General features: G+C 42.3%; 1 protein-coding gene across 1 annotated transcript; it reads left to right on the top strand.

Annotated features, from left to right (window-relative positions):
* Positions 1-15,386: 15,386 nt before the first annotated feature.
* LOC133540952 (GDNF family receptor alpha-4-like) lies at positions 15,387-70,339 on the top strand (the record flags this gene model as incomplete). The annotated part of the gene is made up of 5 exons (XM_061884038.1): positions 15,387-15,426; positions 17,653-17,934; positions 34,346-34,426; positions 66,865-67,204; positions 70,230-70,339. Coding segments are annotated over exons 1-5 (853 nt in total), but the record flags the coding sequence as incomplete, so codon positions are not given.
* Positions 70,340-72,089: the final 1,750 nt, after the last annotated feature.

Raw genomic sequence — 72,089 nt, 5'->3', positions numbered from 1 at the left:
GGAGACACGTTAAAAAATGTGGCAGACCATGTTAAATGATGTGGCAGACCACATTAAACAAGGTGGCAGACCATATGAATGACGCCATAGACCGCATTAAACGATGTGGCAGAACACGTTAAAGGCCTACTGAAATGAGATTTTCTCATGTAAACGGAGATAGCAGGTCTATTCTATGTGTCATACTTGATCATTTCGCGATATTGCCATATTTTTGCTGAAAGGATTTAGTAGAGAACATCCACGATAAAGATTGCAACTTTCGGTGCTAAGAGAAAAGCCCTGCTTCTACCGGAAGTCGCAGACAATGACGTCACAGGTTGATGGCTCCTCACATATTCACATTGTTTTTAATGGGAGCCTCCAACAAAAAGAGCTATTCGGACTGAGAAAACGACAATTTCCCCATTAATTTGAGCGAGGATGAAAGATTTGTGTTTGAGGATATTGATAGCGACGGACTAGAAGAAAAAAAAAAGGGAAAAAAAAAATACTTGATTGCTTTGGGACGGATTCTGATGTTTTTAGACACATTTACTAGGATAATTCTGGAAAATCCCTTATCTTTCTATTGTGTTATTAGTGTTTTAGTGAGTTTAACAGTACCTGATAGTCGAAAGGTGTACGTCCACGGGTGTGTTGACGCCAGTGTCTCAGGGAAGTCGACGGCAGCTGTATGGGCGGCACAAGCTCACCTGATATCCGGTAAGAAGCGACTTTTTACCACAATTTTCTCACCGAAACCTGGTGGTTGACATTTGGTTGGGATCCATGTTCGCTGTGATCCATAGTAAAGTTTCACCTCTGTGAATTTTAAACAAGGAATTACCGTGTGTTTGTGTGGCTAAAGGCTAAAGCTTCCGAACTCTATCTTTCTACTTTGACTTCTCCAATATTAATTGAACAAATTGCAAAGGATTCAGCAACACAGATCTCCAACATACTGTGTAATTATGCTGTTAAAGCAGACGACTTTTAGCTGTGTGTGTGCGCAGCGCTCATATTCCCTAACAGCCCGTGACGTCAAGCGTAGACGTCATCATTACACAACGTTTTCAAGAAAAAACTCCCGGGAAATTTAAAATTGTAATTTAGTAAACTAAAAAGGCCGTATTGGCATGTGTTGGAAGACCACTTTAAATTATGTGGCAGACCCCGTTAAACAAGGTTGCAGACCATGTTAAATGATGTGGCACACCACATAAATGACTTCACAGACCACATTAAAGGACGTGGCAGACCACGTTAAACAATGTGTCAAACCATGTTAAATGATGTAGTGGACAACTTTAAACAAGGTGATAGACTCCTTTACTTGATGTGGCAGACCACATTTAACGAGGTGGCAGACCGTTTTAAATAAAGTGACAGACCACGTTAAACATTGTGGCAGACCACTTGAAATGAGGTCTCAGACCATGTTAACTGTAAATCATGCCCTCCACTCCGCGCACCTGGGTGTTAGTCCCTCCCAGTCTCCTCCTCTCTGAAATTGCACAAAATGCCGCAGGAGTGCTGAACGTGCACACAAATATGTTGTTCGCAGTCTGATGTTGCATCAAAGGATCCCCGAGTTCGTATTTTGTTACAGAAAATAAATGTTGTCGTCACAGGTATGTGTTTTTTTTTCACTCTAATTATGAACTACTCATTTATGTTGCTGAGCTGTAATATAGTAGGGAAAAATAATTATGGATGTGCACTTAAGGTGTGAGAAATGGAGAACGCACACAGAAGGTGTGGAGAATACCAATTAATACTCCAACCGCAACAGGCAGCGAGAAGCGTGAGTGGAGCCAAAGCAGAGGGGACGTACGTAACTGGAAGGGTGCAACATCAGGAATCTCCTGGCGATAGGTGAAGGGACGGGGGATCTTACGTAATAGTACGCCCCGTCACTCAGAACTCGGGAACTGCAACAAAAAACAGACAGGCAGCCAGGTAATGAGAGTTCCAGGAGAATCGGAATGTAAGACCCTGTTCTCGGCGATGCCCGATGCTCAATGCTTCCTCTTTTCCTGGTTTTATCATACGTCTGTCGTTGTAAAAAGAAGAAATTGGGTTGAAAAAAATGGTTGATCTCATTAGCAGGTTAACAAACGTTAGAGTTAATCTAAACTAATGATCTCGCTTTGCTACTGGTAGTTTTTGGGGAAAGGCGGTATCGCTGGCTACCAAGCGCGTGCATCATTACCACACCAGTAATGACGCCACGCTGGATGAGCTGACGTTTAACCAAAGCTCAACTTTTTCTCCCTTAGCTTCACCTTTCGCTGCCGCCACCGGCGCCGCTACTTTTCTTGCCGTGATATGATGACAAATTCTCAATGTTTATCAGTGAGTAAGGCACATAGTTTTGTTTCGAGAAGAGGCACTTTAGCATCTGGAAGGAGTGACCGCGATTTCACCTTGCTTACGCTGCCGTGGTGGAATCATCGAATTTGAAGGTCTGAGCACAGTAAATGACTTGTGGGGGATTGTAAATGTACCTTCTCAAAAACAGCAACAACAAACTCTTCACTTGACTGACTGACGCTTTCCTGCAATAACATGATTGCAAAACATAAACAAGGGGCTTCCAGTTTGACTCCTGCACTTTTATTGACAGCTGAATGCTGCATAAGCTGCCCACTCCATTGCCTGTTGGGTGGGAACGCAATCGCTTTCTGTTTGTGTAACGGGGGCCAGCCGAAGTAGCTGCGCCAGATGTACGTTGGTAAACCTCAATCCCTGATAACTTCAAATAATGTGCTAACCGCCGCGTTAGCAGCTCAAGCTTTTAGCCTAGTAGCTAGCACAGGACTCCTCTTAATCGGACAGTCGTAAGTTACAGCCCCGGGAGGAGCAATGACAACATGGCAAGATTACAAAGAAATCGCAGAGACCGCTACAGTTGGACATTCAGGGCCCTGCAAATGTGTGAGGGAGGGATGTTGTCCTAGGGTTGAAATATATATTTTTTTATCAGTCATGTAGAGTTATAAATAAATTCTCAAATGTTAAGAGATAACAAGAAAATTCCCGCGGAAATTTTGATGGGCCTGCTATCTGTGCCCTGGACCTCTGGTCGGGTCTAGCATGCGCACATTGGAATGCTAACGATGGCATGCTAACAGTAAACCTGTCTCACATATCAAGTAATATGGCTGTAATGTGTATGGTTGCAGAAGTAAAGAAAAAAGTGAAGTTAGCCAAAAAAGTTAGCATGCTAATATTATTTTGCTAGCATGCTAAAGTTTGCATGCTAAAGGTAAATAAGTGTCACTAATGAAGTTACATGACTCTGGAGTAAGCGGTTGCAAATTTAGCTCAAAAAGTTATGATGCTAATGTTAGCATGCTAGCAAGCCAAATTTAGCATGCTGTCAGTTAGCATGTGGCACACACCAAGTTATATGACTCTCAGGTGTATGGCTGTCTAATTAGAGAAAAAAAAGCAAAGTTAGCTAAAAAGTTTGCATGTTAATGTTTGTATGTTAGCATGGTAACATTAACATGCTAGCAGTTAACAAGTGTCACATACCAAATTATATGACTATAGGGTAAACTGTTGCAAATTTAGCTCAAAAAGCTAGCACTTTAATGTTAGCATGCTAACAGTTAGCATGTTTCACATGCATACAAGTTATATAACTGTCAGGTGTATGGCTGCGCAATAAGAGAAAAAAAAGTGTAAAATTAGCACACAAAAAAAAGTTTGCATGCTAACAGTTAACATTTGTCACATTCCAAGTTATATGACTATAAGGTGAATGGCTGTGGAATTAGAGAAAACAGTGTAATATTAGCTGGAAAAGTAGCCATGCCAATGTTATCATGCTAGCGTTAGTAAGCTACCACATGACTGGGTAAGAAGAAATACCAAAATGCACTATTTGTTGGTGTATACATATAAAGTAGCAAAAAAGATAATGTTCTCACAAGTATGCTAATATATCATTTTTAATTGAACAATAATAAGGTTGCTTTTATACCCAAATAAATCTATTCGTGGCAGCTTTGGAGAAAGTAATGGTTAAATGTAAGTTTTGCATCTCATTGGCAATAACTGCGGTGCATTCAAGGACCCCTGATTACAGGTAAAAAAACAGAGGTATCACTAGTTTTCAAAAAGAGGGTGAGGCTTAACCTCCAAAAGTTGCACTCATAACAAAATTATCCGCTGATGATAATATTGCTGCATCAGCTCATCTCTACTTTACACACTGAATTAGAGGAAAACTTGACATATTTACCTTATTTTCCGGACGATAAGCCACTACATTTATCCCACGCTTTGAGCCATGCGGTTTGTAAAATGGTACGGCTAATTTTTGGATTTTCTTCGCTGACGGCTATAATGTTTTTATTAAACCAATAGTTTTCATGTAACACTAACAGCGACTATGAAAAAATGCCTTTTTTGTTTGTGCAATGGCGCCATCTTTTGGCCGAGTTTGCTCACTGCAGGGGTTGCTGGTTGAAAATGTACTTCCTGGTTTGTGCCTTGAACCGTAGGAATAACCGTCCATAGCGTTGCATCTAGAAAGGATTCTTCACTCATCACTCCAAGCAACGTTTGTAAGTTTTACAACATACCGTACATTCTAGGCCATAAGCCATTACTTTTTTCCTAGATTTTTACCTTGAGTCTTATGCATAGATACTTTATAAATCCTCTGATAGGGTTGGGGGGGTTGTCTATATGCCAGGAGTTGCTAATTTTTGGATTATTTTTTTTTTTGCTAATGCCCATCGACATAAATACCAGCGATTTATGTCGACGTTATGACCAAGGTTAGAGGGAACGTTGGTCCCAATCATGTGAGGTTTTTTTCATGCTACAACATAATTGAAGACACTAATAGTTGTGTCAACATCTTTTAAGGAGGACAGGAATCAATCACTTGAGCAAAACTGTTTATTGTCAACCGTAATCACACTAAAAACTGGTAAATTTTGTGGTCAATAATTTGCATTAAACCCAAGCGGAGGACTAAAATGGTGTGTTATAGTTTGTGCTATGGCACCATCTTTTGGACCAGTTGGCTCACTGCAGGTTCTGCGGGTTAAAAATGTACTTCCTGTTTTGATGCTGTAAACTGGATATAAGCGCTCATATAATTTTGCTCAAAAGGTTTCTTTATTCATCATTTCAAGCAATGTTTTGAAATTTTACAATATAAACAAAACCATTTTTAATTTGTAACCCGTACCATGTGTAATGTCTGTAGGAGTGTTTTCATTCATATTTGTGCATGCTATCGTAATGTAATGAAGCCAACATTGTTTGCATTTGCTAGTATGCTAACACGTTTAAGAGGATCTTGTAATGATCCGCCGCCCGGATAGTATGTATTTTTGGTTTTTGAGTCCTTTTGTGTTTTTTGTTTGTTTTTGGACTCTTCCGATCCCTAGTTTGGCTCTTCCTTATTTACCTTGGTACCATAGTTTCGGATTTGTTCCACCTGCTCTGGTTTTTGTCGCGCACCTGTGATTCCTGATGACTGCCCTTATTTAAGCCTGCCTTTTTCCTCCGTCCGATCTTGATCCTTTGTTTGCGGTAAGCAACACTCACGTTGGCATTTCCTAAATCTTGTCTCTATGCTAAGTAGGTCCTTAGCTTCCCGTGCGCTCGGCACATCATATTTGGACTCTGTTTTCCGTGCTAAGATTTAGCTTAGCTTCCCGTGCGTAGGCACGTGTTTTCTTTTGTCTGTTTTTGTACCAGTGTTATCTTTTTTATATTAAACCAAGCCCTTATCTGATATTCCTGTGCCTTCTGGTCCATTTGCATCTTGCGGTGGACAAAACGCGCATCCAATATGCGCTACCCTCGTGACAGAAAGGATCAAGCTACTCCTCCCCCCGCAGTGGACCGCTTGGAGTCTTCGCCTCGCAAAGTCGCGTTGCTCTCGAAGACTCCTTCTCCTGACAGCAGCAGGCCAACAGCGGCCCAGTATTCCCCTTTGATGTTTGGTAATTCCCCCTTCATTTGCCAAACACTCTTCTGACTGGGCTTCGAGTTAAGAGCAAACCTCCATTGACATTCCTCCACTTCCCCGTGTTGACGTCACCCCTCCCACTATGGATGACGTCATACACCAAATAATTTTTTTTAGAGGCGGTTTATTCCCATTGCAAGCCACCCACTAAAACATTTAACTCTGTAGTCAATCCTTATGATAGGTTTTCTTCAAAATTTAGATACCCTCAGTCACATGTTTTTCAACTCCCACCCCCAGTGACTTTGGCCCCACTCCCTATGGCTCAAGCTCCGCTCACTCCCCAGCCTACTCCACGTCCTGCCCCAACTTTGCCTGACTTCGAGACTCATCTCAAGAAATATAGTCCTGCTTGGGTGGAGGAGTGCTACCGCAGAGTTCAAATTGAATTTATGCTGGAGGAGTAGTTCCTAGCGGCCGAAAACTCTCCGCCTGCTATTGCGGAGTGCAATAATCCCCTAGAGACAATCTCAGACCACAGGGAGCGCATATGGGATTCGCTTCTTGAGGGGGGGCTAGTGCAGGTAACTGTGCTACGGAGGTAGCACAGCTGCGTCCAGCCAAGCCGCAACCTCCTGTGAGGCCACCACCACCGGTCTTTCGACCTGTTAAGATGCAACCTCCTGCGCGGCCTCCTCCACCGGTGTTTTGGCCTGCCAAACTGCAACCCCCAGCTAGGCCACCTCCATCTGCACCACGGCTAGCTGCACCACGGGTTGCACCTGTTAGTCACAGTCATAGTCATAGTCCGAGTCCTGGTCCGAGTCTAAGTCCTAGTCTTAGTCCAATTCATAGTCTTAGTCCAATTCCTAGACTTAGTCCTAGTCTTAGTCCAAGTCTTAGTCCAAGTCGTAGTCCAAGTCCGAGTCCTAGTTCGAGTCCTGGTCTGAGTCCTAGTTCGAATCCTAGTCTGAGTCCTAGTCTGATTCCTAGTCATAGTCCGAGTCCTAGTCATAGTCCTAGTCCTAGGCACCTGTTAGTCACAGTCATAGTCATAGTCCTGGTCCGAGTCTAAGTCCTAATCTTAGTCCTAGTCTTAGTCCAATTCCTAGTTTTAGTCCTAGTCTTAGTCCTAGTCTTAGTCCTAGTCTTAGTCCAAGTCTTAGTCCAAGTCCAAGTCCGAGTCCTAGTTCGAGTCCTAGTCCGAGTCCTAGTCTGATTCCTAGTCATAGTCCGAGTTCTAGTCATAGTCCTAGTCTTAGGCTGGATCCCACTCCAGCACCTGTCCCATGGCTGGATCCCACTGCAGTACTCGACCCTTGGCAGGATCCCTTTCCAGCACCTGTCTCATGGATGGATCCCACTCCAGCACCTGTCTCATGACTGGATCCCACTCCAGCACCTTTCTCATGGCTGGATCCCACTCCAGCACTTGTCTCATGGCTGGCCCGCCTTCACGTCGGCCACGGATGTGGCCGTGCCCTGGTCGTCCCCCTCGCCGAACGCATCCTCCTTCCCTGTCGGCCACGCATGTGGCCTCTTAGAGGTCGCCCACCTAGACTTTTGCAGCTGTGGCGTTCCATTCGCCGCCGCCGCCTGACTTTGGGGACACACGACCTGGCGACCCTCCGCCGTGTCCTCCCTTCGCCCTCCCTTCACTTTTGAACTGTCTAGTTTTGTGGGACATCTGGGATCTGTCCTTTAAGGGGGTGTGGGGGGGTAATGTTATGATCCGCCGCCAGGATCCTATGTTATTTTGGTTTTTGAATCCTTTTGTGTTTAATGTTTGTTTTTGGACTCTTCCAATCTCTGGTTTAGCTCTTCCTTGTATACCTTGTTACCATAGTTTCTGATTTGTCCCACCTGCTGTAGTTTTTGTCGCTCACCTGTGATTCCTCATTACTGCCCTTATTTAAGCCTGCCTTTTTCCTCCGTTCGATCTTGATCCTTTGATTGCGGTGAGCAACACTCACGTTGGCATTCCCTAAATATTGTCTCTATGCTAAGTAGCTCCTTATCTTCCCGTGCGCTCGGCATGTCATTTTTGGACTATGTTTTCCGTGGTAAGTTTTAGCTTAGTTTCCCGTGCGTAGGCACGCGTTTTCTTTTGTCTGTTTTTGTGCGAGTGTTATTTTTTTTTATATTAAACCAAGCTCTTACCTGCTATTCCTGTTCTTTCTGGTCCATTTGCATCTTGGGGTGGACAAAACACGCATCCAATATGCGCCACCAACGTGACAAATCTGTTAGTATTATTAATTTACAACGGCATTTTTTTTGTATTGTTTCAGTTTCGTAAATTCCTCAGTAAATTCACCAAAACCTCACCCTGGAGTTATTGAATTGGTTTAGCTTATTGGAGGGCTATCATGCGCAGTTGGTGGGTCCATGACATGACTTCTGTTTTGTTTGATCAGCCCTTTTACTGCCATGTGACAGACACTGTTTGGAAACAATTAAGGTATGTAAATAAACATTTACAAACTCTTTCGTACCGGTATATATCTGCGGCTTATAGTCCAGTGTGGTTAATATATGTAAAAATATGTATTTATTCTAAAATTTGGTCGGTGCAGCTTAAATACCGGAAAATATGATATAATATCATTTCAGTGAATATTGACAGATTATACTTGAAACCATATCCATTACACTTTGAATTAAAATTGTTGCCACATTTTTGTAAAGATAAATAAATAAACAAATATTTTGGGTAGGTATCTAGATATGTTTTGGATACGATAATCGCATCTTTTAAAGTCAAAAGCCTAATTTGGAGTTTTTTACATGTCTTTTCAACCGGAAAAAAGTCAGAATATCACCAAGCATATATTTCTCATTTCTAGTCAAAATATCTAAAGAAACTTAAATCAAGTCACAAAACCATGAATAGCAATTTTACAGTCAGACATAACAACTTGTTTTCAGGCAATCGATCCTCTGAGGGGAAAACTAAAACTTTTGAGTATCACAAGTTTGTTGTAAGACACAAAACTTCACAATACTAGTAAGTATAGCTAATAATAACATTAAATTGCTAATTTCAAGATCACTTTCATGTTAAAGCTTAAAGGCCTACTGAAATGAGATTTTCTTATTCAAACGGGAATAGCAGGTCCATTCTATGTGTCATACTTGAGCATTTCACGATATTGCCATATTTTTGCTGAAAGGATTCAGTAGAGAACATCGACGATAAAGTTCGCAACTTTTAGTCGTTAATAGAAAAGCCCTGCCTTTACCGGAAGTATATGAGCGTGACGTCACGAGTTGCAGGGCTCCACACATATTCACATTGTTTTTAATGTGAGCCACCAGCAGTAAGAGCAATTCGGACCGAGAAAGCGACAATTTCCCCAATAATTTGAGCAAGGATGAAAGATTTGTGAATTAGGATATTGATAGTGAAGGACTAGAAGAAAAAAAAAGCGACGGCTCCGGGCGGCGGCAGTGTGAGCGTTTCAGATGTAATTAGACACATTTACTAGGATAATTCTGGAAGATCCCTTATCTGCTTATTGTTTTAATAGTTTTTTGGTGAGATTTTAAAGATTGTAAAGACAAACCTCGAGGTCGGATGGCTGCGGTGAACACGAAGTGTCTCAGAGAGAAGCGGAGGAGCCAAGCTCACAGCTGCCTTTTAAACAGCTGCTGCAGGACGACGAATAATCCAATGATTTCTCCGGTAAGATATATATCACAATTTCCCCATCCAAAAACATGCGGGTTGACGTAGAGAAAACATGTTCGCTTGACCGCTCCGTGTTAAAGCTTCACAACAAACAAAGAAACAGCGGCTGTGTATTGGTGCTAAAGGCAGCTGCAATCCACCGCTTTCCACCAACGGCATTGTTCTTTATAGTCTCCATTATTAAATTAACAAATTGCGAAATATTGAGCAATACAGATGTCCAAAATTCTGTGTAATTACCCCATGAACAGAGACGACTTTTAGCCGTGTTTGGTGCTGTGCTAATATTTCCTCACAGTCCGTGACGTCACGCGTACGCGTCATCATTCCGCGACGTTTTCAACAAGAAACTCGCTGGAAATTTAAAATTGCAATTTAGTAAACTAAAAAGGCCATATTTGCATGTTTTGCAATGTTAATATTTCATCATTGATATATAAACTATCATACTGCATAGTCGGTAGTAGTGGGTTTCAGTAGGCCTTTAAAGGTGCCATGTATAATAATATGGTCAGAAATGGTACTGCAATCACGGTCAAAATTGTAACAAACACATTTTACACAGAAATTAGGCTATTTTCAGGAACAAGCATGTAATGCCTGTGTACAATAGCACAACAAATATCAATCATATGGTTATTGTCATTACAGACTAAAACCAACTACAACCAACGCTAGCAAAGGTTATACTGGTGAAAATAAGTAGAGCATGCTTAGCAACCTAATGTATGACCGACAAAACTAAAGAGAAGACATTTTACCAAGGTATGCCTATAGGCTACTGTTTCAAACGTTGCCATATATCTTGGTACGTGTAGTCGGCAATATGCAAACACCAATGAGGAATTATTTTATCATGTGATTTGGTTGTCTCCATACGTTTCACATTGCCATGATGACAGCCATGCTAATGTTGGAACCCATTTCTTGAGCACATTGAGCAGGAAATAGGCACTGACACTACCCATATCCACATAGGTTTTATTTGTCTAAAATATATTTTGCCCCGTCAATTGGATGACACATCGACATACAGGGTAACGGGCATATATTTCCCCCGTTAGCCTGTATTTCGATGTGTCATTGACCGGGCTAGCATGCTGAGTATTGATTGCAGGAACAAACTAGCTTTGCTAGACTAGATCATAGACTGTATTGAACAAGATAGTTTACATACCAAATGTACATTTCCATTTATTACAAGTAATAAGAAAACGTAAATGCTTGCCTTACCTATCAAGAAGTAAATTAGCAAGTTTGGCGTCAGATGAAAAAAATCTTCTCCGCCTTCTATAGTCTCCATCTTTCAAAGGCATGCCTTGTTTTGTTCCTGGCTTTGTCATGAATAAGTTGAGAATGGTAACAAGGCCTTTGAGATTCACTAAGGTCTGACATGTTTAGTAACTTTACCAGTGGCAGTAGCCAGATGAAGATGGCGGTGCATAACTGGCAACCTGGATGTGAAAACAATAACAATCTAATTTTTAAATGAGCATATCCCAGCTGAACTACCATTATCAGTTATAAAGTATTGGAAAATAACATGATTTAATAATGCCTTTTGACGTATCAGGGCCATTTAATGATGACTTGACATGAAATTATTACATATGGCTATGGTTGGGCGATATGGCCTTTTTTTTAATATGTCGATATTTTTAGGCCATGTCATGATACACGATATATATTTTGATATTTTGCCTTATCCTTGAACAAACACTTGATGCATATAATCACACCTGTATGACGATTCTGTGTCTACATTAAAACATTCTTGTTCATACTGCATTAATATATGCTCATTTTAAACTCTCATGCAGAGAAGGAAATCACAACCAAGTCAATTGACCAAAACTGTATTTATTAAACATTTCAAGACAGAAAGTGCAAGATTGCCAGAGACATTTCAAAATAAGCTATGAGTGCACTTTTGTAAATGATGTCACTAAGATGACATATCAAAACAACACTAAATTAATGTGCACTTTTTGTACAGAACGCCACTACAATAGTTTAAAACAAATAAAGTGCACTTTTGTGCATGATGTCACACAAGATATTTCAATAACTGCCAAATAAAAATGAGCTGCATAATAGGAAATAAAATCGCTCTGTGGTAGGTTACTGCGGACATTACGGTATCTCCTTATGTTGTTCACTATTTTTTTCATACGGTGTTTATGTGGATGGAAATGGTTGCCTCTGCATTGTGTTGGTGTGGCACCGAATGGAGAAGTTGAAATGCAGAGTAAGCACTCTTCATTCTCCAGCAGGTGACTTTTCAAATGATGCTACATATTAGCAATAATGCTACTTTTTGTAGCAATGCTTTTGCCCCACACTTGACAAATTACAGTTGTCTGTACAACATAGTCACACTTGAAGCCAAACCACCACCAGACGATGGACCCCCTGCTGTTTTTCTTTGGAATAAATTATTCCTTTATTTGTTACCAGATTTGCACCTTCTTTCCCCTCGTATTACCACTCACACGACAGCTAACGTTACCCATGCTGCTACTTCTCTGCTCCGCAAGGGTGTATACATATGTGACGTATGACGTGACAATATGTGACGTACGTAAAAAGGGGCGCTTGTCTGTCTGTGAGAAGGAGGGACAAGAAAGAGTGGGAATAGCCTGTAGTGTAATGCCCGCAGCTAAAAGCAACTGCGTGAGAACGTATACTCGAATATCACGATATAGTCATTTCTATATCGCATTACTGCCCCCGGCCATCTTATTACCTCACTCTTCACCACCTCAATAATTGTGCTCTGGACATTGCATTGCTGCAGCATCAACACCCATCAAACATCTGACTGTTACCACCCAACCCCCCCAACATACTTGTATTAATGTTATTTTACTATCTTTAAGAAGTGTGAAAATATGGCTTCAACTAAGTTCATGCTATACTTTGATTAAAAAATGTGTGTGTATGGAGCTGTGATGTCGTGATTGGGGTTTGGGATGGAGGGTTCTTCGGGGTTCTTATGCATGGGGGCCCCAAATTTGGGTGCTATGGCCCCGGGGTTAAGTTGCATGGTTGTTTAAGTATTTGCTAAAGCAAACTCTATGCTTTTGACCTGCTTACATCACAAGTGTGACGTGTTTCCCAGGTTTGTTGTGATTGTGGAGAATGCCTATATTGTTTATATATACTTTGATGCTTTTGTATAACATTGTATTGTATGATCATGCTATCGGTACTTGACCGCTCTGGAGATGTTGGTGCGGTCGGTATACTTCCGTTGCCTTGTCATCTGTCGGTGATTTCCATATTTGGTCCTCGAGCGCCCAGTGTCTTGCACAAACATGATGAATCACTCCTCAAAAGGAGGTTTATTCAGTTCCATTCCCTGAAGGAAACAGTCCCTCTTCTTATCAGCAGGTGCATCCCTCTCTGTATGGGGGGCTGCCTTCTCATTATAAGAGTTAACTTCTTTTGTGTTACTTTTAGATCTCTCTTGGCGATGCTATGGTTGAGTTGCATGGGCTGGTCTCCTAAAGCTTTAGTAAAACTTTGCCAAGTACTATTCAGTGTCGGTGGTCCTTTTTACTCACCCTATATGTCATCCACAAAAACTTGGGTGTGACCAGTGTGTTTTGTTCCCTCAGAGGAAGACTGGTCGAGCGCAACATGATCCATTCATCGTATCGTTACAGGGTTAAGACCGGTTCATTGAGTCGTGTTTAAAGATGGAGTCATCGTCTTTAGAAAAGGCCATCGTTGACAGACTGTGTGGGAGTAAACACGGCGATTAGTGCGCTGCGGAAGCCTCTCTGGGCCGGTCTCACAAATATGACACTTTGTTTTGACGGCGTCCCAAACACTGGCGAGTCAATTGGAACGCGTCGGGGTGCGTTGGTGAGACACTTGGTGCGTTTTCATCCGGACGGATTGATTGTGACAACTGTTGGAAATCATGAATAATAGAGCAAGTGCCCCCCCACCCCCGGGGGCGCAAATGTAGAGGAAAAATGTTGGGCCGCAGCCGCCATACTGGTCGGATTGCTTTCGACAGGCAGAGCTCAAATGTTGGGCTGTGATTACGACCGCTTTGGGTCGAGCGTGCATCGTAAACTCTCACATTCGCCCTCAGCCTGTTTTCCTTCTGAGTCACTTCATCCATCCTGAACACTAATGCTCAGCGATGCTGTTCATGACCCCGCAACGGCCCTTGCTATTGTTGCCATGGTGACAACATCGAATTATTGGGGTCTTTGCGTTTTACCGGCCGAAAAATAACCCAGATTTACGCCGTAAACCAGTGAGCAACTTCAGACGTTCTCACTATAGCCGGGTGGGGGTCCTACTTTGGAAATAACTTGTACCACTTTAAATCACATTTAGTTCCCTTTAAAACATTCACATGATGCATAATGAGATGTAAGCATTGGGATAAAGTGTACATTCCTGTAACTTTATCTGTAAAATATATCTTTTTTTATCAGCATTTCTGTAAACTAGTAACAGTATTTCAAGATTAATATTCAAATATCAACATTCTTAAAGCATGACAGGAGAATAAGCACTTGTACCCCTTTAAATCCCACTTAGTTCCCTTTAAAACATTGACATGTTGCACAATGAGATGTAAGCATGGGATAAAGTGTACATTCCTTTACCTTTGTCTATAAAATATATATTTTTATTTGCAGTATATATTTTTTATTAGCATTTCTGTAATCTATTAACAGCAGTAGTAACAAGTTAAATGTATTATTATATTAAATGACAGCAGTAATTTTTATGAGATTATTTTTTTTTTTGCGAGCTAATAGGGCTACTTATTTTCTAAGTGATTTGGCCAATTTGCAATGAAAATAACAAAAATATGAGCTATGTATTGGTATTTTATATCTGGGGGGGGTCCTACTTTGGAAATAAGTTGTACCCCATTTAGTTCCCTTTAAAACATTGACATGTTGCACAATGAGATGTAAGCATGGGATAAAGTGTACATTCCTTTACCTTTGTCTATAAAATATATATTTTTATTTGCAGTATATATTTTTTATTAGCATTTCTGTAATCTATTAACAGCAGTAGTAACAAGTTAAATGTAATATTATATTAAATGACAGCAGTCATTTTTATGAGATTTTTTTTTTTTGCGAGCTAATAGGGCTACTTATTTTCTAAGTGATTTGGCCAATTTGCAATGAAAATAACAAAAATATGAGCTATGTATTGGTATTTTATATCTGGGGGCGGGGGTCCTACTTTGGAAATAAGTTGTACCCCATTTAGTTCCCTTTAAAACATTCAGATGTTGCACAATGAGATGTAATAGGTATTGGATAAAATGTACATTCCTGTAACTTTGTCAGTAAAATGTAACTTGTTATTAGCGTGTATGTAATCTAGTAAGAGCATTTCACAATTAATATTCATGAATTAACATTCTTAATACATGACAGGAGAATAAGCACATATCCGATAGGGGAGTTATAGTGTAACAACATGGAATTACACTTTAAGAGGGCTGTTGCAGTTGTCCTACTTTTTGTGTGGCCCTGACCACACCACTGTCTAAGTGCCTTATGTTAGTGCAGGTGAGTGACAGCGAGTGGCTGCTGTTGATATGACGGATGCCAAAGAGTAGGTATTTGGCCTGGTTAGGCCGGCGGAAAATTACCAGTTTTTGATGTGGTTACGGCCGACAATAAACAGTTTTGCTCAAGTGATCGATTCCTGAAGCATCTCGACAGACGTTAGAATAAAATACTTGAGGCGCGCACATTAGAGGGAACGTTGGTCACAAATATGAGGCTGGTGTCAAAGATGAACGACTACAGTATTCAGGGTCCGTCCAAAATGTCTCTTAAGAAAGTAAAAAGTTGCTTTTCGACGTTCTTAAAAGTTGTCGAAACAACTATTAGTGTGTTCAATTATGTTGTAGCATGAAAAAAACATCACATGATTGGGACCAAAGTTCCGTCTAACGTTGGTCATAACATCGACATAAATCGGTGGAATTGATGTCAAATTCAGTCAATCGCTAAACTCGTTATTGTCGGCCGTAAGCACATGACCAAAACATTGGTAAAAAAGTTTCTATCTGGCGAAACTCGTCATTTTCTGCCGTACAAACCAGACCACAAACCAACTTTGTCATCTGTCATATCAACAGCAGCCGCTCGCTCTTTCTCGCTTAGCCAGTGATGCGTTTATAGCCACACAAAAAGTCGTGGGCGGGGTTGGGGGTGCGTGTATAATACAGCCAAGAGTCATGGATGCATTGGAATTCTGGGTAATTCTTATGTTGCGTTTATAATGTGTTACAGAGCCAATGTTCTCCAGAAATGTGTTTGGTTAGGGTTCACAGAGTGCGGCGCATATTAGTAAGAGTTTCAAAGTTGTTTATATCACAACCATCAGTGTAAACGGTATGGCTGTTGACCAAGTATGCATTGAAATCTCATATGAGAAGTAACGAAATGCATGCGTCTGGCCGGCACACAGATAGCAGGGTGCAAAAGTGGGCGTGATGACATGTTGTAGAGCTGTGGTCCCCAACCACCGGGACGTGGCCGCAGGAGAATTTTTTATATTTTGTTTTCTTATCACACTCAATTTTTTACTGCATGCCATTGCTGAGCACAGGGGTGAGAAGAGGTTTTAAAACTATTAGTGCTTGCTTACTTTTACCGCATGCCTTGAATACGCGCAGGTATGAGAAGAGGTTATAAATTAATTAGCGCCCCGGCGGCTATTCAAGGAAATACGGTAACTTAATTTGTTGCATGTAACAATGTTGCAACACCACAAATGTAAAATTGTTCCTACTGTGTATCAATTAACGGTTTCAACACAAATTTTGTAGACTTTAAGGTAAGGTACGGTACTGTGATATATTTTGATTTTTATCAACAATTTTATAAATTAATATAGAAAATATTAATATTTAAAAAAAACTGATACAATAATGATTGTATTTGTTGTGGACTTCATTTTCTATTGACGAATGTATTATCATTTTAGTGGCATTATTGAAGTATTTAAATGACTCTTATATTTAACATGCTGGTCACAAAAATCAGTAGAAAAAAATAAAAAGCATTGTTTTGTTTGGACAAAGTTGTTATTTTTCTTAAGTAGGGGTTTGTTTACAGGTCAAGCACCAGCGCCATTTGAAAAGTACTGATTTGGCGCTGGTATCGGAAAACGATACCCAGCCTTTCTTTCTCTCGAGGAAAAGTAACTGCCTAAGAAACATTGTGCCCACTTTGATGTAGGATATTAAAACCCATTAGGCCTCACCTTCCTTACACAGTTAAGCATTTTAATTGATTTAACTTGGACTTAAAAAAACGTGCTAAACAATAATCAGATGAATTAAAAACTCACTTGCCTAATTGATCACACTGTGGAGAAGGTATCAGGCATGTGATTTTTCCGTCTATAGTCGGAAAACTGTCTTTTTATTTCTGTAAAAATATTAATAAAATTCATTTTTTTCCAACCTTACAATGTGTGTTAATATCTTGATCCATCTGTTTGCCGTACCCGTCAACAATTACAGTCATGAAACACTAAAATATCTTTAAATGGTGCCTTTTTTTTTTGCTAATTGTTTCACGTTCAATTGTCGACCTGGACCCGGCTTATTTTCAGTCTTTTTTATAAATTTCAAATCACATGCCTGAATGATGAATGGCCTTCACATTCCGGGTGTGTGTTTTATGAGGCGGTATAGCTCGGTTGGTAGAGTGGCCGTGCCAGCAACTTGAGGGTTGCAGGTTCGATTCCCGCTTCCGCCATCCTAGTCACTGCCGTTGTGTCCTTGGGCAAGACACTTTACCCACCTGCTCCCGGTGCCACCCACACTGGTTTAAATGTAACTTAGATATTGGGTATCACTATGTAAAGCGCTTTAAGTCACTAGAGAAAAGCACTATATAAAATATAATTCACTTCACTCCACTATGAAAAGCAAAACAAATATTTGGAAAAGTTTTTGTCTGCCGGGCCACCACAAATAAAGGAATGCAAGTGCAACACTAAATTGAGGTGTCTGTGGATTCTCCAGGACTTCCACGCCTGGCCGACTCCGACGGCGGCTGGGACTGCCTACGGGCGGGCGACGCCTGCTCCGGCGATGACACCTGCAGCCCGCGACTGCGCACCCTGCGGCAGTGTGTGGCGGGCGACGGCAGCGTCAAGTTGGGGCCCGGAGCTCGCAACCAGTGTGAGAACGCCATGACGGCGCTGCTATCCACACCGCTGCACGGCTGCCAGTGCAAGCGAGGTATGAAGAAGGAGAAAAACTGCCTGAGCATCTACTGGAGTCTGCATCAGTCGGTCCTGCACGGTAAGACACCAGATGTCAGCGTTCATCCTGTTTACTTAGCTGAATAGGCGGGCAGCCGTGGACAATTACTGTAAAGAGAACAAAGGAACATTTTATACATTTTATAACAATAATGTAAAATGAACCACTGGCTTGCGACGTTTTTGATTTTGCTTTGTTGGCTTTTTCTTTGTTTAATTCATTAGATGTATTAGATAATTCATTAAAATTAACTTTATGATCTCCAAGGGATAATTATGGAGGTTAAGTTGTCTTTTTTTTGTGAACTGATTTTTCTTTTAAATCGATTTAAGCTGACAATTTCACTGAAAAAAAATGTTGTGTCCTAAAATTTGGACTAAAAAAATTCAGTGTGTAAAAATTCTGTATAAAAAAAATTTTATGTAAGAAAATTCAGTGTCGAAAAATTTGCTGCTCCCAAATACAAGACTCACTTCCGGTAAATTAAGACAGAAGCAATTGATTCTGTCTCAGAACTAGCCAATGAGGTGTCAAGTTTGAAGTCACGTGACACAGGTCCTGCAAAACAGCATAAAAAAGGCAGTTAACTGGGCTACCTGAGCATAACAACACATCTATGCGGCCCGCTTAAAGTTTTCAAACTATAGATTTTTATTTTTACACACTGAATTTTTTTTTCACTGAATTTTTATACACAGTTTTATTTGTACACTGATTTTTTTACATTGAATTTTGAAACTTAATTTTTATACACTGAATTTTTTTCAGTTGGCCCTGCGATGAGGTGGCGACTTGTCCAGGGTGTACCCCACCTTCCGCCCGATTGTAGCTGAGATAGGCGCCAGTGCCCCCCGCAACCCCGAAAGGGAATAAGCGGTAGAAAATGGATGGATGGATGATTTTTTTTACACAGAATTTTCATACACTGAGTTTTGATACACTGACATTTTTAATGAAATTGTCATCATAATTTTAAGTTAAAAAAAAAATTTGGTTCGCAAAATTCAAATGCAAAAAATTCAGTTGCATAAATTCAGTGTTAAAAAAAAGGTTTAATTAATAAGGACACAAATTTGTTACGTTCGGAGGGGGAAGGAGATGACACAACGACAGGATAAAGCTCAACAGGTTTATTGAGCTTGATTATGTGGTGGGGTGTGTATGCTACTAATGGTGTATTAGGCAAGACGATGTGAGGAATTAACAATGTAAATGTTACCAGGGTTTGTTGTTTGTGCATGTTGGATGAATTGTCCAAAAATCCGGTGGAGCAAGGTAAGAAGGAAGTCCGTAAACATGCGAGAGGTCGGGGGCTGGAGAGAGGCGTCGAGGTCTGTCTCCGAGCGGGGGTTGAGGATCGAGGGAAGCAGTCCAAAATCCAGAGGGAAGTCCAGTGAAGCGAGGCGCACAACTGGAGACGGAAGGAATACTGCAGGGAACACAAAGAACATGTAAGACAAGGCCTGAGGGAGGCACAGAGAGCAGTTAACGAGGAGGGAAGCCAGAGGCGTGATGCTTCCTACAAAACAGTGAACTACGTTCTAGCACTTGATCTCAGCGTCTGCTGGTATTTATGGCGTCCGCCCTCCTCAATACCAGGTGCGCTGATTGTTAATTGCCCGCAGCCGTGCAGGCGCGCGGTTGGATGCTGGAAAAGCAAGCAGGGGCGTGTACAGGGGGGCGCTCCTAGCAGAGCTGCCAGCAACGCTTGCTGCGGAAGGAATGATGGTTTGCGCATGCGCCGTGACAGTGAACCCTCCTTATGCGAGGCTCCTGACGAGTGGTGGGGAGCATCGGCGTTGGCCCGGTAGAATTCCTTCAACAGGGAGGGGTCAGCAAGGTAGGAGTAGTCAAGATCTGTCCTCCGGTCCATACCCCTCCCAGTCAACCAGGTATACAAACGCCCTACCTTGCCGACGGACCCTGAGGATCTCCCTGACTGTCCACACAGGGTCACCACTCTCCAGCATCCTAGGAAAAGGGGGCGCGGGGGGTTATCTGTTTACGGCTCTATCGGAAACACGTGCATCACCGGGTGTCGCTTGACAGAGGGTGGGAGTGCCAATCTTACAGATGCAGGGTTAATTCTGGTTTCAACATGGCATTGCCCGACATAACGCGGGGCCAATTTCTTTGACAGTACCTGGATGTTGAGGTGCTTGTCACGCTACATTGCTAGTTGTCTGGGTTGATAAGATGGTGCTGCGATGCATCCTTTCCCTGGCCCTCTCCAGTGCAGCACGGGCGGGTCTCCACACCCTCTGACACCGCTCTATGTGGGCTCTTGTAGATGGAACTGAAGGCTTCTCTCTCCTGTTGAGGAAACATGGATGGTTGGGCGCCAAGGGAACGCTCAAAAGGTGATCTGCCGGTAGCGGAGCTCTTCATGGAGTTGTAGGCATATTCGACCCAGGGTAGGAACTTACTCCATGAGAAAGACTGGCCCTCTCTGCCTGCCCGTTGCTGTGCAGATGGTATCCCGATGTGAGGCTGACCGAGGCCCCGATCCCCTTGCAGAAGACCTACCACACCCGGGGAGTGAACTGGGGGCCACGGTCAGGCACGATGTCCATTGTTATACCATGCTGCTTCACGACGTGTAGCCTGAGGAGGTCACCTTTCTCGGAGGCGGATGGAAGCTTGGGGAGAGGGACAAAATGTGCAACTTTAGAAAAACAGTCCACAATTGTTAGGATGGTGGTGTTACTTCTGGACACAGGGAATCCTGTCACAAATTCCAGTGCGATGTGAGACCAGGGACGGCCTACATAGGTTTGTGAGAGGCCTTACTGCGGGAACAAGTGGTACAAGAGGCGATAAACTCACGCGTGTCTGCTTCCATAGACGGCCACCAAAAATTCCGTCGGATGAATGACAAGGAGCGCTGGAAACCCGGATGGCAGGAGAAGATGCTGGAATGGCCCCAATCCAGGATCCTAGACCGAAGCTCGCAGGGAACAAACAGCTTGTTGGGAAGCACTTAGGGCGGTCTTCACCTAGTCTTTTCCAGGAGATCATGTCCACTATCTGGGCCGTAGGGAGGATGGGTTCGACCCCCACCGTGCAGATGGGCTCCTACATGAAATGCCGGGAAAGGGCATCTGCTTTGGTGTTCCGGAAAATGGGTCTGTACGAGAGGATATAATCAAAGCGGCTAAAGAACCAGCGAGCCTGACGGTTGTTTAGTCTACTGGCTGGGCGAATATGGAGTAGGTTGCTGTGGTCTGAAAAATTAACAAGAGACGCTAATAACAGGGGCGTCGCCAGACATATTTCACTAGGGCACGTGCCCCACTGTTGATCTGCAGTGCCCCAGTGAAAATGTCACCAATAAAAAAAAAACGCTTCAGTTTTAAGTCTACATAACATAGACAACAGCGAACATATTACTTAGTATGGTAATTGATTGCCACTGTATTCGTAACAATGAGCACATGGCTATTTAATATGGTAATTTATTCACGTGTGGATCGAGACTTCAGTTGAGAGAGAGAGAGAGAGAGAGAGAGAGAGAGAGAGAGGCGATGCGAATCACTGCATGAGGTAGGTAACGTTAGCCAACAACAATTTGTTAATTACATTATTTTGATTTTGATTTGACTCAAACTGTAACTCCTAGATGGATTTAAGAAAGTTATTCGCCCGCAGCAGAGCAGAAGCAGCAGGAATGAGAGATGTAAGTGAAGTCCTAGCTAGCTAGGCAACATCATTGTCTTAAGTTGATGCTATGTTAGCTAACGTTATTCCTTGTATCAAGACAAACATATTAATTAAGTTCATGCTAAGTTAGCTAACGTTATTCCTTGTATCAAGACAAACATATTCATTTGCTGTACGAGCTGTCGGGGGAATTTCCAATGAACATGAAACATAATGTTGGTTATTGTCTGCTGGTTCTGCATCAATGATGATTTGGAGTAAGCATGTGTGAGTTGAGTGCTTCTCAAATGGTTTATCTTCAGGAAGAAAAATATTTTTCCATATCATCAAGTCGTGAGCCAAATTTTTAAATCATTCAAGTTTATTTCACAGAAAAATAGCACAGTAGACTTGTCTCGTTAATCGGTGTGACTTTGACTAAAATAATCTTGTTTTGTCACCAGAAAAATGGCTACAGCTAAAGCATCTGGTTTTGTTTCCAGAAAAAATAGTAACATATTTGTATTTGTTTTCAGAAAGATGGCTGAAAATATCGGGTTTTGTTGCCCCATTTAGATTTTTTAAAAATATATTTCCATGTCTGTACTGAGTCCTCCTCCAACTTGTTAGTCGCTTTGCCTTTTGCTAAAATACTCACTAATAATCACTAGAAAAATGGCTAAAAATATCTGGTTTTGTTGCCACAATTTGATTTTCTTCTCCCTAAACTTTTTTTTTTTTCATGCACACATCTGACTGCGACTCACTGAAAATGACACACAATCCACTTTTATGTCACGACCCAGCAGTTGGGAACCACTGGTCAACTGTATAACAGTTACTGTAATATTTCCATGTCTGTCCAGAGTGATTGACCACTTTGCAAAAATGAAAAGGAGACGTTACAGTTTACTTCTCAGAAAATGATTCCCTGAACAGACACACAACAGTTGTTCATGTATTCTACTACTGTGGCTTTATTGTTTTGTGTATATTTTATTGTTTTGTGTATCTGAAATAGGATTCGCCACATTGCCATAAATGGAAATTAAATAATATAAAAGAACCCAGAGATGTAGGGGTGCTTTATTTTTTGTTTTACTTTTGTAGATGTTAAACTTTGCAGATGATTACTGCAATAAATATTTCAAAAAGATTCATTGCTCTTCCTTTTTGCTTTTACCAGTAGCAGTTTAGAAGTCTGGAGTAAAAAAGTGCACAAGTAGGTCAAATGCATTAGTTAATTTCAGGTGGTTAATCAAAGATCCATACAACATAATCTGATATGATTTCATAGTTAAAAGCACTATTTATGTATTTTTTATGATAAATAAGTGCTAAAAAATGTTTTTGCTTGCGCGCTTTGCACGCTCACATGAATTATTTGTGCCCCAGGTGTGCCCCAGTACAGTATTAGGTCTAGTGACGCCCCTGGCTAATAATACGATTTCCAACGTCATCATTTCTTCTCCCTCTACGCGAGAAGAAGGCGCAGGGGTGCAGTTTCCCGGTGGAGCGGTTCACGTTAGGAGAGGACGGCTCCAATGCCGATAAAAGAGAAAAGAAATAAAAAATACCATCTGAGACATGAGAGTGAGCAAGGACTCTGTTGTCCATACAAAGGGACTCTTAGCCGATGTCAGCTTGGTTAGTGGGAGTGCGATTCAAATATAATCGCAAAGTTGGCGAAGCCCAGGAACCTTTGAAGCACAGTAGTTCCCCTGTAGTGGGTGTGGGCCAGCCTAATAACGTCACCATGAACCCAAATACTCGAATCAAATCGAATCAAATTGACACTTTGTGTTGACTGGATTTTTTTATTTTTTTTACCACGTCTAGAGAAGGTTATTTGCAATGGGTCAGGAAAACTGGGTTGGAGTGGATGTGTTGTTGTCCGCGGAAGGAGTCGTCGAGAGCGGCGCGTCTTTGCGCGGCGGAGACTCCATGTCCCATGCAAGGTGATGAGATGCTTGGTTCGTCGCATCACGTTCGGAACACATAGTGATGCGCAAAGGTGTCACCCCCAGATGCAGCAGGACCAGACAGGCAGGATAGAAGGTAAGAGCTGATTTTAATATACAAAAAGGTAAATGAACACTTTTACAAAACAGAAAAGAAACGGCGTGCTTACGCACGGGAAGCTAATGCTAAAATTAGCAGAGAGTCCAAAAAGAGCGTGCCGAACGCCCGGAAGCTAAGACGAGACTTAGCTAAAAAAACAAGGACTTAGATAAACCAAAATGTGAATGTTACATATAGCAAATGACGAACCAAGGACAAACTGAGGAAGAATGCAGGCTTTAATACTAACGTAACAATTGCCATCAGGTGTGCGTAAAAGACATAGCAGCTGGGACAAATCAGAAACCATGGTAACCAAAAACAGGAAGTGCACACTCAAACTTAGCACCGGAAGAGTCCAAACAATCAAAAAACCCAAAAGGACTCAAAAAACAGACAAAAGACGTGATCCGGGAAAAGATGTTATCCGGGAAGCGCATCACAACAGAAAGCCACATAATACATGCAAAAACATAAGGCGGTCTGCACCGCTTTTCAATTGCACACGCAGTCTTGGTAGATCACATGTTTGGGCGCATAACAATTTGATTCAGAATCGATTCTTAATTCAAACCGATTCTCCCAATGTACTATTTGGTGGAATAATTATGATGAAACTTTTTCAAAACAGGTTACAAGTTAGAAATGCTCCTTATGGTTGCCAGGAGATTCCTGACGTTTCACCCTTCCAGTCACGTACAAGTCTGCTTTGGCTCCACTCACACTTCTCACTGCCTGTTGTGGTTGGAGTGTTAATTAGTATTCTCTACACCTTCTTTGTGCATTCTCCATTTCTCACACCTCTAGAAACGTCTTTTTAAAAACTGTTTATTATTTTTTTTTAAAACTGTCATATTATTTTTTCTTTTTAATTTGATTTTATAAATTTAGGAATCTGTTTGGATTAGGTTGGATGGATTCGGATGTGAATACATTTTTTTTAGTCCCCTACATAACATGCCTACTTCTAATTCTATAGTTTGCTTATGTTGTGTTGCACGTGGTATTTGGATGTCAAGGTCAAGATAGATTTATTTACATAGCACATTTGTAAAACAGACTACTGTCCCAAAGTGCTGTACAAATTAAAACAGAAAGGTAAAATATTAAAAATAATAGTCAATATAACAATACGCACAAAACATTCCATAAATAAAACTAAATGAAAATTCGGGAAAATAGTGAGAAAAAAAGGTTAAAAATAATAAAATAAGATTAAAAAAATTCACAATAAATACTATATATATATACATATATATATATGTATATATATATATACATATCTATATAGATATAGATATATATATATATCTATATATATATCTATATATATATATATATATATAGATATATATATATATATACATATATATTTACAGTTAGAGTAGCTAAAATTGGTCGTACATATGTCCAGCTCAGCTTGTGTTAAATCCCAGCGCAAATAATTGAGTTTTAAAAAAAGATTCTGCTGTCGAGAAAAAAGTTGGTTAGGGTTAGAATTTTTATGTTGTTTTTTTTCACGCTGCCATCTAACATTGGAGTCAATGAGAGATTCAGCTGACTTTCTTGGCTTTGAGGGCCAACAGAAGCGAAATTGGACACATGACCTCCACAAAAGGGACATTTTCTGAGAAGGTTTTTCACACATGACAGTAGGATAGAAGATGTGGCCGTGAGGACAGGTTGTTCACCAAAAGAAAAGCGTATTTTTAGGGCTTCCACGCTCTAGTAAATTAGGGTGGACGCCTTAAAGGAGGAACCCAGATGGCGCTCGCTTCCTTTTGATGGCCATCCAGCCAAAACCAAACGTAAAAACTTTTTACCCAGGGTTAAAGGGGAACATTATCACCAGACCTATGTAAGCGTCAACATATATCTTGATGTTGCAGAAAAAAGACCATATGTTTTTTTAACCGATTTCCGAACACTAAAAGGGTGAATTTGGCGATTGAAACGCCTTTCAATTGTTCGCTGTCGGAGCGATGACCTTTCACCCGTGACGTTACAACGGGAAGCGACCCGCCATTTTCTCAAACACATTACACACACCAAATCAGCTCTGTTATTTTCCGTTTTTTCGACTGTTTTCCGTACCTTGGAGACATCATGCCTCGTCGGTGTGTTGTAGGGTGGGTGTAACGACCCGATCAGGGACGTATTCAGGTTGAGTTACCTGGAGTGTGCTAATCAGACATACCAATGGTCACGGCATGATAATCGATGCTAACATGCTATTTAGGCTAGCTGTAGAAACATATTGCATCATTATGCCTCATTTGTAGCTAAATTTGCATCCAGCATTTCCCTTCACCCACATTTAATGCCAAACAAACACATACCAATCGACGGATTCAAGTACACCAGTGGTCAAAAGATGCGAAAGTCCCTCGTTTGTTCTGCACATTTTACCGACGATAGCGATACTAGATGGCACAGCGATGTGTGGATATCCTGCGACACTCAAAGCAGATGCATTTCCAACGATAAAGTCAACGAAATCACAAAGGTGAGTCTTGTTGATGTTTTTGATTTATGTGTTAATCAGACATATTTGGTCACAGCATGAATGCCAGCTAATCGATGCTAACATGCTATTTAGGCTAGCTGTCATTATGCCTCATTTGTAGCTATATTTTCATCCAGCCTTTCCCCCACATTTAAAGCCAAACAAACACTTACCAATCGACGGATTTAAGTTGCTCCAGTGGTCAAAAGATGCAATCGTTGGTCAAAAGGCGATGGTCAAATTCGTCCTCGTTGCCTTTGTCTGTCGTGATATGGCTCAATAGCTTCAGTTTCTTCTTCAAATTCGTTTTCGCCATCTGCCTACACACTCCAACCATCCGTTTCAATACATGCATAATCTGTTGAATCGCTTAAGCCCCTGAAATCCGAGTCTGAATCCGAGCTAATGTCGCTATATCTTTCTGTTCTATCTGCCATGTTTGTTTGTTTTGGTGTCACGCAGTGAGGTTACAGGCAAATGGACGGGTGGATATACAGATAGCAAAAATCAGGCACTTTAACGCCTTTTTTCGGGATATTCCATGATGGGTAACATTTTTTTTATAACTTCGAAAAATAAAATAAGCCACTGGGAACTGATTTTTATTGGTTTTAACCTCTCTGAAATTGTGATAATATTCCCCTTTAAATTAGACAAGTGTGTGAACAAAATGAGACGTTAAGCACCGAGCTACGTGAAAGTATGGCTGAGCAGTTTTGAGCATTCTGCTGGCAATATCCGCCATTATAAAGGTTGCGTACCTATTCAATGGGCCCAGAGCAATTATTTTTCGGAATAGTGTCGCCATGGTAACACAAAATGTTCCCAATTTGAAGTACACCCGTCCGCGCGAACGGGACATTTCTGACGGTATAACATGTGCGGAACTATAATAATAAACTGTGACGTATGAGCAATAATAATATGGTCTTCTTGCAATGCAAGCGCCCATTCACATGCTGCTAAGCAGCAGTGAATGGGCCATAATTAGTTTTCAATTGATGATCCAAAAAGTAATTGATATAATGGTAAATGACTTCCAGATCCAACATAGAGAGAACATGTTCGTGAGATTTCAGGTCATTATAAGTTCCCGCCTACTGGTAAAGTGAGAAGGTTAATAACCTAGGAACTTTGAACGGTTGTGTTTTCTCACCACTGGGTTCCATTTACACGTTGACAAGCTCATATTTCTCTGCAGCAAATCCCTTTTCTCACACTTAGCTTGTGTATTTCAATCTTAAAACGTTTAACTCAGAGCCTCCGGCAGCCACTTTTTGTGTCCTTATTCCATCAATGTTTAATTGTTTAGAGCTCCGTTTTTATTTCTTCTGCAATAAACGTTTGATTGCGTGGAGAGCGAGAGAAAAAGAAAAACACCTAATTTTCCTGCCAGTGGAGTGATGTAAAGAAGGAAAAAAAAAAAGTATTCATCGATAATTGTTGACTTTCTGCTGACGTTTGAAGGAAAGTTTATCAAACAGCCGTGAGAGGTGGGCGGGGGTGGCGGCACACTGGAATAAAAGGCCATGGTTGCGCTGAGTGCAAATAGCTGAACTGTGTGGGAGGCTGAGGCTGGTGTGCGTGTGTGTGTGCGTGTGTGTGTGTGTGTGTGTGTGTGTGTGTGTGTGTGTGTGTGTGTGTGTGTGTGTGTGTGTGTGTGTGTGTGGTGTGTGTGTGTGTGTGTGTGTGTGTGCGTGCGTGCGTGTGTGGAGGGGGGGGGGGGGTTCATTGAGGCTGCCATTCATCAGCAGCCTTCGTAGGCACAATGATAACAAGTGATGCAGATGGAGTGAAATAAAATGGCTTAGCTGGCAAAGTCATTTTATTTCACCTTGAATGATGGCCACCTGTTCAGTCCCCCAGACCCCCCACACAAACACACTCTTGTAAAGCTGACTTTATTAGTTAGCTCAACGCCTCATAGACTGGACTCTGCTGCTTCACACACCTCCATGATTAACTTCACATCACAACACCACTTTGGTCTAACGTACTTCACGGGTGTCTAAGGTGCCATTTTTGCCTGCAACTGGACTCATTATTGGCCCTTGGCGTGTTATAATAATACAATGAATTAATTTTTTTATACCACTTTGTTTTCATTCGTCCCACTTTAGGTATGATTCAATAGTTTTTTATAATGCCTAATTTGTAGTAATATATTTAATTTTGATATTTATTTATTAATTTGATAATAACAATAATACAATTTACATAAATATTATAATACTATGTATATATGTATACCGTATGTAACTGTTGCGACTAATAATTATTTGTCAGACCTGGACATGGATTGTGTGTGCTCCTTCGACGCAGAGGGATTACAGGACGAGCCAAGCGTGAATTAAGGTACATGTTTGTTTTTATTAATACTCAAAATACAAAAAAAAGGCAAAACAAAAAGCGCGCTCGATGGCGGATACTAATCTATACTAAAACTTAGAACAAAAACAGCACAATGGCAATACTATCTACAAACAAACAAAATATACTATCAAAGACATACATACAAACAAAAACTTACTTGGCGTGGATGAATCGAAAAGCATGGCATGAAGTATGAAAGGCAATGAAAGTTAATGTTCCGAGACTGATGGACAGAAAGAAAATAACTTAAGTAGTGGCTGTGATAATTAGGAACAGGTGCGGGACTGAGGGCAGGGGCGTGACTAGGAGGGCAAGGTGAAAATCAATGAGTTGTCATGGTAACAAAAACAAACCAGTAAGTGACAAAACAGAATAAGAGTCCAGAAAATAAAACAAAACATGATCAATCATAAAACCAGATTTACAGCCGTGACATTATTATAATTTGTTTTATTTCTCTAAAAAACAGAATAAGTTAAGTTCATAAAAGGGAATTTAAATCAAAATGTACAAAAGTTCATAAGAAGGCTTTATTTATGTTACTATGGTTAAAAATGTAATTTCATGCCTTTTTGTTGGGTTTGTGGGCATGCTTTTGTTTTGAAGTGTCTCGATTGGTCTGTGAACGGATATAAGGAAGCTGCTTCCCGGTATGAGTGAACATTTTTTTGATGCAATGAGAAGGGAGAAAGAGAGCGACTGATCGTAACAAGGACGAAAAAGTGTCACAAGGACTTTCAGCGTTTGGGCTATAAGAGCCAGAAGATCACAATTTCCTCCTAAAAGAAGCATGCATGCCAACGAGGTATTTGTTTGTCATTTCTGTTTGTGTTTTACTTCGGTGAAATGTTTGATTCACATGCTGTGCATGTTGTTATTTTTACGTTTGTAACATGCTTTATTTTATTTCAGTTTTCACGGTGAATTGAAGGGAAAGGAAGCCTTCAATAAATCAGTTCAAGAAAGCCATTGTGTCAGTGCTATGTGGAGGAAGTTACACCGTATTTCCTTGAATTGCCGCAGGGCATATAGTATGCGCCTGCCTTGAATTACTGCCGGGCGAACTCGCTTCACAAAATAATTAGCGCATGCTTAGTATTACCGCCTGCTCAAACTCGGGACGTCACGAGTGACACTTCCCCTGTCATCATTTTCAAAATGGAGGAGGCTGATTTCAATACCAGGTCATTTGAAATCGCATTAAGAGAAGAAGATTGAGAGCTATTCAGTAGGATTTAAGGTCCAAGCTTACATCACACTCAAATTTTTACTGCATGCCTTTGGTAAGCGCAGGAGTGAGAAGAGGTTTTAAATTGATTAGCGCCCCGGCGGAAATTCAAGGAAATACGGTGTATACATATACATATATATATATATATATATATATATATATATATATATATATATATATATATATATATATATATATATATATATATATATAAATAAATTTCATAATTAATATCACTAATAATATTTTATATATATTTTGAGTAAATTTTAAATTACATTTTTTTCACATGTGATTGTTTGAATCAAAGAATTCCAATTCCAGTAGCCATCTCAGAAAAGAAGGCATTGTTACCCTCATGACTCTTTTCCTAAAGATATACTCTAAAAAGCAGGGGTTATCCTTGTGTTATTGGACTCAGGTTTCTGTAGTAACGGCTCCTCTGCTGGTTTATCTTGATGACTGTGGAGTACTGCCGCTCGTAAATACCTCACACCTTCAAATCAGGACTATATTGTGTTAAAAACTAAGTATTTACAGGTATACTTCATGATGTACTATAATAACTATGAAATAGTTAGCATGCAGGAATATAATAATAAGATCAATATGAATTTCATCCAATGTATTAAACATTAAACATGGGATTAAATCAAATTAAACATGGGAGCGGAATGAAAATACATGTGGCATCTTTGTTAAAGTACAAGACAAACAATTAATAATATCCATCCATCCATCCATCCATTTCCTACCGCTTATTCCCTTTGGGGTCGCTGGTGCCTATCTCAGCTACAATCGGGCGGAAGGTGGCGTACACCCTGGACAAGTTGCCACATCATCACAGGGCCAACACGGATAGACAGACAACATTTGCACTCACATTCACACACTAGGGCCAATTTTTAGTGTTGCCAATCAACCTATCCCCAGGTGCATGTCTTTGGAAGTGGGAGGGAGCCGGAGTACCCGGAGGGAACCCACGCATTCACGGGGAGGACATGCAAACTCCACACAGAAAGATCCCGAGCCCGGGATTGAACCCCAGACTACTCAGGACCTTCGTATTGTGAGGCAGATGCACTAACCCCTCTGCCATTGTGAAGCCCAATAAATAATATGTTAACAACAAATATGAGTACGAAGAATAGTGCAAAAATTAAAAACAGTGTTAGCTATTGGAACAGATTCAATATCCTTCTGGCCCACGGGTAAAACTGTTTTTAACTGTGTTCATCCTGCTCGACATGTGATGGCAATCTCTTCCCTGATGGCAGCGGGTTGAGCATGTGCTAACATTGTCCTGGGCATGATGTTAAAGTGCATCCGGCAGTGGAGGCTCCTCTACAGGGTCTTGGGGCACTAGGAGGTTAACCCCTTTATTACTGTTACACCAGGTGGCCCTTGGCAAAGGCCTAGTACCTGACTGCCCCCTACTCAGGGATACGGTGAAGACCTCAACGGGGTGGCAGGCGGAAGACGGTAGGTTTAAGAACTACCACAACGGCCGCGATGGCGGCAGAAGGCTGCAGCAGAAAAGGGTCCCCAGTCGTTTTGGACTTCATGCCACTGGACCCTGACCCGATTCTGTCAAGGATCGTGTGGTGACTGTCTGTGCACCAGTCTCCCCACGTTAAACAAAGTCACGCACAGGCATCCTCTATAAAGGGGTACACCCCTACCAGGAGGATCGTCAAACTCGTTTGAGTGACCGGCGATGATATGATATGTGCTAACAAGGGTGAGAATTGTGCCAGGGTAGTCTTTCCTCTGCCGAGGCAGCGAGTCCGAGCATTGAAGGCAGAGGGCGGACGATAATTTTCTCCGCTGTCCTGGTAACCCACTGCATGGCCTTCCGTTTGAGCAGAGCATGCGGCACAGTTATGCAGTACTTCAGCACTGGCTCTATTGTGGCCCGATTAAAAGATATCTGCAGTTTCCTCCTCAAGTTGGTTCCTCCGCTGCATACGCAGTCCATATGAGGTCCTCTGAGATGTAGGTTTCGAGGGACTTAAGGAAGTTCCTCCTAAAATCAATGACCATCTCCTTGGTCTTTGCGGGGTTCCGCCTCAGGTTGTTCTTGGTGCACCACCCTGCCAGCGCCTTTATTTTCTCTCTGTAGGTGGTATTCTCTTCTCCAAGAGTAGTCAGACGTGCTCAAATGTGGGAGAGGAACAGTCTTTAAGTAAACAGAATTATTCTCACCTCACTGTACGTATTGCACAAAACTGGGAAGTACATTCTTCAAGTAGCGTTTGTTAAAGTCCCCAGGCTCCTTCTGGATGGGCCTGCATCTTCTTGTTGAAAGCATCGTGCAGTAGGGAAAGGGCTAAGAAAATGTTTGCTTGGGATATAGGGTATGCTAGCAATTAGCATTAGAAAATAATAAATGTATTCACTATATCGCACAGCTCTACAAAACTATTACAAGTATTCAATCAATCAATCAATGTTTATTTATATAGCCCTAAATCACAAATGTCTCAAAGGGCTGCACAAACCACTACGACATCCTCGGAAAAGCCCACATAAGGGCAAGGAAAACTCATACCCAGTGGGCAAGGAGAACTCACACCCAGTGGGACGTCGGTGACAATGATGACTATGAGAACCTTGGAGAGGACCCTCTAGGGGACCGAAAGCAATGGATGTCGAGCGGGTCTAACATGATACTGTGAAAGTTCAATCCACAGTGGATCCAACACAGCCGCGAGAGTTCAGTTCAAAGCGGATCCAAGACAGCAGCGAGAGTCCCATCCACAGGAAACCATCCCAAGCGGAGTCGGATCAGCAGCGTAGAGATGTCCCCAACCGATACACAGGCAAGCGATCCATCCTGGGTCCCGACTCTGGATCACTTGCCAACCCTCCCAAATTGCAGAACAAACATTCTCTCGAATGTCTGCTGATTTTCACTCACACAACAATAATGAGGGCCTACCATGACGGCACTGCCTTCGATGGCGTCTACAATCTGTACATACTGCTTGCCAACTGCGTTACATGTTGTATGTGGCTTCAATTGACATATATAAGCGACTGCAATGCATACTTGTTCAACAGCCATACAGGTCACACCAAGGGTGCCGGTTTAAACAACTTTAACACTCTTACTAATATGCGCCACACTGTGAACCCACACCAAATAATATTGAGAAACACATTTCGGGAGAACATCCACACCGTAACACAATATAAACACAACAGAACAAATACCCAGAATCCCATGCAGCACTAACTCTTCCGGGCTACATTATACGCCCCCTACTACCAAACCCCCCGGGGTTTGAGGTTGGCGGGGTGTTTATGTTGTGTTACAGTGCGGATGTTCTCCCGAAATGTGTTTGTCATTCTTGTTTGGTGTGGCTTCACAGTGTGGCGCATATTAGTAAGAGTGTTAAAGTTGTTTATATCACAACCCTCAGTGTAACCTGTATGGGTGTTGAGCAAGTATGCAGTCACTCAAGTGCGTCAACAGAGGGCGCAAACTACATGTGACCGGCCGGCATGCAGATAGCATGGAGAAAACATGTCCTAGGGGTCGGTAAAGGCATTGCCCAAATAGTTCACAGTAGCACTATGCATAATCATAATACCAGGGCGTCCAGTGAGGGGCATTTTGTACTCCATCGTCCCAGGAAGAATGCTTTGCGGAAATCTTTTATTTATAGATCTGTATCGCTCTGAAATAACCTGCCTCAAATTCTCACCAGCATTGAAAGTAAACAGGTTTTTAAAATGAAAGTAATATTTTATCTAAGTTTTTAAATTTGTTTGCTCGTTGATGATTTTGTATGTTCAGTTTTATATTGTGTAGTTATATTTATATGGTCATTATTATTCTGTGACTGTAAATTGTTTGCCTGTTTTCTTATTGATGCTTTTATTTTTTATTTTTTTATCTGTATTGTGTAGTTATAATTATATGCTTTTACTTGTAATTGTATTGAGCTGTGGACCCCAGGAAGACTAGTGGGTTGTTGTGGCAACCAGCTAATGGGGATCCTTAATAAAAATTAAATTAAATCATGGCATACTCTAAAAATTGTTGTCCGGCAGAAAATCAGAGAGCGATTACCCTAGGGGTTTTCTGGGAGAGGCACTGAAATCCGGAAATATGGGGGGGTCGGCAAGTATGCAACTGAGCCAAATCAGAGTGATCAAAGAGCTGCATGCGGCTCCGGAGCCGCGGGTTGCCGACCCCTGCTTCATTCTGTTAACTATCAGTCTAGTTGCACATGGGATCGAGTAGCGAGGGCAGAATAAAGAATGTGAAAGCTGAAGGGTTTACTTTGTAATTAAGTAAACCAAGTCTCAAAGAAATGTAACCTCGATAGGGACTTTCTAAAGAAACATCCACATTTTGATGTCTACCCACCCTGAGCCCTTGGACTTTTGAAACTGCGGCCCTCTTCATTATGTAGTTCATTAGCCCTGAGCTACAGACTGTGCTCTCTTAGCACAGTGGTAGATGTGAAGATACTGCACACACACGGAGGTGTCTAAAACAGAAAGTGCCTTCATAACTAAGAAACGCTCTAAGAAAGTGCCTAATGTTGACGTGTGATGTGTGTGTGTGTGTGTGTGTGTGTGTGTGTGTGTGTGTGTGTGTGTGCGTGCGTGCGTGTGTGTACTTACAGGTCTCCACCTGGTAGAGGACTTCCCGTACGAGCCTGAGGAGAGAGGGTCCGGCTACGTCCGCCTGGCCTCCATCGCTGCAGGTGAGATATGGAGATGTTGAGCTAGCATAAGAACACCAAACAAGCTCAAGTATCATTGTTAACAAACAAAGAAAAGTCAAGCAAAGCAAGACTGATGTTTGTTTGTTTGTTTGAGGCTGCAGACCTTGTTTTATCCTCTGCCTGGCGACTACGCCGGCAGCGAGCCCGCGGGCCCGCCGCGTGCAGCCGCTCAGCCCCCTTCAGGCTCAGATTAATTACCTATTTACTCTAATGCTAGTGGAAGCCAGGAGAGAACAGACAGCCAGCGCTGCTTTGTTTACTTCAAAATGAAGAGCTCTTACTTCTCCTCACAGGTCAGAAGGTGAAGTGTTTGGCGGCAGATTGCCTAAAGGAGGTGGACTGGACTGCCAGCACTAAATAATGACTTCATCAAGTGATTTCCTGCATGCTTTAGCGATAAACGTCCCACTGCGAGGAGACAGCAAACACGCCAAGCTCTCTCAGAAGCAGACTTGTGCGTCTTCCACACACATTTAGGTGCAGAAACAGGCAGGCACGCCAGGTTGCTCCGCTGTGTGCGACCAAGCAGAGGTCTCACATTAAGGATGCGAGGAAGATGGCTAGTAAACAGGCCCAGTCTGGAGGAGCCCGTTTGTGTTTTATGGCTGTATGCACGAGCGGTTTCATCCTAAATCAAACTGCAGCGACACCGCGGGGGGTCAGAGTTGTCGCGCATGTCGCGCATCCCAAGTCGAGTCGGGCTTCCTTGCTTGGAGCGTCGCCTGCAACGGCCCTCCTCCTCTAAAACGCCGCCGCATCCTCGTCGTTTTTTTACTAATCAATCACTTATGCTAATGTGGAAGAAGTTTTCAACGTGGAGCTTCTTAGCAAACTGTCAGCAGTGCATCAGACTTTTGGACAAGCAGCATTTCCTGAACCACTAAAGTCATTCTACTTCCACTAAAAACTGTCAGGAAATCAGTCCCTGCGAAAACACATGTAGATAGATAGATAGATAGATAGATGGATAGATAGATAGATAGATAGATGGATAGATGGATAGATAGATGGATAGATGGATAGATAGATAGATAGATAGATAGATTTTACAATAAGAATTCAAATAAGAAGCAACAATGAGAATTAAAATATAACAGTAAAATAAGAATATGATAAGGGAAACTAGGCAGTAGTGACCATGTTATGAAAAAGTATTGCACTGTTATTGTTTTGCATCCCCTGTCATCCTAGTACCCCCCGCCCCCTGCCTCAGAGAGGAGTTGTACAGTCTAATAGCGTGTGGGACAAAGGAGTTTTTGAGTCTATTAGTCCTGCACTTGGGATGAAGCAGTCTAGCACTGAACAGGCTCCTCTGGCTACTGATAACGCTATGCAGAGGGTGACTGGCATCATCCAGGATGCTCACTAGTTGGTCCACAGTCCTCTTCTCTGCCACCGTCACCAGTGAGTCCAGTTTCATTCCGATCATAGAACCGGCCCGCCTTATCAGTTTCTCAAGTCTGGAGCTGTCCTTCTTACATGTACTGCCCCCCCCCAGCACACTACCATGTAGAACAGAACACTGGCATCCACAAGAGTTTTTTGCAGGTTAATTAATGGTTCCTTGAGCTCCCCCCAGTGGAGGGGTACAGTGGGGATTTTGTACCAAGCAGGGGGGTCACCTAGGTTCTTGGATAGTTTGAAGATTTCTTTCGGTTTCTGTCATATATGGAATTTACTGCACGATGGAACAGGGGTTAGTGCGTGTGCCTCACAATAAGAACGTCCTGGGTTCGATCCACAGGCTTTGGGCCTTTCTATGTGCAGATGATCTCCCCATGATTGTGTGGTTTCACCTCAAAAAGACATGCACCTGGGGATAGGTTGGTTGGCCCTTTTGTGCAAATGTGAGTGTGAATGTTGTCTGTCTATCTGTGTTGGCCCTGCAATGAGATGCCCCGTCTCGCGCCCGAATTCAGTTGGGATAGGATCCAGCCACCCGCCGAGAGAGGGAGAAACCGTAGAAAATGGATGGATGGAATCTACTGCCGATGCGACAGATGAGCAGGCAGACAGGTCATTTGCTGAGGTGGGTCCTCATGTGAGAGTGAAGACCAATTCGTGATGCACACAATCGGCCACAGCTGCTCCAAAGAACGGAACTCAAAGTGGAACTCTAGTCTCTTGTTCTTTGACTTAAAAGCTCTCTTTGTATCAAAATATTTTATGCCTTTTGCACACTGGTGCCTCTAAATAGCTCTGTCATGGGCTGTTGCTTCCCAAGGGTTTACATTAAAGTTGCAAATCCTAAGGTTTGCTTTCAGAATGTCTTTGTACCTCCTTGAGAGGTCATCCCCTGACAACGGTACCCCTGCTTCAACTGTCCATTCAGTTGCATCTTTGGAATACTGTCGTCTTCCATGCGGATAATATGTCCTGTCCGTCGCAGAAAGCACTTGAAGCTGGGGAGGCCACACTTTTAGACACTCTGTCTTGCCACTACATGTTGCAGATCCTCCGCGGACAACCCTGGTGAAAGTGCTCCAGCAGTTTGATGTGTCTGCGGTAGGTGGTCCACGGCTCACAACAGTAGAGGAGTGCACTCAGGACCACGGCTCTGTACACGGAAATCTTGGTGAAGAGACGGATGCCGTGGATCTGCCAAAGTCTATATGACGGTAGGCCGTAGCCCGCGCTTGCCTTTCCAATGTGCTGCGTCATTTCAGCACCTAAGGATCCGTTGCAAGTAACAGAACTTTTCCACAGTTTTGATCTCTGTGTTGTTGATGATGCTATGAGGAGGCGGTGGTCCATTAGTAGCCTGTAACAGTGAGAGCTGAACTATGGCTTCAGGCTTTCTAAGACTGGTTGGCGGTCCCAACCGCCTGCAGGCAGCTGCAAAGCGATCCGCCAAGAACTGTATGTCTTCAAGGAATGCACAGTCATCCGCGAATTGGAAGTTACGTATTGTGGCCTCAAACACTTTGGTTTTGGCCTGTAGTCTTTGCGGGTTGAAGAGTTTCCCATCAGCACGGGACAGAATGTAGACACCTTTGTTACAGTTGCTGAAGGTGTCAAGCAACAATATATCTAAGTTAGAAAAATGTTAAAAATAAAGTTGCTTGAATGAAAATAAAACGACCTCCACCCCCCATCCAAAATCAAAATGGTTCGCTCCAACTGGATACTGGCAAAACCTAGTTTCAAACACTTCACTCAACACAGACGTCATAAGTCATCAAAGCATTCACACACAGCACCAACATTTTGGAAGAAGGATGAGGTGATGAAAGAAACGCAAAAATTAGATAAATGATGTACAAATTTCACTTGTACATGCTGTTGTGCATATCTGAGTTATTGTGCAGTAATATGGCAAAAAAGGTCAATCAGACTAATTTATAATGTTGGATATAGAGAACACTCACACCCTTGTATTTATAGTATCAAAACATTTGAAATTCAACGATTTGATAGGAAAACCGATAAAATGATGCACAAAGCAAACTACAAGCTGCTACCCAAGAATGTACAACAAGATAAATATAACCTTAGAAAAATTTGAACTTGAAACGTTTGTTTGCACGTTCTTTACCGAATAATGATAATAATAATAAAAGTACATTTAATTCATAAGCGAATTTGAAATAATCCAAGGACACTTTACAAATAATTCAAAAGTCAATGATAACACAACAAAGGATCAAATCAACATGAATCGAACAAAAGACAGCGTAGAGCAGCGGTCTTCAAACTACAGCCCGCAGGCTCAAAGTGGCCCCGCAGAAGTCATGAAATTAATACGGGATCTTACCCTCAGGGAGATTGCATTAATTTTTAAAGTCCAACAATGCCACCTCACAGTGGACAACATAAGTTTTTCAGGTTAAGAACCCTAACTTTCATCTAAAATTTTATTATGTGCAGCATTTAAACATATGACCCAATGCAAACAACCTTCCCTAGTCATGTTGCACACAAAAAAATCCAACCAACACAAAATGTCAACAGACACGGTCTCTGAACTTTGTGGATATTATCAAAATGTCCATTTACCATAAAAAAATCAAATAAAACATACAATAAAAAATTACACCCATTTAAATCCATTACAAAGCATGATTGGGGAAATGCAAAACACTCTCCACACTTAACCATGTTTGGCGCATTTTAGCTGCTCGATTTTTCTGATTGATTACAAAACTTTAAGGTGTTTGTCACGGAAGTAACAAGGTAGGAGACAAACTTTCATATACGTTTAATAACCAATTATAAATTAATGTAATAAATATACATATACAAACTATATGTAGTGGCTATATCAGTGATTGACCAATTTTTTTTAGCCCAATGCGGCCCCCAAGTCAAAAGGTTTGGCCACCCCTGTTGTAAAGGCAATTACGGTGAGTATGCAATTCTGAGCAAGTCTGTTTGGAGTCGTGATTTGAATGTACAAAGCAAGTCAATATTGCGGCTGTCAGATGGGAGAGGTTCCGAGTTTGGGAGCAGAGTGACTGAAAGCTCTGCCCCCCCATTATGATGAAGTGGGTCGGAAGGTGAAAAAAATTACATTCACAAAATTCAAATGCAAAAAATTTAGTGTCAAAAAAAAGCTTTCGTAATGAAGAGACAAATTAATCTCCAGAATTAGCCTTTGGAAATCGTAAAGTTCAACTCAATGATATATCTAATACATCTAATAAATTGGACACACAAAAAGCCAACAAAGCAAAATCAAAAACGGCACAAGCAATGTGGAGGTCAGACAAATAAGACCTATGCTATGTCAAGACGTGTAGCATATACATGTGTGGAAATAAATTATGGATTGGATGAAGCAAAGATGTCGAAGTTAAAAAATGATCCACTTTAAGAAACTGCACAAGGAAAAAGAATCCTGATCAACATTTTAAATGTTGTTGAAAAATGTGATAATATTATTTATGTCACTATATGAATCACAACTTAATTAACGTTTGATTTACGATAACTTCATGTATTTACTGACAAACTCTATTATTTTATTCATCGACTTCTTGTGTTACAGATTGAGTAAAAACAAATGCGTTAAAAATTTGCAATAAGGCTGTAATGAGAAACTGTAAATATGTCATGTATTAGCAATGTCAAAAAAAAAGATTTTCAAATGAAACGTGATCTTTATGGAGATATCAATAACAAATGTTTTATCTGTCCTGTCCAGCCACTGTATTAAAATTTTGGGTGGATTTTTATTAAACAAATGTTTATATATATATATATATATATATATATATATATATATATATATATATATATATATATATATATATATATATATATATATATATATATATATATATATATGTATAAACATTTGTTTAATAAAAATCGGCGTGGCGCAGTGGGAGAGTGGCCGTGCGTAACCCGAGGGTCCCTGGTTCAAATCCCACCTAGTACCAACCTCGTCGCGTCCGTTGTGTCCTGAGCAAGACACCTCGCCCTTGCTCCTGATGGGTGCTGGTTAGCGCCTTGCATGGCAGCTCCCTCCATCAGTGTGTGAATGTGTGTGTGAATGGGTAAATGTGGAAGTAGTGTCAAAGCGCTTTGAGTACCTTGAAGGTAGAAAAGCGCTATACAAGTACAACCCATTTATCATTTATATATATATATATATATATATATATATATATATATATATATATATATATATATATATATATATATATATATATATATATATATATATATATATATATATATATATATATATATATATATATATGTATTAGGGGTGTGGGAAAAAATGTATTTGCCACGACTCGGAATAAGGAGTGGACCCAAATGCAGAGAGGAAGTTCCAAAATAAAGCTTTTATTTTGAAATGACTTTTTTACCTCCAGAGCAAAAAGTATTTCGCAAGAATTAACAATAATTACGCGGAAAATAATTCCGGAAAAAGGTAAATCAAAATCACTCAAAAAAATAGGAGGAAGTAACTAACAAGAGAACGAACTAACAATAAAGTCGTATTAAATGTAAAAATAACATAAAGCGCTCAAACAGGAGGAAAAAACAAAAGTAACTATATATGTACACTAAATATGAATAAACAAAAAAAATCAATCAATCAATGAGGCAAATTTAGAAAAACACAAAAACTCACCAATTATGTTGGACGAAGGAAAACAAAGGGCGCTCGAAGGAGGAAAAAGTAAAGTCAAAATTACAACAAAATGATTTCTCGATCCAAAGAGGAAAACCAGGAAAAAGGCAAGACAAGGATATCAACATGGACATGGGCATGGACGCTAGAAAGACACGTAAGCACGAGACGATCTGGGACAGGACAAGAGGAGGCATGAGCTTAAATCGGATATCAGGATAATGGGAAACAAGTGGAAACAATCAAGGGTCAGGGATGACGTCAGACTTGTGACACAAGAGGAAGGGCCCGTGATCCGAAACAAGAGGATTTGCTTTTCAAAATAAAACATGTAAATCACAAGACAGAAAAACCAAGACAAGACTTCCCTCACCGCGGTGTGACATTATTCCCTTTAAGGCCGACTCCTGACGGCCCAGACTGTCCGGGATGGTTATTGTGAAAGTCCTTAATAAGAGAAGGTTGCACAATATGCCGGGAAGGCACCCACTGTCTTTCCTCCGGTCCGTACCATTCCCAGTCCACAAGGTACTGTTTGCCCCGGCCCCTGCTACGAACTGCTAACAATTTCTTAACCTTGTAAACACGTCCACCCTCGATCTTCTCGGGTGGTGGAGGGGGTGTGGTGGCCGGAACCAGCGGACTTTCCTTGACATGTTTCACTCTACTGACGTGGAATGTTGGATATACACGCAGAGACCGAGGCAGACGTAGTCTTACAGAAGAGGGTCCGATGACCTTGGTGATAGAGTATGGACCCACGAACCTTGGTGCTAACTTCTTGGAGGGCACTTTGAGTCGTATGTCTTTAGTAGACAGCCAGACTTTCTGTCAAGGCCGATATGCAGGAGCGGGTTTTCTCTTTGGATCTGCTGTTATTTTCATCCGGTCTCTTTGTCGGATAAGTACCTGACGAGCAGCTGTCCAGATGCGGCAGCAGCGTCGGACCAAGGCATGTGTGGAGGGAACCGATACTTCCGGTTCATTGTCTGGAAAGACTGGAGGTTGGAAACCATAAGCAGTTTTGAATAGGGAAAATCCTGTAGCAGATGTAGGTTGTGCATTGTGTGCATACTTGACCCAGACCAGGTGTTTGCTACATGTTGGGGGATTCTGGGATGCCAGGCACCGGAAGTGGGTTTCCAGTAGCTGGTTGAGGCGTTCGGTCTGGCCGTTGGCTTCTGGATGATAGACTGAGGTCAAGCTGGCCTTAGCTCCGATGAGCCTGCAGAAATCCCTCCAGAACTGTGACACAAACTGGGGGCCCCGGTCGGAGACAATGTCTTTTGGGAAGCCATGAATTTTATAAACATTGTTCATCATAATTTCTGCCATCTCCTTGGCAAAGGGAAGCTTAGGCAAGGCAATGAATCTCACCATCTTAGTGAAACGATCCACCACTGTCAGGATGGTGGTGTTACCTTGAGATACCTGGAGCTCCGTGCTGAAGTCCATGGAGATGTCGTACCACGGTCTGGAGGGAATTGGTAGTGGCTGCAACAGTCCCATAGGAGAGCCAGGTGATGTCTTGTTTCGAGCGCAGACCGAACATGCCTCCATGTACTCCCTAACCTCCGGTTCCATGGATGGCCACCAAAATCGCTGAGAGATGACTGACATCGTTCTCCGCACTCCCGGGTGGCATGAAAGCAGAGAGGTGTGAGCCCAATGGATCACCTGTGAACATAGTCCAATTGGAACAAACAAGCGATTACCTGGACAACCACTAGGTGGCGGGGTTTCACCATTTGCCTGCCTCACCTCATCTTCTACTTGCCAGGTAACCAATCCAACCACACAGGCCAGTGGAAGGATATTTTCTGGTTCCTTGGCAACAGGCTCGGGGTCGAAGCGTCGGGACAGAATGTCTGGCTTGACGTCTTGGGACCCCGGCCTGTAAGAGAGAAAAAGAGAAGCGGTTAAAAAAGATTGCCCACCTGGCCTGGCGAGAATTAAGTCTCTTAGCTTTCTTTATATATTCCAAATTTTTATGGTCTGTCCAGACCAGTGGTTCTCAACCTTTTTTCAGTGATGTACCCCCTGTGAACATTTTTTTACTTCAAGTACCCCCTAATCAGAGCAAAGCATTTTTGGTTGAGAAAAAAGAGATAAAGAAGTAAAATACAGCACTATGTCATCAGTTTCTGATTTATTAAATTGTATAACAGTGCAAAATATTGCTCATTTGTAGCGGTCTTTCTTGAACTATTTGGAAAAAAAGATATAAAAATAACTTAACACTTGTTGAAAAATAAACAAGTGATTCAATTATAAATAAAGATTTCTACACATAGAAGTAATCATCAACTTAAAGTGCCCTCTTTGGGGATTGTAATAGAGATCCATCTGGATACATGAACTTTATTCCAAACATTTCTTCACAAAAAAAGAAATCTTTAACATCAATATTTATGGAACATATCCACAAAAAATTTTAGCTGTAAACATTGAATGTTGGTTTCTTGTATTATTTTTTCACAGTTTATGAACTTACATTCATATCTCACTGAAGTATTATTCAATAAACATTTGTATATAGGATTTATGAATTGCTGCTATATTTTAAAATATTTTTGTCATATCGCATTTGTCATTTTGCATATATCTTCAACTATTTCTTTTCACAGTTTATGAACATACATTCATATTTTGTTGAAGTATTAGTCAATAAATATATTCATAAAGGATTTTTGAATTGTCCCTATTTTTAGAATTATTTTCTTTTTAAATCTCACGTACTCCTTGGCATACCTTCAAGTACCCTCAGGGGTACGCGTACCCCCATTTGAGAACCACTGGTCCAGACAATGAACGGAAGACCGGCCCCCTCAAGCCAGTGTCTCCACTCCTCAAGGGCGAGTTTGACTGCTAGCAACTCACGGTTACCGACGCCATAGTTCCTCGCTGCTTCGGATAGGCATTTAGACAGAAAAGCACAGGGATGCATCTTGCCATCTTTCTCTGAGCGTTGGGACAAAACGGCTCCGACTCCTTCATTTGAGGCATCCACCTTTACCACAAACTGACCATGTGGGTCTGGCATGGTGAGGATTGGGGCTGACGTGAAGCGCTATTTGAGGTTCTGGAAAGCTGTTTCAGCTTCTGGAGTTCATCGGAATTGTACCTGTGTAGAAGTGAGAGCATGGAGAGGAGCAGCTATAGCACTAAAACCTCTAATAAATCGTCGAGAGAAATTGGCTTACCCTAAGAACTGCAGGACCTTCTTGCGACTATCAGGAGTGGGCCAGTCAGTAACAACACTTAGCCAGGTCCATCTGAACTTTACCTGGAACTGCTATGAAACCCAAAAATGAAATAGGGTGAACATGAAATTAACTTTTTTCTGCTTTGACATATAGTTGGTTTTCCAATAATCTTTTAAGAACCCTAGTTACATGCACCTTGTGAGTTTCAATGTCAGGTGAGTAAATCAAAATGTCATCAAGATATACATATATAAAATGATCTAGAAAGTATCTGAGTACATAGTTAATCATGGTTTGGAATACTGCGGGTGCATTGGTGAGTCCAAATGGCATGACTAAATATTCATAATGTCCTGTGGGAGTAATAAACCCAGTTTTCCACTCATCTCCTTCCCTTATGCGGATCAGATGGTAGGCATTACAAAGATCACGTTTCGTGAATATTTTTGCTTGTTGGAGTTGATCAAAAACGGATGTCATGAGAGGGTGGGGGTACCGGTTCTTTATGGTGATGTCGTTGAGTGGGCTGTAATCGATGCACGGCTTCAGTGATTCATCCTTTTTGCCCACAAAGAAGAATCCGGCTCCCGCTGGAGATGAGGCGGGGCGGATCAGCCCCGCTTTCGATGAGGCTGTGAGGTATTCCTTCATGGCCGACCTCTCAGGACTTGACACTGAATAAAAGCGACCTTTGGGTATGGTGGATCCTACGATCAGTGGTCGGTGTGGAGGAAGAGACATGGCTTTGGTCTTGTTGAAGACTTCCCGAAGCTGGTGGTAGCATGGGGGTACGGAGTTCAGGTCCGGGTACGCGGATTCTGTTGTGGGGTTTGCAGAGAATAAGTTGAGTTGCGCTTCACCTTCTTGTGCAGAGCTGATTAAACAGTCATTTTTACAGTCTTTTCCCCATGCCTTAATTTCGCCTGTTCTCCAATTAATCTGTGGATTGTGTTGATAGAGCCATGGTTGTCCCAAAATCAAGGAGTGTGATGAGGTTTTGAACAGATATGAGCGGATAGTTTCTTCATGGTCTTTTATGCATAAGTGGATGGGTTCTGTGGCGTGGGTTATGACAAAAAGTTCCTTCCCGTCCAGAGCTCTAGCTCTGATGGGTCGAGCTAATGGTTCAGATTTAATTCCCAATTTAGCTGCCAGCAACCTGTCCATTAAACTCTCGTCGGCCCCTGAGTCAATGAGCGCCCCCATGTCTGTGATAGTGGGATGTTTTACCTGGATTTTGGTGAGGGTACGTGTAATGTGAGCCGAAACGGCTTGTTGACTCACTCCAGTGGTTCTTTTAACTGGACAGGTGGCGACGAGGTGGCCCGGCTCCCCGCAGTAAAAACATCTTCCCTCTAGCTGTCTCTTCTGACGTTCATCCTGTGTGAGCCGTGCTCTTCCCAGCTGCATGGGTACTTCATTTTCCGTCTGGAAAATTGGCCGAATCGGTTCGGGAAAGGTGTGGTAGAAGTCCGGTCCTTGACGGGTTTGGGAATATGCCCCGCCTCCCGTAATTGTGGTTCTTCCACTCTGATGTCGCTTAAGTTGTTGAATCCTGTGGTCGGTGCGGATGGCGAGCGCAATAAGTTTGTCCAATCTTGCAGGTAAGTCTAGTGGAACGAGTGAATCTTGAATCGGTGCGGACAGCACTTTCAAAAAAGTGTCAGAGCGCTGCGTCGTTTCATCCACTCTCCGCCGACAACGTGCGAAATCAAATGGCATAATCACAAACATTGTCTCGGCCTTGCCTCAGTCTGCTCAGCTCCTGTGCCTTTTCTCGGTGGTCGGAAACGGGGTCGAAAGTCATTCGTAATGCTTTCTGAAACTCGGTGAGAGAGGTGCAAACAGCTGAACTACGGCCCCACTCGGCGGTTGCCCAGGTCTTGGCTCCTCCGGTCAAGTGTGAGATAATGAAGGCGATCTTCACTCGCTCCGTGGGAAAGGCGTGACGATTGAACTCAAAGTAAATAGAACAGTTTATAATGAAGACTTTACATTGTCCCGTTTCACCTGAATAGGATGTTGGTGGTGCCAGTGTACTTCCGGCTCCAGCGAATGACGTAGACAGTGGGTGGGCAGGTACAGGAGCCGGCGCGGTAGGCTGTGGAAGTCGCAGAGTCATCTCCTGCAGTTGTGTGGTTAAGCGAGCCATATGTTCAGCCATGGCCGTCTAGAATTCCTCTTGGCAAGAGAGGCGGGTTTCTTGATCTTGGATAGCGGCGGAAAACTGTTCTGTCTCTGCTGGGTCCATACTGGCCAGATCGTACTGTCAGGACTCGGAATAAGGAGAGGACCCAGATGCAGAGAGGAAGTTCCAAAATAAAGCTTTTATTTTTAAATGACTTTTTTACCTCCAGAGCAAAAAGTATTTCGCAAGAATTAACAATAATTACGCGGAAAATAATTCTGGAAAAAGGTAAATCAAAATCACTCCAAAAAAAAGGAGGAAGTAACTAACAAGAGAATGAACAATAAAGTCGTAATAAATGTAACAATAACATAAAGCGCTCCAACAGACGGAAAAAACAAAAGGAACTATATATGTACACTAAATATGAATAAACAAAAAAATCACTCAATCAATGAGGCAAAAAACGGAGTTTAGAAAAACACAAACACTCACCAATTAGGTTGGACGAAGGATAACAAAAGGGCGCTCGAAAGGAGCAGAAAGTAAACTCAAAATTACTTCAAAATGATTTCTCGATCCAAAGAGGAAAACCAGGAAAAAGGCAAGACGAGGATATCAACATGGACATGGGCATGGACGCTAGAAAGACACGTAAGCACGAGACGATCTTGCACAGGACAAGAGGAGGCATGAGCTTAAATAGGATATGAGGATAATGAGAAACAGGTGGAAACAATTAAGGGTTAGGGATGACGTCAGACTGGTGACACAAGAGTAGGGGCCAGTGATCTGAAACAAGAGGATTTGCTTTTCAAAATAAAACATGTAAATCACAAGACAGAAAAACCAAGACAAGACTTCCCTCACCGCGGTGTGACATTATTCGAATTCGAATTGCGATTCTCACAATAAAGTTAAAGTTAAAGTACCAATGATTGTCACACACACACTAGGTGTGGTGAAATTTTTCCTCTGCATTTGACCCATCCCCTTGATCACCCCCTGGGAAGTGAGGGGAGCGGTGGGCAGCAGTGGTGCCACGCCCGGGAATCATTTATAGTGATTTAACCCCCTTTTCCAACCATTAATGCTGAGTGCCAAGCAGGGAGGCAACGGGTCCCATTTTTTTTTATAGTCTTTGGTATGACTCGGCCGGGGTTTGAACTCACAACCTACCGATCTCAGGGCGGACACTTTAACCACTAGGCCACTGAGTAAGTGATTCAGAATCGATTCTCATTTTTAAAAAAAACTTTTTTTTTCTTTTTTTTTTTATTCATCAATCCAACAAAACAATACACAGCAATACCAGAACAATGGAATCCAATTCCAAAACCAAACCTGACCCAGCAACACTCAGAACTGCAATAAACAGAGCAATTGAGAGGAGACACAAACACGACACAGAACAAACCAAAAGTAGTGAAACAAAAATGTATATTATCAACAACAGTATCAATATTAGTTATCATTTCAAAATAGCAGTGATTAAAAATCCCTCACTGACATTATCATTAGACATTTATAAAAATTAAAAATAAAAGAACAATAGTGTCACAGTGGCTTACACTTGCATCGCATCTCATAAGCTTGACAACACACTGTGTCCAATATTTTCATAAAGATAAAATAAGTCATATTTTTGGTTCATTTAATAGTGAAACAAATTTACATTATTGCAATCAGTTGATAAAACATTGTCCTTTACAAAAATCTACTACTCTGCTAGCATGTCAGCAGACTGGGGTTGATCCTGCTGAAATCCTATGTATTGAATGAATAGAGAATCATTTTGAATCGGGAAAAAAATTGTTTTTGAATCGAGAATCGTGTTGAAATGAATTTTTTTTTTTATTTTGAATCAAATCGGGACCCAAGAATCGATATTGAATCGAATCATGGGACACCCAAAGATTCACAGCCCTAATATGTATATATATATATATATATATATATATATATATATATATATATATGCATATATGTATATAAACCCCGTTTCCATATGAGTTTGGAAAATTGTGTTAGATGTAAATATAAACGGAATACAATGATTTGCAAATCATTTTCAACCCATATTCAATTGAAAGACAACATATTGGATGTTCAAACTAATAAACTTTTTTTTTTTTGTTGCAAATAATAATTAACTTAGAATTTCTTGGCTGCAACACGTGCCAAAGTAGTTGGGAAAGGGCATGTTACATCACCTTTTCTTTTAACAACACTCAATTAATGTTTGGGAACTGAGGAAACTAATTGTTGAAGCTTTAAAAGTGGATTTTTTTCCCATTCTTGTTTTATGTAGAGCTTCAGTCGTTAGAAAGTCCGGGGTCTCCGCTTTCGTATTTTACGCTTCATAATGCGCCACACATTTTAAATGGGAGACAGGTTTGGACTGCAGGCGGGCCAGGAAAGTACCCGCACTTTTTTACTGCGAAGCCACGCTGTTGTAACATGTGGCTTGGCATTTTCTTGCTGAAATAAGCAGTGGTGTCCATGATAATGTTGCTTGGATGACAACATATGTTGCTCCAAAACCTGTATGGACCATTCAGCATTAATGGTGCCTTCACAGATGTGTAAGTTACCCATGCCTTGGGCACTAATGCACCCCCATACCATCACAGATGCTGGCTTTTGAATTTTGCGCCTATAACAATCCGGATGGTTATTTTCCTCCTTGTTCCAGAGGACACCATGTCCACCGTTTCCAAATAAAATTTGAAATCTGGACTCTTCAGACCACAGAACACCTCTCCACTTTGCATCAGTCCATCTTAGATGAGCTCAGGCCCAGCGAAGCTGGCGGCTTTTCTGGGTGTTGTTGTAAATGGGTTTGGCTTTGCATAGTAGAGTTTTAACTTGCACTTACAGATGTAGCAACCAACTGTAGTTACTGACAGTGGTTTTATGAAGTGTTCCTGAGCCCATGTGGTGATATCCTTTACACACTGATGTCGGTTTTTGATGCAGTACCGCCTGAGGGATCAAAGGTCCGTAATATCATCGCTTACGTGAAGTGATTTCTCCAGATTCTCTGAACCTTTTGATGATTTTACGGAAAGTAGATGGTAAAAGCCCTAAATTCCTTGCAATCGCTCATTGAGAAATGTTGTTCTAAAACTGTTCGAAAATTTGCTTACAAAGTGGTGACCCTCGCCCCATCCTTGTTTGTGAATTACTTAGCATTTCATGGAAGCTGCTTTTATACCCAATCATGGCACCCAACTGTTCCCAATTGGCCTGCACAACTGTGGGACGTTACAAATAAGTGTTTGATGAGCATTTCTCAACTTTATCAGTATTTTTGCCACCTTTCCCAACTTCTTTGTCACGTCTTGCTGGCATCAAATTCTAAAGTTAATGATTATTTGCAAAAATAAAATGTTTATCAGAGTGAACATCAAATATGTTGTCTTTGTGGTATATTCAACTGAATATGGGTTGAAGATTATTTGCAAATCATTGTATTCCGTTAATATTTACATCTAACATGTGTATTACATCAACGTCTGTATTCCGTTTAGATATACATCTAACACAATTTCCCAACTCATATGGAAACGGGGTTTGTATATATATATACGTACATCAGGTAGCGACTTGTCCAGGGTGTACCCCACCTTCCGCCCGATTGTAGCTTCGGGGTCACCCCCCGTGACCCCGAAGGGAATAAGCGGTATTAAATGGATGGGTGGATGGATAGTTGTGCTCATAGTTTACATACCTTGGGACAATTTATGATTTCTTGGCCATTCTTCAGAGAATATGAATGATAACACAAAAACCTTTCTTCCACTGATGCTTAATGGTTGTGTGAAGCTATTTATTAGCAAACTTGGCGATTTGGCCTTGTGTTTTGGATCATTGTCATGTTGGAATGTCGAAAAATTTCCTATAACCAGCTTTTGGGCTGGTGAGTGAAGATTTTCCTCCAGAATGTTCTGATAACATGCTGCATTCATCTTGCCATCAATTTTGGCCAACTTTCCTGTGCCTTTGTAGCTCACACATCCCTAAAACATCAGTAATCCAGCTCCGTGTTTCACAGTAGGGATGGTGTTCCTTTCATCATAGGCCTTGTTGACTCCTCTCCAAATGTAACGTTTATGGTTGTGGCCAAAAAGTTTAATCTTGGTCTCATCACTCCAAATTACTCTGTTACAAACATTTTGAGGCTCGTCTCTGTGCTGTTTAGCGTAATGTAAGCGGGATACTTTGTGACATTTGCGCAGAAATGGCTTTCTCCTGGCGACTCGACCATGCAGCCCATTTTTCTTCAAGTGCCTCCTAATTGTACATCTTGAAACAGCCACGTATTGTATTTCAGCTGAAGTTATCTGTGGATTTTTTTTTGCATCTCGTACAATTTTCCTGGCAGTTGTGGCTGAAATCTTTGCTGGTCTACCTGACCGTGGTTTGGTTTCAACAGAATCCCTCATTTTCCACTTCTTGATCCGCGTTTGAACACTGCTGATTGGCATTCTCAGTTCCTTGGATATCTTTTTTTACCCCTTTCCTGTTTTATGCAGTTCAATTAGTTTTTCTCGCAGACAATTATTTTGCCTTCCCCATGACTCAGAATCAGAAACATCTGTGCAGCACTGGATGAAAGATGCAATGGTCTGTCAGAAGCCCAGAAACACACTGATCTTTATACACACACACTAATTACAAACAAACAGGTCACTGGTGAGGATTGGAACCTCGATTAGCCATTCAAACCTGTTTTTGTCAACTTTTATGCATGTTATCAGATCAAAGTCACAACTTTTGATAAGGGTCATTTTGGTACTTTCTTTTGTCAATTTGATTTAAAAAGAGTAAACACAGTTGTTTGCCAATAAATGGCTTCATTTAACCATTAAGCATGAGTGGAAGAAAGGTTTTTGTGTTATCATTCATATCCTCTGAAGAATGGCCAATAAAACATAAATCATTTATATATGTGTAGCACCCCTACAGTAGGATAGCAGGTTAGTACAACAATTAAGATGACTAGGTTCTTGGCCGTATAATTGAGTGACTCGAAATGAGACGTTTTGTACTTAGTGGACCACAGAACAGCTACTGGCAAATTTATTGCACAATAATTACAACAACACATGAACAGTGTGCTTTTTTAAATGAAAATACCCCCCAAAAAAGAAAAAAAATAGAGCTCTGTTTCAAAAGTCAAAAATAGACAAACAGAAGAAATGTCCTTTTTAAATCTGAATTCTACCCGGGTAGTACTGAATTGAACACTGTCTATATTCCTTTGTTGGGAATCTTTAGTTCCATTGTAATCCGTTATTCCATACTAATTCTGTTCAATACTTGAGACTCTGATGGTGGATCAGTTCAGCTATAGGTCACTGCAGAGTGTGGAGACCGATGTGGCTGGCCACACCTCATCCAAACGCTCCCTCTCCGCAGACTCTCACTCACTGGGACTGGTTCGCCATCATACTCAAGTCCAGCTTGGAACCAGACTTCAGGATCACACAAAAAAACAATTGGAGTTCTTAGCAGCACAAAGCACAGCAATCCAACTCCCACTGGAACGGCTATCTTATGCTGCTTTTCCAAAACCCGGTTTGAGAAGTAACAAGTATTTTAACTTATAAACCTTGTCTTTGAAACACAACGATATGACTCGTGCCTTCACTCTGACTTCACTCTGACGTTCAGTGAAGGAGTTACTGGAATAAAAAAGGCACATGCGACCTCCACTGGCCAATGTGTGAATAACGTGTTGTGTGCATGTATCATCAGTTTAACCCAGTAGTTAACACATGACTTTAACACATTATGAATTAATATTTTTAATGACCAAAATGACTTTGGCACACCATAGATTGGAAATGAATAATAGGAGAATATATTAGTGACACTATATTTCCGTATGGGCTACACACTCCCCCCTTAAATCAGCATGAGTCCCTTCATGTGCTATAACATCTTGACTCAAATTGCTATAACCTCATGACTGTCGTAGTCACCAAAGGAAATGAGTGCGTGATTGAAACTGCGCAAAAGAGATGAGGGGTTTACCCAACTGTGGGTAGTCCAATCTGGTGGCCGCTTTGACCTTACAGATCGGCGTACAATATTGCCTTCACCACAGCCATCAGGTAAGTCGGTTTCCTCGGCTTGAGTATCTTGAGCTTCTGGAATTTCAGTGTCATTTCCCGGTTCTCCATTTTCATTACTCTCAACAGTCAGACCCAGCAAGGGTACATCATCATCTTCCATTACATTGTCTGGCTTGGGCAAGACTGCAACTTCCTTAGGAGGTGGTTGTTCATTATTGCTCTCCAACTGGTGATCTCCAACCACTTCTGGAATTTCCTTTTCTTCTTCAACTGGCAACGCAGACTCATTACCAGCAAAGGACTCCACTTGTGACTGGGTTCGTAGTGTCTCGCCCACTTCCTTTTCTGTGGGAGGGTTGTCAGCTACAACCAGCTGTTTAGGGATGTCATAGACCTCTGTAAAACTTTTCTCAGTGAGAGCTGAGGTTTCCTCAGGAAAGACTGTGTACTCCTCTTCAGACTCAGAACTTTCCTCTTCTTGGACCGGAGGAGAACTTTGTCTTATCCTGGGACGACGAATCGGCCTTGGCTGATTGAGTTCCTCATCCTTGACTTCAACCAATTGTCCGCACGGCAGCAGAAGATCCATGTGTAAAGTGCGGATTGGACCATCTTCATCCACTAGCTGGACCTTGTAAACAGGTAAGTCTCCAATCTGTTGTAAGACACTGTACACAGCAGACTCCCACTTGTCAGCGAGTTTGTGTTTGTTCTTCAGACGGACCTTTCTCACCAGTACTTTATCTCCCACTTCAAGTGTAGACTCTCTGACCTGTTTATTCCACTGCTGCTTATTCCTCTCAGCAAACTTCTGGGAGTTTTCAATGGCTGTTTGATAACTCTCCTCCAGTCGAGACTTGAGGTTTCGCACGTATTGGGAGTGAGATACTGGTGTTCCTTCCCTGACAGGTAGGTTGAATGCAATATCGACTGGAAGCCTGGGTTGTCTCCCAAACATTAACTCATAGGGACTGAACCCGGTGACTTCGCTTTTGGTACAGTTGTAGGCATGTGTGAGTGGTTTAACAAAATCACACCAGTGACTCTTCTCTTTTTCTTTCATTGTACCCAACATGCCAAGAATTGTGCGGTTGAACCGTTCAACCGGGTTTCCCCCCGGGTGATAAGGACTGGTTCTCACTTTCTTGATATCTATGGCACAAAGTTCTTTGATAGTGTGGGACTCGAAATCTCTTCCCTGATCACTGTGCAGGCATTCAGGAAAGCCGTAGTGAACCAGGAACTGCTCCCACAGACACTTCGCAACAGTAGTAGCTTTTTGATCTTTCTTGGGTATGGCTACCGCGTCTTTTGTAAAGTGGTCTGTGATGACCAGAATATCCTTGGTATTGTGGGAATCAGGCTCCAGTGATAGGTAGTCCATGCAGACTAATTGCATTGGCCTACTTGTCTGGATACTGACCAGGGGTGCTGCTTTCTCAGGCGGAGTCTTCCTCCTAACACACCGGCCACAGGTTTTGACCTTGTGCTCAACATCCGCAGCCATTCGTGGCCAATAGAATCTTGACCTTACTAAGTCAATGGTACGGTCCATGCCCATGTGTCCCATGTCTTTAAGGAGACACTTGAGTACAGTGACTCTGAGGGACTCTGGAAGAATGAGTTGATAGATTGTTCTCTTTTCACATTTCCGCTTCCTGTACAGGAAGACCGTCTCTCATCTCTAGGCGCTTCCACTCCTTGAGCATAAGTTTGAGTTCAGGAGAATTAGGACCGATGTTCCGAGGTACTGGGCATCCAAATTCCAACAGATGAATAACATGCTTGATGGCAGAGTCAGCTTCCTGTCGTTCTCGGAGGTCATCCTCACTGAAGATGGGTACCGTCACATGACCTAATAATTCTTCATTACTGTAGAGGTCTGGAACAGCATCGGCGTTGAGAGCCAGGGATTTAACCAACGTGATGGAAGGTAAGTTGTCGGTTTCCCTTATCAGGTGTCGATGACATAGGGCTGTAACTGCGTCTTCAGGTAAGTTTAGATGGTCAGGCGACGATGATAGATGATGTGAGGTGAACCGTTTTATTCTCTCTCTTTCTTCCAGTGAAGCGTCATCATCAACCAACATTCCATGCGGTCGCCTGGAGAGACCGTCGGCGTCTTGATTGCTCTTTCCAGCCCTGTTACTTGATGTTGAAATTGAACGTAGAAAGGGCTGCTAGCCATCGATAACTGGCAGAATCTAGCTTAGCTGAGGTGAGTATGTAAATTAACGGATTGTTATCCGTTACCACAGTGACGTTGTTACCATAGAGATAGTCCTGGAACTTCTCTAGGATTGCCCATTTTAAAGCTAGAAACTCCAGCTTGTGTGCTGGATATCTTGCCTCACTAGATGAAAGGCCTGGCATAGGCGATGACCCTTGATTGGCCGTCCTGCTCTTGGTATAAAGCAGCTCCTCAACCAGTAGTACTGGCATCCGTATGCATTTTATAGGGGAGCTTTGCATCTGCGAACCCCAGGATGGGAGAAGATGTGAGTTTCTCTATGATGCATTCAAAAGCGTCCTGACAATTAGGTGTCCATCGTTCTGCGAACGGCTCTTTTGGATTAAAATATTTCCCTTTACATGTCGTCATCTTGTAGCCTTTTCTGAGAGGTAGATAGCCAGAAGTGAGACTGTTTAGTGGCTTCACTATTTTAGAATAGTCCTTGACGAAGCAGCGATAATAGCCGGCGAAGCCTTAAAAGGACTTCAATTATTTTAGGGTCTTTGGCATTGGCCACGTTTTCAGTGCAATGACTTTCTCGGGATCAGTCTCGACACCAGCTCTTGAGACGATGTGTCCAAGATAACGTACAGACGTTTGGAAGAATCTGTACTTCTCCAGAGAGACTTTGAGACCATATTATCTTAGCCGTTGAAGGACGTGCAGAAGCCTGTCCTCGTGTTCCTCCAGGGAGGCAGAGAACACAATTAGATCATCAAGAAAAACAAGCACCTCTTTCAAGTTAATGTCACCCATGCATTTCTCCATTAGGCGCTGAAATGTACTCGGCACATTGGTTATCCCCTGGGGCATACGGTTGAACTCCCAAACTCCAGGGGACAGACAAAAGCAGTCTTGGCTTTGTCACTCTCTTCCATACCAATTTGGTAGTATCCGGACTTGAGGTCCATCACGGAAAACCACTGTGACCCGGTGAGGGCGGAGAATGCTTCTTCGAGGTTTGGTAATGCATAAGCAACCTTTATGGTTTGTGTATTCAACTTAGGGTAATCGGCACAGTCGGACATCACCGTTTTTTTTCTTTACAGCGACTATGGGTGACAAGTAGGGTGACTCGGATTCCCGTATCACACCAGCTTCTAGCAGTGTTTTAAGGTGTTTCCTCACAGCCTCATAGTAATTGGGATGCATGGGTCTTGAACGCTGTTTAAAAGGCTTCTCGTCCTTGAGCTCGATACGATGCTTGACTTTGGTGGCATGACCAAAATCAAGGTCATGATGTGCGAACACATCAGAGTAACCATTGAGTTTCTCTGTGACTCTAGTTTTCCATTCCTATGGTAGAGGAGAATTGCCAAAGTCAAACGTCAGGGTGTTGTGGACTGATTTGGAGAAGACGTTGCTCTACAACAGTTCACAGTATCTGCATTCTTGTCAGGTAATGGACTTTTTTCAACAATCTTATCAGGAACATGTAGTTCTGCGACAACACAGTTTGTGGGTAGTGTTATGTCATGTACTGTCTCATTTCTCAGCCAAACAGCCAACTTGTGCTGAGGCTGCTGGGGCAAAGTGACGAGACAAAAGTCAACGAAAATGCCACCAGGTAAGACAGACTTTCTTAGCTGCTCCAGAACTGCCAATTTCCCCGTATTTGCAGGATTGACATTGACCTGGCCTTCCACAAGGACTTTATCATGTGCAGGAATAACTTGCTGTTGTTTCCTTTTGAGTGTCATTAGACCTATTTGCCCAGTGCTTTTGTCTGAATTCAAGTGCACTGAGAATTTGTTTGTAGCCATGAACAGTTGAAGTGGTCTTTTGAGTGTTGTGTTGGCATTCTTCATTATATAAAAAGTCAAGTAATTTGGTCCCTATTAGAACAGACAGGTCACTGTTGAAGCGTTGATCAGGAACAACTAATGATAAAGTGGTCACTTCGGGTGCAGTGTCAATAAACTCCTTTGGCAACCCAATATTGACTTCTACGTAACCCAAATATGGGACTGACTGACTGTTAGCACCTTCCACATCAAGAAGATTGAATGGCTGGATAGGCTGTTCTGACAGATGCTCTGTGTAGAATGAGTTAGAAATTGTGGTCACCTGAGACCCTGTGTCAAGAAGGCAGTAACACTTTACACCTGACACAGTCACATCACTGATGCATGTGTTGCCAATTATACCTTTTGGTATTTTAGATTGGTGCTTGGTATTGGGAGAATAAGTTGAAACATTTTGTTTGGAGCTGGTGTTAGTCTTTGTTCCTGTTTGCTCCTCAACATTAACAGGATTTAAAAATCCTGTTTGCTTTGTTCGTCCCACCGCTTTTGTTTCTCTTTGAGTTTTTGGCGTTTTGCCTCAACAACTTCCGGGTTGGACTCGTTGGGACACACTGGCGCTGTATGTCCATCTTCGCCACAGTTAAAGCAATACCATGCTCGTGGTTTCTTTTTGCTTCTTCGGACAGCCTCTGTTTCAGGCTCCTTTGCCTTGGGTTTCTTCGGATTAGCTCCCTTGGAGGTAGCCTTTGTGGAAGATTCATCCATGCATGCTTTCAGGTTTGCCAACTGGGCTTGAAGTTGTGCAAGTTGTTTTTTGTATTTTCTTCGTACCCTCATTATAGGTGTCCTTTACAGCAGCGGCTGCTATGTCTCTCTCATCTGTATCAGAGTTGTCCACGTTCACATTATTAGACTGCACTTTAGCTTTGTGAAATCCAACATGTTGCTTCATACGACGAGATCTGGCAGCCTGCTTGTCTTCCTCCGTCCTCACTAAGAGCAAAAACTCGGAAAAGGAGCGTGGGGCATCCTTCTGCAGTTGGGACAGCTGAAGATGTGTGATTAAACTATTGTTGAAACATCCCCTGCAGAGCAGTTTCAGCAGTTGCCGGTCTGCGTCACTGCGAGGAATGCCATTCCTCTTGACTACTTTGCTCAGTATTGACTGTAAGCGATGTAAATAAGCAGAAGCCTTTTCACTCGGCTCTGCGTCGGTGGTAAGGAATACTGCAAAGAGCTCATCAGCATCATCCACAGTACCATAGGCTGAGTCAAGAACATGCAAATAGTAGCGTGGGCTTGACTGGGGCCCAAGATGCTTTACAACATTTACAGCTGGAGGAAGGAGACTTTCTACAATCCTTCTGACCACTTGCTTGTCTGGGATTGTGGTATCGCTGAAGTAGAACTCGACATTACTACGCCAACTGTCATAATCGACTTCCAGGCTGGGGCAGGGAGTTTTCCCAGAGAAAGGCCTCAACCTGGCATGGTGTGTTGACGACATGTCACTGCTCTTTACAATATGCTCCACGACCATTCTCTGCATATCAGGTGTGTTAATTTGGTCAGGTGGTAGCTGAAAGGGTGATCTGGCACCACTATGCAGGGTTTGTTTAAGTGGGACCTCATTCACATTTAGAGTGGACTGAGTTGGGGTCTGGACAGACGCCGGTTCAACTCCACTCTTGTGAGGAGTAGACTAAGGGGTTTGGTGCTCAACCTCCTCATCTTGTTGAGCTGGCCGGCTTTCTTCAATTCTGGCCAACTCGTCTCGCAGGACTTTGTCAAAGTCTGTGCCACTCAATTTTGCCATGCCTTCAAGCTCACACAGGTAGAATATGGTTATGTTTGAACCTGCATTAGCAGCATAAACACTAGATAAGAGTTGCACATAGTGTCTAATTTTGTCATCTGAAGAAGGTCTGTTATATGCTAAATCACGTGCAAGAACACTAACACCTTCACCAGATTTAAATTCAACAATAACAGAATTTGGGAATTTAGCATCAGAACTGTCAATTTTAACCACTCTTTAAATGGACCCATATTGTTTCAAAAAGTCAAATACCTCCTCATCTACTTCAGTACCAGACATGCCACTGACCAGTACTGAACTGGGCGCCTCAATGTTTTCAGCCTTAATGACATCCATATTTCAAGTGTAAAGTCAGAGGTATTACAAAATTGTGAACAAACGTGCCAGAGCTGTTCTGTATTGTATGTACAGTGTGAATTCGGAATCACAGCGCCTCCTGGCTGGCTCGCCAAGTGTGTAGCACACCTACTGTAGGATAGCAGGTTAGTACAACTGTAGAAGTCGCTATCTTGCGGCTCCACAATTACACGTCAAGACCAAGCGTGTCGAGTTTACAACGAGGTTTTTAATGATCACCACAATAGAGTTTTTGTTTGGACTTTTCAGTCTCTCTCTCTCGGCTTCCTTCTTCTCCAGCACCCGGCCGCTCACTGTTAAAGACAGCAGATGATTAGTCCAACACGTACCACCTGTGCAATCTAATCATCTGTCAGCTGTGTCCCGCAGTCAGTACATGCCCCGCCCCTGTCTGATGGCGCTCTGTCTCAGCACCCTGGACAGCGGTGTTGACTTTCACTCCTGCAGTGCGCTAATCACAATCCCCTCCCACATACCTCCACCGCCAGACTTAGGCCGGGACACCGTCCGGCCACGCCTACTCCCCCCCTTGCATGAGAGCGGGAGAGGAAGTCCGCCACGGCCATCTGCACTCCCGGCCTATGGATCACTCTGAAATTGTAGGGTTGTAAAGCGAGATACCAACGGGTGATCCGCGCGTTGGCATCTTTCATGTGGTGGAGCCACTGGAGGGGCTTGTGGTCCGAGCAGAGGCTGAACAGGCGTCCCAGCAGGTAGTACCGGAGGCCACCGACCGCCCACCGGACGGCGAGGCACTCCCTCTCCACCGTGCTGTATCGACTTTCTCGTTCTGAGAGTTTCCTGCTGATGTACAGGACGGGGTGGTCGTTGCCCTCCTTCTGCTGGGATAAAACAGCACCCAGCCCTCTGCCCGACGCGTCCACCTGCAAAAAAAATGGGAGGGAAAAATCAGGCATGTGCAGTACTGGCTCCTCGCAAAGTGCTTTCCTTACCTTCTCGAATGCCTGCTGACACTGCTCCGTCCACTGGACCAGATCTGGAGCACCTTTTCGGGTGAGGTCAGTTAGTGGGCTGGTCAGGTCCGCAAACCGGGGGACAAACCTCCGGTAGTAACCCACCAGCCCCAAAAACTGCCTCACCTCCTTTTTCGTCTTCGGGGTTGGGCAGGCCGCAACTGCCGCGGTTTTGTCCATCTGAGGCGGCACCTGACCTTCCCACAAGTGGTACCCCAGATACTGTACCTCCCTCCGGCCAACCGCGCACTTCGCTGGGTTGGCGGTGAGCCCCGCCTGCCTCAGGGACTCGAGTACCGCCCCCACTCTCTGCAAATGCTCCGCCCAGTTTTTCCCCTGGATCATAACATCATCCAGATAGGCAGCAGCATATGCCACGTGGGGCCGCAGTACCCGGTCCATCGGTCTCTGAAAAGTAGCAGGCGCACCGAACAAGGCGAACAGAAGGGTCACGAATTGGTATAAACCTTCCGGAGTGGAGAACGCCGTTTTTTCCTTGGACTCTGTAGACAAGGGAATCTGCCAGTAGCCCTTAGTCAAATCCAGTGTCGTGAAAAAACGAGCAATGCCCAGGAGCTCGTTGACCCGGGGCATTGGGTAAGCGTCAAAACGTGACACATCATTCACCTTGTGGTAGTCTACACAGAACCGCACAGACCCATCTTTCTTCCCTACGAGACCTATGGGGCTGCACCATGCACTGTGTGACTCTTCTATTACCCCCAATTCCAGCAAGGCTTTTAATTCCTCCCGAATTACTTTGCGCTTGTGTTCGGGTAGCCTATACGGCCGAGACCTCACCCTTACACCTGGACTGGTCTCTATGTGATGCTGGGTGAGGGTCGTTCGGCCTGACAGGGGGGAGAACACGTCAGCAAAATGTTGCTGTAAGATGGCCACGGCTGGGCTCCCTGGGCCAGCTGCACACGCCACCTGCGCGGCGCCGGGATTGGACGCTGCACTTCTTCCGCTGCCTTTTCTTCCTTCCTCCTCTCGCGGTGAACTGCCAGGTGATCCTCCGCCAACGCCACCGCTGCTGCCAAGTCCTGTGGACGGTGGTAGCGTACGTCCGCGCCGGAATCGCTTCCAAGAATTGTTCCAGTATTATCATCTCTATGACATCACCAACCTGTCCGGGTTGCAGCCATCGTGTCGCCGCGTCCCTCAGCTGCTGTCCCAGGGCGAACGACCCCTCCTCCTGTCCCAGCCATAGTGCCCGGAAACGGCGCCTGTGATCCTCCTTCGATCCGCTCGTTCTGTCCAGCACCGCTCGTCTGACGTCCCGGTAATTTACCCGGGACACAGGAGGCAAACTGAGCGCCGCCCGCTGCGCCTCTCCCGCCAGCAGCGACAACAGCCTCACAGCCCACTCCTCCTCCGGCCACGCACATGCTCCCGCCGTGGCCTCAAACATGTCCATGAATGATTGTGGGTCCTCCGCTTCCGCCATCCGGTGCATCCCCACGGCCGCCAATGCTGGCTTCGCTGCCACGGGTGCCACCGCTCCGGACCTTTCGGTCATCGCTCGCAGTATTTGGCTCTGCTGCGCAATCTGCTCCTGCATCGCCTTCATTTGGCGATGGTTTGCCGTGGACACCTCCGCCAGAAGCTGCCCCAGCGCCGCTATTGGGCTCGGCGTTGACATTGTCTCCTCTTTTATTTTTTTTCGTTGGGCGCCAGCTGTAGAAGTCGCTATCTTGCGGTTCCACAATTACACGTTAAGACCAAGCGTGTCGAGTTTACAACGAGGTTTTTAATGATCAGCACAATACAGTTTTTGTTTGGATTTTTCAGTCTCTCTCTTTCGGCTTCCTTCTTCTCCACCACCCGGCTGCTCACTGTTAAAGACGGCAGATGATTAGTTCAACACGTACCACCAGTGCAATCTAATCATCTGTCAGCTGTGTCTCGCAGTCAGTACATGCCCCGCCCCTGTCTGATGGCGCTCTGTCTCAGCACCCTGGACAGCGGTGTTGACTTTCACTCCTGCAGTGCACTAATCACAATGCCCTCCCACAACAACAATTAAGATGACTAGGTTCTTGGCCGTATAATTGAGAGACTCGAAACGAGACGTTTTGTACTTAGTGGACCACAAAACAGCTGCTAGTAAATTTATTGCACAATAATAACAACAACACATGAACAGTGCTTTTTGAATTGAAAATACCCCCCCAAAAATAAAATAAAAATAGAGCTCTGTTTCAAAAATCAAAAATAGAAAAATAGAAGAAATGTCCTTCTTAAATCTGAATTCTACCCGGGTAGTACTGAAGTGAACACTGTCTATATTCCTTTGTTGGGTATCCTTAGTTCTATTGTAATCCGTTATTCCATACTGATTTGGTTCGATACTTGCGACTCTGATGGTGGATCAGTTCAGCTATAGGTCACTGCAGAGTGTGGAGACCGATGCAGCTGGCCACACCACATCCAAACGCTCCCTTTCCGCAGACTCTCACTCACTGGTACTGGCTCGCCATCATACTCAAGTCCAGCTTGGAACCAGACTTCAGGATCACACAAAAAAACAATTGGAGTTCTTAGCAGCACAAAGCACAGAAATCCAACTCCCACTGGAACCCGGCAAACCTCTGCTGCTTTTCCAACACTCGGTTTGAGAAGTAACAAGTATTTTAACTTATAAACCTTGTCTTTGAAATACAACGATATGAGTCGTGCCTTCACTCTGACGTTCAGTGAAGAAGTGACTGGAATAAAAAAGGCGCATGCGACCTGTTCTGGCCAATGTGTGAATAACGTGCTATGTACATGTATCATCAGTTTAACCCAGTAGTTAACACATGACTTTGACACATCATAATTTAACATTTTAAGTGACCAAAATGACTTTGGCACACCATAGATTAGAAATAAATAATATGAGAATATATTAGTGACACTATATTTCCATATGGGTTACACACACACACACACGTATATATATATATATATATATATATATATACAGTTGTGTTCAAAAGTTTACATACACTTGTAAAGAACATAATGTCATGGCTATCTTGAGTTTCCAATACTTTCTACAACTCTTATTTTTTTGTGATAGAGTGATTGTAGCACACACAAAAAATTCATTAAGTTTGGTTCTTTTATGACTTTATAATGGGTCTACTGAACATGTGACCAATTCTGCTGGGTCAAAAGTATACATACAGCAATGTTAATATGTGGTTACATGTCCCTTGGCAAATTTCACTGCAATAAGGCGCCTTTGGTAGCCATCCACAAGCTTCTGGCAAGCTTCTGGTTTAATTTTTGACCACTCCTCTTGACAAAATTGGTGCAGTTCAGCTAAATTTGGTGGTTTTCTGACATTGACTTGTTTCTTCAGCATTGTCCACACGTTTAAGTCAGGACTTTGGGAAGGCCATTCTAAATCCTTAATTCTAGCGTGACCCAACCTCCGGGCTGATGATTTTAGGTTGTCCTGAAGAATTTAGTGGTAATCCTCCTTTTTCATTGTCCCATTTAAAGCACCAGTTCCATTGGCAGCAAAACAGGCCCAGAGCATAATACTACCACTACCATGCTTGATGGCAGGTATGGTTTTCCTGGGATTAAAGGCCTCAGCTTTTCTCCTCTAAACATAATACTGAGTATTGTGGCCAAACAGTTAAATTTTTGTTTCATCTGACATCACATGGACAAAGATAAGACCTTCTGGAGGAAAGTTCTGTGGTCATATTAAACAAAAATTGAGCTGTTAGGCCACAATACCCAGCAATATGTTTGGAGGAGAAAAGAAGAGGCCTTTAATCCCAGCAACACCACGATGAGGTGGCGACCTGTTCAAGGTGTAAACCACTTACCGCCGAAAGCAGCTGAGATAGGCTCCGGCACCCCCCACAACCCCAAACGGGACAAGCGGTAGAAAATGGATGGATGTGTATATGTATATACGTGTGTGTGTGTGTGTGTGTGTGTGTGTGTGTGTGTGTGTGTGTGTGTGTGTGTATATATACTGTATATATATATATATATATAAATATATATATATATATATATATATATTTATATATGTACATGTATATGTGTATATGTATATACAAAACCAGTGAAGTTGGCAGATAAATGGTAAATAAAAACAGAATACGATGATTTGCAAATCTTTTTGAATTTATATTCAATTGAATTGACTGCAAAGACAAGATATTTCATGTTTGAACTGAAAAAACGTAATTTGTTTTTGCAAATAATCATTAACTCAGAATTTAATGGCAGTAACACATTGCAAAAAAGTTGGCACAGGGGCATTTTTACCACTGTGTTACATGACCTTTCCTTTTAACAACACTAAGTAAACATTTGGGAACTGAGGAGACCAATTATTGAAGTTTTTCAGGTGGAATTATTTCCCATTCTTGCTTGATGTACAGCTTAAGTTGTTCAACAGTCCAGGGTCTCCGTTGTCGTATTTGACACTTCATAATGCGCCACACATTTTTAATGGGAGACAGGTCTGGACTAGAGGCAGGCCAGTCTAGTACCCACACTCTTTTACTATGAAGCCACGCTGTTGTAGCACATGAAGAATGTGGCCTTGCATTGTCTTGCTGTAATAAGCAGGGGCGTCCATGAAAAAGACCTTGCTTGGATGGCAACATGTGTTGCTCCACCAAAACCAGTATGTACTTTTCAGCATTAATGGTGCAATCACATATGTGTAAGTTACACCCCCATACCATCACATATGTTGGCTTTTGAACTTTGCGCCAAGAACAGTCGGTGTGGTTCTTTTCCTCTTTGGCCAAGAGGACATGACGTTCAAAGTTTTTAAAAAAAATTGGGAAATGTGATCTCGTCAGACCACAGAACACTTTTCTACTTTGCATCAGTCCATCTTAGATGAGCCCGGCCCAAGCGAAGCATTTGTTAATAAATGGCTTTGGCTTCGCATAACTTTGTTTTAACTTGCGCTTACAGATGTAGCGACCAACTGTGGTTACTGACAGTGGTTTTCTGAAGTCTTCCTGAGCCCATGTGATGATATCCTTTACACACTGATGTCACTTTTTGATGCAGTAACGCCTGAGGGATAGAAGGTCACAGGCATTGAATTACGTGCAGTGGTTTCTCCAGATTCTCTGAACCTTTTCGCTGTTGGCGTTAAAGCACTTTTTGTGTCTTTTTACGCTTTGAAATCAGAAAGGACAGCGCGTCCTTGGGATGCAGATTTTTTTTTTTTTTTACTAACCCTGACTTCCCTGGGTCAAAACTCAGATTTGCTTGTTTTTTTATCGATTATTGCATCAAAAACACTTTAAGAAATTCACAATGCTCCACTGCCCTCTGGAGACTAAAGGGGATTGTGAACGCCAGAAATGTGTCACATTTGATGTGTCAGGTAAAAATCCCCTCAATACTGTAGATAGGCTGGCCACTGGCCAAAATCTTTGAACCCAATGTGAACCCCCGAGTCAAAACTACATCACGTTTAGGATTGCAGTTTCACTCATTAATAATACAAAATGTGCATTGTCACGCTCGTGCTCTGATCGTCACGTAATCTGTGATATTTGTACCTGAATAAATGCTTCTGATGTTCTCTACATTACATGTTGTACAAGTTAATGTTTTAACCATCTCTTTTTTTTTTTTTTTTTTTTCAGAACATTTTGTAAAAGAATATTTCTACACGTTATTTCACTCTGCCAGAAAACAGTACAAATATCACTGATTACATTACAAAACATTTTAATGATTGCCATGTAGGACGATTTTTCATTTTTGTTATGGTCGTTGGCGTGATTCCACATGCGTGTCGACATGGGTCCTAAAAACTTGCGAATCCTCCTCCTTCAAGAGCGACCGGCCTGCCCGCCACACTTTGTCATTTCAGCCGCCGCGCAGCTAAGTCGGGAGTAACTGGAGCTCTGCGACGACTTGTTAGCTTACGTTCCCAGGCCATCCATATTTCATATGCGGAGAGGTGCGCTCGCCAGGAGATGCGACTCGAGGCGGTTTACACACTAATGAGCAGCGTACCTGCCAGAGGACGCCCGGTGTCATCATGGCCGCATTGACTGGAAGGGGTCACTGGGGGGGCCATGATGGAGTAGGCAGGAACATAAACAAAATGTGGTTATTGCTCGCATGGCTCATTAGCGAGGAAGTCGGGTGGGGGCACCGAGGTGGGCAGTCCGGGTGGAGGGTGAGGGCACTGGGGAGGACGTGGATGGTAGAGGCGGTTGTCGGACCATCAGAGAAGGAAGAGACTATTTTTCAGATTATGCCAGTCTGCATTAACCCAGCAGAATGAAATATTCAACCATTAGAGCCTGGCTGCATGCAACATTTATACACTTTCCATGTTGTGTTTGTCACTAATAACACAAAGTTTTGCCTTTAAATATATATAATACTGTTTTTAGCATTTTTATTTATTTATTTTTCAATAAAAAAAATATCAAAATGCCCCCAAGTCCCCATAGATGACTATACATTCTGTGCTAGACACACCTGATCTAAAATATTAGAAGCTTTCAAGATGAAAATAAAACATAAACAATGTTTCCTAATTAATTAAAAAAATAAAGTAATACTAGCTTATGAACTTATTTGGAAATATGACAACCATCATTATAAACACTGTTAAATGTGTAACTGAGTTATTTGTACAGACATCATTTTGGACGGACCAGCTTATGCAGTTAAACAACCATATTGTTAATATTATTTTCATTATCATGAAATTATCATCACCCTGCGATGAGGTAGCGACTTGTCCAGGGTGTACCCCGCCTTCACCCTGATTGTAGCTGAGATAGGCACAAGCGCCCCCCGCGGCCCCAGAGGGAAAAAGCGGTAGAAATGGATGGATGGATGGAAATTATCATCATATGGAAAAACACAAATAAAAAATGTGAGAAAAAAGCTAAATAAATTAGGAAAAAGCTGAAATATTGTAAATAATAAATATTAATAATTTACTTGGTCATCTATAACAGTGGTCCCCAACCACCGGGCCGCAGCACGGTACCGGGCCGTGGCCCGATTGGTACCGGGCAGCAGAAGAATTTTTTATTCATTTTAATTAAAAAAATATATAAAAAATTTAAAAAAAATGAAAAACTTTTTTTTTTTTTTTTAAATAATAAAATCAACATAAAAAACACAATGTACACTTACAATTAGGGCACCAACCACAAAAACGTCCCTTTTTAATGACAAAGAATAAAAGAAAAAAAAAGGATTCACCCCATTAAACTTTGACCGGTCCGCGGATACAAAAAGGTTGGGGACCACAGATCTATAATACAAAGTTTACACAGTACATGTTTTTAACATTTACATTTTTTTAAATTAAAACAATATCAATATCAACACATACTTTGACTCTTCAGTGTACAGCCCTTGGTGGACAAAGTTTGGACACCCCTGAACTAAGGTATCAACAGTCGATATTTTGATTGAAGAGTCGATTTTAGAGTGTAAAGATCAAATATCAATCAATCAATAAATCAAACTTTATTTATATAGAGCCCTAAATCACGAGTGTCTCAAAAAGCTGCACAAGCCACAACGACATCCTCGGCTCAGATCTGGTATGTGTCGTATTGTTATCCCAGTATCGATCCGCACATCGTTTATTAGTTAGCATATCCATCGCGCATACATTTTTGGCTCACATTAGAGCAGGAAGACGCCGCCCGCAGAGGTGAGGGTGTCAGAAGGGAGGGTGTCAAGTCAACAGCATCTGCAGCCCAGCCGTGAAGTCATTGCTAAACATATGCAGGTATTTGCAATCTTCTCTTGTCTGCTTTCAGAGTCAGAAGTGACCGCCGTCAACCGCTGCCTGGACGCCGCGAAGGCGTGCAACATAGACGAGACATGTCAGAAGCTGCGCACGGAGTACGTGTCGTCCTGCATCCAGCCCTCCGCCCGCTCCGGGCCCTGCAACCGGCCCAAGTGCAGCAAGGCGCTCAGGAAGTTCTTCGACCGCGTGCCGGCAGACTACACCCACGAGTTGCTCTTCTGCCCGTGCACCGACACGGCGTGTGCCGAGCGCCGCCGCCAGACCATCGTGCCGACGTGCTCCTACGAGGACAAGGACAAGCCCAGCTGCCTGGCCCAGCTGAGGGTCTGCAAGGCCGACTACGTGTGCAGGTCCGTCTCTGCTTGTTCTGGAAGCTCTCAGCTTGATCACCTTCGGTCTCACCTCTACGTGTTTATGTCATCCACGGTACAAAGTGCATTGATGGACATGTTGCACATGGAGAAGTTTTAAGTTTTAACTGTACTGAAATTAAGGATGGGTGGTACGGACTAATATATATATATATATATATATATATATATATATATATATATATATATATATATATATATATATATATATATACACATCATGGCCGGCTCTACGCAGGGGCAAGAGGGGGGAGAGCCCCCTTAAATACATGTCTTGCCCCCTTAAATCAAAATTTGAGAAAGCAAATTTAAATAAACTCACAAAATTACTACATTACAAGTTGACAAAATTATCTGCACTTGCGGAAAAATCCGCCGAAAAAGGGACACACACGATATAGTAGTGTCGGCTTCCCTCTCATCCCTCCCTCCGCTGTGCGTGTATTCACCATTCCACAGGCTGCGCAGCAGACACACACTCGCACACATAAGGTAACAGTCCTCCTCTGCTGTCCTCTGTTCAGAGCGGAGTCCCTAGCAACGGCCCGTTTTACTTAGCAACGGTCTGGCAATCGACTGCTGGAATTCTTTTTCTGTTGTTTTTCTTGTAATTCGACATAGTCAACCTTTTATGTTTCAATCTACATTTTGTAATAAACAAATTATAAGTTTAATTTGATATGACCAAGCCACCTAAAAACAAAAACACTGGCGTTTTCATCAATTTACAAGCAAGTGGGCAACACACATACATTGGAGTGAATGAATTTTGTGCCCAAATGAGTGCCCACGTCCACTGCATGTGACAAACTGAAGACAAGTGACCTGTGTCTGACAGACCCCTACGTAAAGCCCCCCCCCCCCAGGCTGTAGTCCTGTACTGTTGTTGTTTTTCTTCATGTAATCACAGCAGATTTTTTCTGTTGGTATTCAAGCTTACTTATTTTCTGCTCCAGCTTCCAGCAGCTCACAAAGAGAAAGTTAATGCTCTGTAATGCATCCATTTTTCAGAGCATTTAAAAAGTCTAGTCCTGCTCCTGCATGTAGTAGTAGCAATGATGATACTGCTAGTACATCAGGGACAGCAGCTAGCAATACTGCACCTTTAGCACCAGCAAGCACGGTTTCTCCTGCACCAGCCCCCTCCGTTTCCCAACAAGCGCTTCCCCAAAGCAGCCTGCTCAGCTACCCAGTGACTTAAATGGCAACGCACCATCTCAGCCAATACTGGGTGGCTACCCAAAGCGTGCATTTGGTACAACATTAAGATCAATCAATCCTGCCTGGTACCGCACACGACCATGGCTAGAGTATTCTGTGGTGCGAGACGCCTGCTTCTGTTTCCCCTGTCGGAAATATGGCAGCGCTGTTAATGTTTCCCCTCCTAAGGGATTGCCACCTTATTGTGGTCAGGGGGTTTGCGTGCCTCAGTGACCGTAAGAGCTATACCAGCAGGAGCTTAGTCTTCAGGTGGGACACCCAAGTTGGACAGGTCTGAAGGTAGAGGCCTGACAAAGTGCAATCCACTACTCCAGGTTGGGGTTGGACACACAGCTAAAGACCCATTTCAATGAAGAAAGCATCGTTGCTATAAGCACAGAAAAAAAAGTGCTAGAGCATGATGTGTACACATGATGCCCCCTTCACATTTCTGACTGCCCCCTCATATAAGCATGCCTAGAACCGCCCCTGATATACATACATACATACATACATATACATACATATATATATATATATGTGTATATATATGTGTGTATATATATATATATATACATATATATATATATATATACATATAATACTGATACCAAAAAAATAAAAAATACAAATAAACCACTTGTGCAAATCAACTTAACCTGTTTGCTGAAGTTTAAAAAGTTATGTATTTTCAAAAAATTCAATAAAAAAACTGTAAAATGTAAGAAAAAAGAGAATTAAATGAGGAAAAAGCTGCTTTTTTAACTATTAATTATAATAATAATCCACTTAGTCGCCAATAACACAAAGTGTTGCCTTTAAATATATCTAATACTGTTCTTAGCATTTAACGTATATATATATATATATATATATATATATATATATATATATATATATATATATCATGCCATAGTTGACTATACAATCTGTGGCCCTTGCTGGAAAATGTTTAGACAATCGTGATCTAAAATATTACAAGTTTTCAAAATAAAAATAAAATATACTTAAAATATAAACAATGTTTCATTAGGTAATTAAAAAATTAAGTAATACTAACAACCATCATAATAAAATATGTTGAATTTGTAACTGAATTATTCGTACAAACATAATTTTTGACACACCAGGTTATGCAATTAAACCACCATATTATTATTATTATTATTATTATTATATTATTATTATATGGGAAAAACATATAACATATAAATAATCACTGATAATAATTTAGCCACCTAAAATACAAAGTTCACACAACATCTGTTTTTAACATTTACATGTTTTAAATTAAAACAATATCAATATGGCCCCCGCATACTTACACTTTTCAGTATTCGGCCCTTTGTGGACAAAGTTTGGACACCCCTGAAAAGAAAGCATCAAAAGAATCGATATTTTGTTTTGAGTGTAAAGATCTCGTATGAGCGGTATCGATCTGCACATGGCTAATTGGTTAGCATATCTTCATAGGCTCTGTAGTATGAGGATAGTATGATGTCTTCCAATCATTATGAAACATAGCATTCTTTACCTTCATTAAGCCAAATAATGGGACTTAAAAGTGGCTTTGCACTGTCCAGGGGCGTTAGCCGCTGGCGAGAATGCTAGTTCGTTGCAGACGCCTTTGTGTCAAATGTGCCTGACACGTCAACATGCATCTTCACGCTACAATGATAGTGTTAAAAGTGTATATCATCAACATCGGGTGTTGCTGTTATCGCACTGTCCTCCTGGAGTTTTAAACCGAGTGAGACGTCATCAGAGATATCAATTGTGTTTCACGACAAACACGTTTCTCCAGGTCTCGCTGGGCCCAGTTCCAGTACGACTGCCAGCCCTGGGAACAGAGCGCCAGCGGCTGCAAGCAGGAGGACCACGGCGCGTGTCTGCTGGCCTACACCGGCCTGATCGGTAAGGAACACACCGAGATAGAAGACCACAATGTAATGAACTGTCATCCACCAAGACTTGACCATTCGCAGATTAGTCTATGAGCACGACCTTTTTGTTTTACGAACAACTACAGTGTTGAATATCAACATCAATAAGAGTTGCCTTTAGTGTTTTTTAAAATATCAGTGTGCAACTACAAAACCTAAAACCAGTGAAGTTGGCACGATGTGTACCGGTAAATGGAAAATAAAAACAGAATACAGTGAATTGCAAATCTTTTTTAACCTATATTCAATTGAATTGACTGCAAAGACAATACATTTAATGTTCGAACTGGTAAACTTAATTTTTTGCAAATATTAGTTCATTTGGAATTTGATGCCTGCAACATGTTTCAAAAAAGCTGGCATAAGTGGCAAAAAAGACAGAGAAAGTTGAGGAATGCTCATCAAACACTTATGTGGAACATCCCACAGGTAATTGGGAACAGGAGGGTGCCATGATATGGTATAAAAGCAGCTTCCATGAAATGCTAAGTCATTCACAAACAAGGATGGGGCGAGGGTCACCACTTTGTGAACAGATGCGTGAACAAACTGTCCAACAGTTTAAGACCAACACTTTTTTTCAATTGCAAAGAATTTAAGGATTCCACAATCTAATATATAATATCATCAAAAGTTTCAGAGAATCTGGAGAAAACCCTGAACTTAAGCGATGCCATTGGGCAATGCTGAAAAGTACATACAGGTTTTGGAGCAACATTTGTTGCCATCCAAGCAACGTTATCATGGACGCCCCTGCTTATTTCAGCAAGATAATGCCAAGCCATGTGTTACAAGAGTATGGCTTCATAGTAAAAGAGTGTAGGTACTAGACTGGCCTGCATGTAGTCCAGACCTGTCTCCCATTGAAAATGTGTGGCACAATATGAAGCCTAACATACGACAACGGAGACTGTTGAGCAACTTAAGCTGTACATCAAGCAAGCATGGGAAAGAATTCCACCTGAAAAGCTTCAAAAATTGGTCACCTCAGTTCCCAAACGTTTACTGAGTGTTGTTAAATGGAAAGGCCATGTAACACACTGGTAAAAATGCCCCTGTAACAAGTGTTTTGCAATGTGTTGCTGCCATTAAATTCTAAGTTAATGAATTGTTTGCAAAAAAAAATGTCTCAGTTCGAACATTAAAGGGGAACATTATCACCAGACCTATGTAAGCGTCAATATATACCTTGATGTTGCAGAAAAAAGACCATATAATTTTTAACCGATTTCCGAACTCTAAGTGGGTGAATTTTGGCGAATTAAACGCCTTTCTATTTATCGCTCTTGGAGCGATGACGTCAGAACGTGACGTCACCTAGGTAATTAAGCCGCCATTTTCTCAAACACATTACAAACACTGGGTCTCAGCTCTGTTATTTTCAGTTTTTTCGACTATTTTTTGGAACCTTGGAGACATCATGCCTCGTCGGTGTGTTGTCGGAGGGTGTAACAACACTAACAGGGAGGAATTCAAGTTGCACCACTGGCCCAAAGTTGCGAAGTGGTGAGAAATTGGACGAAATTTGTTCAAAATACGAGGGTGTGGGGAAAGCCGACGAAATGGTCAGTCGTTTGTTCCGCACACTTTACCGACGAAAGCTATGCTACTACAGAGATGGCAAGATTGTGTGGATATCCTGCGACACTCAAAGCAGATGCATTTCCAAAGATAAAGTCAAAGAAATCTGCCGCCAGACCCCATTGAATGTGCCGTAGTGT

Source organism: Nerophis ophidion, linkage group LG22 (genome assembly GCF_033978795.1).
Source record: "Nerophis ophidion isolate RoL-2023_Sa linkage group LG22, RoL_Noph_v1.0, whole genome shotgun sequence".
NCBI lineage: Eukaryota > Metazoa > Chordata > Actinopteri > Syngnathiformes > Syngnathidae > Nerophis > Nerophis ophidion.
This window is presented reverse-complemented; position numbering and strand designations above follow the sequence as displayed.